The sequence below is a fragment of the Primulina huaijiensis genome, chromosome 3, assembly GCF_012295235.1.
Source record: "Primulina huaijiensis isolate GDHJ02 chromosome 3, ASM1229523v2, whole genome shotgun sequence".
NCBI lineage: Eukaryota > Viridiplantae > Streptophyta > Magnoliopsida > Lamiales > Gesneriaceae > Primulina > Primulina huaijiensis.
In genome coordinates this window covers 1,304,937-1,374,685 of record NC_133308.1, presented here as the reverse complement: position 1 = coordinate 1,374,685, position 69,749 = coordinate 1,304,937, and the positions used below count along the sequence as shown (strand labels likewise).

General features: G+C 35.8%; 10 protein-coding genes across 15 annotated transcripts in view; 7 read left to right on the top strand and 3 right to left on the bottom strand.

Annotated features, from left to right (window-relative positions):
• Positions 1 to 1,153: 1,153 nt before the first annotated feature.
• On the top strand, positions 1,154 to 6,981 carry LOC140972872 (uncharacterized). Of its 2 annotated transcripts, none has more exons than XM_073435333.1 (8): positions 1,154 to 1,311; positions 1,491 to 1,704; positions 2,536 to 2,659; positions 2,822 to 3,159; positions 3,805 to 4,693; positions 5,129 to 5,325; positions 6,554 to 6,630; positions 6,847 to 6,981. In XM_073435333.1, the coding sequence occupies exons 1-8, from the start codon at positions 1,220 to 1,222 to the stop codon at positions 6,857 to 6,859; spliced, it is 1,944 nt and encodes a 647-aa protein (XP_073291434.1). In that variant the 5' UTR covers positions 1,154 to 1,219; the 3' UTR covers positions 6,860 to 6,981. The 2 variants fall into 2 exon arrangements, with proteins under 2 accessions (XP_073291434.1, XP_073291435.1); XM_073435334.1 differs by lacking the exon at positions 6,847 to 6,981 and adding an exon at positions 6,821 to 6,839.
• Positions 6,982 to 9,305: 2,324 nt separating this feature from the next.
• Positions 9,306 to 12,518, top strand: LOC140972871 (AP-3 complex subunit delta-like). Its single transcript, XM_073435332.1, has one exon. The coding sequence runs from the start codon at positions 9,402 to 9,404 to the stop codon at positions 12,228 to 12,230; it is 2,829 nt and encodes a 942-aa protein (XP_073291433.1). The 5' UTR covers positions 9,306 to 9,401; the 3' UTR covers positions 12,231 to 12,518.
• A 6,165-nt stretch (positions 12,519 to 18,683) lies between these two features.
• LOC140972870 (glycosyltransferase BC10-like) lies at positions 18,684 to 21,060 on the top strand. Its single transcript, XM_073435331.1, has 2 exons — positions 18,684 to 19,837; positions 20,284 to 21,060. Exons 1-2 carry the CDS (start codon positions 19,202 to 19,204, stop codon positions 20,920 to 20,922), a joined length of 1,275 nt encoding a protein of 424 aa, XP_073291432.1. The 5' UTR covers positions 18,684 to 19,201; the 3' UTR covers positions 20,923 to 21,060.
• Positions 21,061 to 23,129: 2,069 nt separating this feature from the next.
• On the top strand, positions 23,130 to 25,505 carry LOC140972869 (protein SAR DEFICIENT 1-like). Of its 2 annotated transcripts, none has more exons than XM_073435329.1 (7): positions 23,130 to 23,361; positions 23,445 to 23,520; positions 23,619 to 24,204; positions 24,382 to 24,542; positions 24,632 to 24,823; positions 24,936 to 25,044; positions 25,151 to 25,505. In XM_073435329.1, the coding sequence occupies exons 1-7, from the start codon at positions 23,264 to 23,266 to the stop codon at positions 25,312 to 25,314; spliced, it is 1,386 nt and encodes a 461-aa protein (XP_073291430.1). In that variant the 5' UTR covers positions 23,130 to 23,263; the 3' UTR covers positions 25,315 to 25,505. The 2 variants fall into 2 exon arrangements, with proteins under 2 accessions (XP_073291430.1, XP_073291431.1); XM_073435330.1 differs by having other exon boundaries at positions 24,939 to 25,044; positions 25,151 to 25,504.
• A 1,418-nt stretch (positions 25,506 to 26,923) lies between these two features.
• Positions 26,924 to 27,891, top strand: LOC140972034 (kinesin-like protein NACK1). Its single transcript, XM_073434511.1, has 2 exons — positions 26,924 to 27,370; positions 27,464 to 27,891. The coding sequence occupies exons 1-2, from the start codon at positions 27,027 to 27,029 to the stop codon at positions 27,786 to 27,788; spliced, it is 669 nt and encodes a 222-aa protein (XP_073290612.1). The 5' UTR covers positions 26,924 to 27,026; the 3' UTR covers positions 27,789 to 27,891.
• Positions 27,892 to 28,568: 677 nt separating this feature from the next.
• On the bottom strand, positions 28,569 to 32,651 carry LOC140972868 (uncharacterized). The gene is made up of 5 exons (XM_073435328.1): positions 31,998 to 32,651; positions 31,147 to 31,302; positions 29,531 to 29,629; positions 29,270 to 29,425; positions 28,569 to 28,888 (listed from the first exon to the last, which is right to left on the bottom strand). The coding sequence occupies exons 1-5, from the start codon at positions 32,538 to 32,540 to the stop codon at positions 28,754 to 28,756; spliced, it is 1,089 nt and encodes a 362-aa protein (XP_073291429.1). The 5' UTR covers positions 32,541 to 32,651; the 3' UTR covers positions 28,569 to 28,753.
• A 6,894-nt stretch (positions 32,652 to 39,545) lies between these two features.
• On the top strand, positions 39,546 to 40,987 carry LOC140972867 (ras-related protein RABA6a-like). Its single transcript, XM_073435327.1, has 2 exons — positions 39,546 to 39,857; positions 40,326 to 40,987. The coding sequence occupies exons 1-2, from the start codon at positions 39,652 to 39,654 to the stop codon at positions 40,771 to 40,773; spliced, it is 654 nt and encodes a 217-aa protein (XP_073291428.1). The 5' UTR covers positions 39,546 to 39,651; the 3' UTR covers positions 40,774 to 40,987.
• Positions 40,988 to 41,137: 150 nt separating this feature from the next.
• LOC140972866 (peptidyl-prolyl cis-trans isomerase FKBP17-2, chloroplastic) lies at positions 41,138 to 42,693 on the bottom strand. The gene is made up of 3 exons (XM_073435326.1): positions 42,265 to 42,693; positions 42,122 to 42,166; positions 41,138 to 41,646 (listed from the first exon to the last, which is right to left on the bottom strand). The coding sequence occupies exons 1-3, from the start codon at positions 42,588 to 42,590 to the stop codon at positions 41,271 to 41,273; spliced, it is 747 nt and encodes a 248-aa protein (XP_073291427.1). The 5' UTR covers positions 42,591 to 42,693; the 3' UTR covers positions 41,138 to 41,270.
• Positions 42,694 to 43,475: 782 nt separating this feature from the next.
• Positions 43,476 to 60,690, bottom strand: LOC140972863 (probable serine/threonine-protein kinase SIS8). 4 transcript variants are annotated; one of them, XM_073435323.1, is made up of 13 exons: positions 59,659 to 60,688; positions 58,010 to 58,447; positions 56,294 to 56,394; positions 54,712 to 55,931; positions 54,562 to 54,602; positions 53,708 to 53,776; positions 53,114 to 53,214; positions 47,699 to 47,777; positions 47,503 to 47,601; positions 47,362 to 47,430; positions 46,076 to 46,125; positions 45,806 to 45,982; positions 43,476 to 44,030 (listed from the first exon to the last, which is right to left on the bottom strand). In XM_073435323.1, exons 1-13 carry the CDS (start codon positions 60,127 to 60,129, stop codon positions 43,943 to 43,945), a joined length of 3,003 nt encoding a protein of 1,000 aa, XP_073291424.1. In that variant the 5' UTR covers positions 60,130 to 60,688; the 3' UTR covers positions 43,476 to 43,942. The 4 variants fall into 4 exon arrangements, 3 of the variants coding, with proteins under 3 accessions (XP_073291424.1, XP_073291423.1, XP_073291425.1); XM_073435322.1 differs by having other exon boundaries at positions 54,694 to 55,931; positions 59,659 to 60,687; XM_073435324.1 differs by lacking the exon at positions 47,362 to 47,430 and having other exon boundaries at positions 54,694 to 55,931.
• A 2,995-nt stretch (positions 60,691 to 63,685) lies between these two features.
• Positions 63,686 to 69,749, top strand: part of LOC140972865 (mitogen-activated protein kinase 9-like) — an 11,703-nt gene continuing 5,639 nt past the window's right edge. Inside the window, exon 1 of the mRNA XM_073435325.1 lies at positions 63,686 to 64,183. Within this exon, the coding sequence (XP_073291426.1) occupies positions 63,911 to 64,183 (273 nt within the window). The 5' untranslated portion in view covers positions 63,686 to 63,910. The remainder of the gene's footprint in view (positions 64,184 to 69,749) is intronic.

The following is a 69,749-nucleotide window of genomic DNA, read 5'->3' as shown; positions in this document are numbered from 1 at the left end:
ATAACACAATATTTTGTTTTGTTTTTTTTAAAATTTTAACAGTGTCTTGTATCATGATACCACAACATTTGGCTAGTGACATGTGACTATTGACATAACGAGATAATAAATTAAAATCTAAGTATTATATAACTATTGAAAGTTTTAATTATTAAATAATTTGAGTCTACGTTGAATAATACAAGTGTATTAAGTTTTATTCACACCAAACCGTACAATATCATTATGTCACGTCCTGAGCTCGGGCTCGCGCATGCGTGACTGCACAATGTGCATGACCTTTATAACAACTACTTCGTATTCGACCTCGTTTTATGAGAAATGATCAACCCAAATTTTTATAGAAGTCCATTTTAATCTCATGATAAACTCATTTTAAATATTTAATTTTTAAGATGTGGGATAATGGGTATTACAATCACCCTTCATTCAGAACGCGACGTCCTCGTCGCGGCCTGACCCCTCATCCAACAGGACTGAGAATCAAGAGGTGGCTTTCATGCACGTAGCACTTTGCCCCGCATAGCACTTATTTCCCAGTGTTTCTCGCTAGTGACCGTCTCTGATATCATTTTGTCATGACCCGAACCCTGTCCGCGCCTGCGTGACTGTACAATGAGCTCTTATAATAACTACTTCGTATTCGTCACTGCTTTACGAAAATTATTAACCAAAGTTTGTATAGAAGTCCATTATAAGCTCATTATAAACTCTTTTTAAATATTTAATTTTTAAGACGTGGGACAAGAGTATTACACATTAATTAATTTAAATATGAATGAAAATTCGGGAAAACACCGTTGGTTAAATCAAATAGATAGTAAAATATTTAAAAGATAACCTAAAATATATATCAATATTGTTAATTATGTTAAGTCAAATAGATAAATTTAAATTTAACCATATTAGACTCTCTAAAATATTTTTTTATCACATTAAAAATATAATTAAAAAAAACAAAGTTTACACTTAAATTTCTTATTTTATTTTTATTTAATTTATTTAAAAACTGTTTTATGTTTTTCAAAAATTAGTTAATATAAATATATATTAAATAAAAAGGGAAAAAAATATTACTATTATATGTTTGGAAATAAACGATATATTCAAGATGAGTGAGTATTAATTTTTACATATTGATTTTTTTATTTAAATTATATAAAAAATTTATAGAACAGAAACAAAAGGCGAACAACCCGAAATCCCAATTCCAGCGAAGATGGGAGAAGAAACTGAGAAGAGATTTGAAGCGATAATGAACAAACTATTTGGTACTCCTCACAAATCCAAGCTTAACGCTGCTAAGAAAAGGTTAATTTCTGGTTATTTCATTCAACTGAAGTTTTTGATTTCTTTTATCTCCCTATTGGTATAGAATTCCCAACTAAATTTTTATTTGAAAAGTTTCCAAATTAATTTTTTTCCATTTTATTTGATTTTCTTAGCAAACAAAATCTTAATGGCATGCTATATTTTATGGATACGTGCAGTATACAAGGTGTTCAATCACTACGAGGGAAGAAGCGCTCGAGCTCATCATCTGCGGGTGTGAGTTTTGTTGGGAAAGTGGTGGATGAGTCAGAAAGCTCCATTTCAGCCAAGGCCGCATCAGATCAAGCTTCACTGTGCAGGCCTTGGGACCGCAATGATTTGTTTCAGAGGTTGTCAACTTTCAAGTCCATGACATGGTTTGCCAAACCTAAGGTTTGACTTGCAAGCTCCTTGCCTCCGGTGTTTATAAGTTTACTCACTGTAATTCAGAAATGGATGCTGAATCTGTTTTTATTTATCCATGTTTCAGCTAAAAATGTTTGGAAGTCTGCTATATACACGATAGGCCATTGCTTTGGATTTGGATTATGTGGATATCAGTTAATTGAAAATATTGCTTACTGCTTGACATGATTTAAATCTTGATTGCCTTCTTAAAATTTGACACTTGTCTGCTAATTTTTTAAATAGTTTTCTTTGGAATCTATCCCAAAGCCAGTCAGTTGTTTGTGCCATACAGATTATTTTTATCATGACAAAATTAGAAACATATAATTTGTTGATGTGATTAGCAGGCACAAGCCTATGCATATGTTTAGTTTGGTTTAATGAGGGTGGGTAGTATCTTCTTTCGTTTGTTAGATTACAGTACTTCATATTTGAGAGAAGATCATTACAATGACTCATCACGAGTTGAGACGTAAAATAACACCTTTAAAATTGATGTCACACAACAAAGAGATTTAAGTGCAGTAAGTTAATTCAATATTTCACCCAAATTGATCCGCAGAGGGTTCTCTCCGTTTTTTTACCAAAAATGTAGGTTGTTGGTTGTAACTTCTATATCGACTTTGGATATGCTGGCTAAGGTCTCATCCTCTATACATTTCTTGTTATTTGAGAAGTTAAAAGGTCATTTTTAATCACATATACCTGCATATGAAAATCAATTTGCTATTTTAATCTCCTCATTTGTCGTGAAGTACGAAATATCAGACCATTACTGGTAAATTCATTTTAAAAGATTATGATGCACTATTTTAGGCGGTCAGTCCTGTGAATTGTGCTAGGAGAGGCTGGATTAATGTAGACATGGATACCATCGCCTGTAAATCATGTGGAGCTCGTCTTCTCTTTTCTGCACCAACAGCTTGGTCACTGCAACAAGGCAAGTCATACTTTTCTTCCAAATAGCTACTTTACTGTAATATTATCCTTCTCTCTGCTGTTCCTTTTATTTCAAGGAAGAAAATTATTCAAGAGGATGTGGAAAAAACAAAACTGTGCACTGACTCCTTTGTCTGGTATTTGATGTGCGGACTGTGGACAGTTGAAAAGGCAGCCGTAGTATTTAGCTTGAAGCTAGAAAGTGGGCATAAACTATTATGCCCATGGATTAACAGTGCCTGCTCTGAAGAACTTGCTCAGTTCCCAACTGTGTCAAGGGATGATTTGATAGAGGATTACAAGAAGCGATATGATGCACTATCTCAGTTGACAGCTCTTCCTGTCATTTATCCCTTAGCTGTTGATAACATGAGAAACCCAATGTTGGAGAACTTTCTGAGAGAATTTTCTACTTCAGTGCATTTGGTGCCTGACGAAACTTCCAGGAAAGACTGTGTTTCGGATGAACCCGATTCAATTTCCCCTGTCTCATTTTATCAGGTTTGCTTCTAAGCTGCAAGAAAGTACTAAAACTGGTGATATGATGTCAAAGAATTTCTGAGTTTCGGAAAAAAAAAGTTCAATAGAATGTATAATCCTTTAACAAATTTCAATGCTTGAAAAGTTTTTCGCTAACAAAATCCAAAAGTTTAGTGTCTTCACTCCCTCTGCTTTCAGAAGACTTCATTCATCATTGCAAGTTACGATTACTACGGTACTTGGTGGAATACGATATCAAAGTTCCACGAAAACTGGTGTAATCCTGCCTATGTGAATTTTGAAATTCTTGATAGCCGTTGTAAAATTTCACCTTTTTTCATTGGCAGATATTGAGCAGTGTTCATGTGAAGAACTTGGGTGGAAAGAAAGTAGATTGTAGTTATCAAATTTCCCTCAAAATAATGAATTTTTGTTTCTTCTCGGCTGTTGATACCACGTAATCCTGATTTATGGGTCACTGGGTAATAACTGCACATGGTGGTTCAGCTATGTTACTGTATGCTGATACCCAACTCCATTCTGATCTATATGTGCTTGGATAACCATTAAATAATTTGTCTTTTCATGAATGAAGTGATATCATGTGTTATGAACTTGCATATAAATTGTTTCATGGAGAGTGATAACTTTTGGAAGTCCACGCAGGTGCAGAAGCTCATAAGTTTATGTGGCTGGGAACCTCATATGTTACCTTACATAGTTGATGTCAAGGATGCGGAATATCAATCTATAAGTGATACCAATATCATGGCTAGTGATGGCAAAAGGCAAAAAGTTAGTGTTTGTTCTTTGGTTAGCGGTAATGAGGATGCAAAGGCCTCTACTGAATTCGATCTCAGTTCTGTTGTTTTGAATTGCAATCTATGTGGTGCCGTTGTTGGATTATGGGCTTTCTGTAAAGTTCCTCGTCCAGTGGAGTATGTAAGATTAGTTGGATTCACAGAAGTTACTGGCATAAATGATTCTGCTTCAGGTCAAGTAAGTGCACCAGAAGGTTTTTCAAACCACTTGATTCATGCTGGAAGCAGGGAAGGCATGACAGATGCTATTACCACTGCTTCCACGTCTTTAGGCGTCACGATTGCAGGTGGTCCTCCACCTGCAATGCTGAATTATAATGCCTCCATATCTTTGCCTGTAATTGGCAAGAGTTTGATTGCACGAATCCCAGTTCAAGCTGAGTCTAAGGATCAATTAGATATTAAGGAGTTGTCAAAATTTGGTAAGGGCCCGTGTATATCTCCCGAAAGGGTAAATACTGTTACAGATGGAACTCTTGGAGCCACTGGAGCGGATGCTATTGTCACAAATTCATCAGAAGTTCTTCAAATTGCAGCAGAAGATTCTAGTTTAAATGTGAACATGGTGGAGAATGAAACTGAAAGAACAAATGTGGTTCAGTGCGTTTCTTCACCTGGAGAGTTTTCTCGGCAAAAGCCAGAGGATCATTTCACTTGTAAAAATGGTGAGGCAAGCAAGGGTAACAGAGAAGATACGGTTGAGGCGAGAAATTGTCAAAAAGATAACTATCGGAGTAAGTGCCAAGATTGTGGTGTATCAGGGGCATTTATAAAGTATAATTCTATTACCATTAATAAGTTAATTCATATCTTAGTCTAAGTCTTTTAATTCACAATTCCAAGGTGAATCTTGTGTTCTGTGTCGCTTACATTATAGTCCTTTATTCAATAGATGAGTTTTTTTTAATATTAAGTAAGCTTTTGGCAGAGATAAAATAAAGTCATACATCATACTGTAAGAATTGTTGTTGTCCTGCATTTTATTGATTGAGCTGCCAAGTATCTTGTTTATGCTACCAAGCCTTTGATTGACATGATTTTCCTCAAAATTTAGGACCAAGTATACTTAAAATTTTAGGATTGAAGAGGCTTTGATATTTTACATTTTGTGCTGTAGGTTTATATACATTGTTTCCGATATGATAAGGATTCTAATATTGTGCATGCAGGACTAGATCCAAAACTCCCATCATTTGACAAAACATTGAAGTTTGATCCAATCAAGCAGCACAGACACTTTTGCCCCTGGATTGAGTCGACTTCTAATTTTTCTCCTGGATGGCTACAAACGCTATCCGCTCTTCATGAGAACAAGGAGTTCCCTTTTTCTTCTCTCAGAAACGTGGCTGAATCTGCCGTGATTGAGGTAAAAGAAAGGCAATGTGTGAGTACTAAAAATACAATTGTTAAGATGGTGATGGTCTGATAGCCAAAAGAATCAACCTATGTAAATGGTTTATCTGCTAAAAAGCAGAAGGTTATAGTTCTTATAGGAGATACTTTCTGAAAAACGAATTAAGGATAAATACTACCATTTTTGTTATTATCAGTCAAAGAGTTATTATGAACCCCCTATACTGTCAGGGAAGCATCAATTACTGGCTCATTACGCAGGACGGATTTTAGGAGTTTATCTTTTGAGATCTATTAGAAGTTTTTTATGTACAATAAATCCAGAAAGATTTCAAAGGCCAATTTTAGTCAATATCAGAAGCAAATCTAAGAGAAATATATTTAGAACTTGGGTAAATCTATGATGGGTTTTGGATGGTTAAGATTTGTTGTTTATGGGGTGACTTGTTTTCAGGATGACCTTGGTCCCGCGAGTGACGATTATCAATATCTTTTTAAAATGAAAAGAGTTGTCAATTGGTGTGTGAAGGATGCCTGGTCACAGAAGTTTGTCCCCGTGTATGTGATTGCTTTCCTCAGTTCTGAACTGGCGCAGGACAATTTACTGGAATTAGAAATAGATAGCGATTGAAATGGGAGCAAACGAAGGAAGATGGGGATTAGTCATTTAAGATGATTTGTGGTTGTTCAACATCTATCTTTTGATTTGTTTGTTAGGATTTAGTAGAAAATACAAATAGTAAGTTCTAATAAACTTAAATGAAGTGAAGAAATTCAGAAATCAAGAGGACTTTGATTTTTAACATAATATGATGGAAAAGAGAGACCTATAAGCCAACTCCAATTAGATCATGGCTAACACTTCGATGATGATGATTTTGGTTGATGTTCTAGTGCAAGAAATAGAAATATGACGAGTTTCATCTTCAAGAATTCACAAGGTGCTGCAACATGAGGTGTTTTTATTCCCTTGAAACAGTACTCTTGTAGTGTTGTATTTTCATAGTGAGATGGTATTAGTGCCTTTGTTGCAACTTGCAACGTTTGATATAGTCTTTCCCAAAAAAACTCACTTCTTTTTCTTGTTATTCCTTTCTCTTGAAGATACATTTATCCCAACCTCAGAGTATTTGAAATTTTGACTGCATAATTTTCCGGGAATGTCGTTATCCCATAAAGTGCGCAAAACTTTTGGTTTATCATTATATGATCTGATAGTTTCTATTGTTATTCCTGTGAAGGTGGATGATCCAGTTGCTTCTGTCAGAAAGCTTTTTACGTCTCCGAACGAGAAGAGGGCTAACCTTTTCATTGAAAGGTAAAGAATGATATTCTACGTTATCGTGATGTATGGCGTGCAAACATTTGAGTTGAATTTTGGCTGATAACATGCATCATTTCTTCATTTCTGTACTCCAATTCACAATGTGGTCACATTTTGAGGTGGCGTTCATTCAATCGATGCAAATGATTTTGTTTCCGTAAAATTATGAGTTCTTTCATCCCAGTTGAAATGTTCCTTCATTTTGCTTAGCTTTGGTGTATAATGTGCTGTCAAGTCTAAAATCAAGTTGTGCCGGAGCCGGTGCCGGACACCGACTCGAAAAATTTGTCAGTGGTTTACTTTTATAGTTCTAATTCTATTGTGGTACTAATAACTGGAATAATAACAATCTCGCTATTATAATTCATAAAATGAATGAAAGCTTACTTTAATGCAACAGACCTAAAATGACCGAATAGAAAATTAACATGGCCTAAGATGAAACATCAAAGAAATAATTTAAATGTTGATTCTCGTTTAGGTAAATGGGGAGCGTCTATGTACTCTGGGAGCCTATTATTGACACATGTCTCAATGTTCATTCTCTTATTTATTTTTTTATCTTCTTTTTTTAAAAAAAACTACATTGTTTCTTTAAATTTTTTTGTTAAAATCGATCATTTTAAAATTTGAACTAAAAATTTAGAATAATTTTATATTTATCAATAAAATAGTAATAATAATAATAATAATAATAATAATAATAATAATAAATTCTGCAACTAGACAATAGTATAGGTTTGTTTTTTAACTTCAAATTTATTCAACATTCTCATTTTGAATGTAAAACTCATTTTTTAGTCAGAAATTAATATTTAATACAATATCTACTATAAAACGATTCGTAAAAATATAGAGATATAATTTTGATATACCAAAATAAAAATCATATAATTAAGATTTATGTTGAAAATTAAGTTAAATATAAAAATACAAACTACATAAATTTTAAGCTAAAAAATATCTATATATTTTGTGTAATTGTAACATTTGGTAACTTAATTTTTAAAAAACGATAAATATATATATCATAAATTTTAATGTTAAAATATTCAATTTTAACAAAACAATTCATAGAAATTGAGTAAAACGATGCACGTTTAATGCTATAAGAGTTTAAACTTTATTCCATAGATTTTGTATTTCGGGAAATTGGTCTTCAGTCTCCGGCCGTCGTTTTTTTTTTTTGTGTTCAGTCCCTGGGTACTTTTTTAGTATCACATTTCCACATGAAGTATACCACATTTCCACATGAAGTGTACCACAATTTGTATGACATAGTACCACAATTTTGTGGGTAGGGAGTGAACCCAAAGAAATGTTTTGATTGAGAATTTTTCACCAACTTCCCCTTTGTATTTCACAGTAAAAAAAAATTTAATTTATTTGTGTAAATATTAATATTGATGGGAAAATGGACATGAAATTTTTTTAATTAGTTATTGTGTTAAAACAAGTAAGGAAAAACAAAAACAAAAAAAATCATATAAAAGAGAAATATGGCAAAAGCATGGACAACACATGTGCCAATAACCTAGGGAGGGGGGAATACACCTCCCGAGTTGCATAGACTCTAATTAGTTTCGCAAGTTATTAGAGGTCAACTATTTTTTTCCTTTTCAAAACTATAGATCATATGTCTCCTAAGCATGTGTTAATTTAGTGATTGATATGCTTATTTATGTGTGTGTGTGTGTAGAATATTTTATAGTTTATAATAATAATTTTTTTTAAAAAAAAAAAAAAACTCAATTTTTACATCATTGAGAGGAACTAAAAACTTCGAATTTAGTATTTGTGAGGCTCGTGGAGTGGGATATACTACCCATAACCCAATCATGGGATATTGATGTTTAGAAGGAGTTATTTTCTGAGAGGGATCAACGTTTAATTTTATCTATTCCTCCATTGAGCCAACAAGAGAGTGATGATATCTGGATGTGAGCAGAAATGTGTAGAGTGGATACAAAGCCTTAACGAATGAATGACAGTGGGTTGGTCTCTATCTCGGCAAATATCAAGTACTGGAATATGGAATGGTAAGTGCAAGCAAGCAACAGCTATTTTCCAATCAGCTCTCTTCACCTCTATTCGCAATGGCATGTGGCTTCTAAATTTTCTTCTCATCAACATCGACCAACACAACATCTTGAGAATAGAACGAAGTTGGCAGCCTCCAACAGAAGAGAAATATATATAGATGCAGCGGTGTTCGATACTGCTGATCATATATGAGAAATTCTCAAGGCTTGGTGATTGATGCGATGCATGGTTCATTGAGGGGAGGCTTCACTCCCAAGTCCCACGTACCCTAGCTGATCGATCGAAGCTGTAAGCGTTCGAGAGGCCCTCAGTACAGTTGGATAAAAAAAAAAAAAGCACGTCTCGCATGTCCTAGAGGAACCTGACGTTCTGGTGGTTGAACAATCCTGAGCCTGATTCTTCTCATTTAGATCTTATTATTATCAAAGATTGTAAAGTCCTTATCCAGGGACATACCATCTACGTTCATTTGCAATGTAATTATTCCGAATATGTTTGAATAATATTTTATCGGTTATTAAAAAAATTGAAAATGTTAATAAACAATGAAGATATTTATTATTTTATGACTTTAAAAATATGAAGAATAAATATTTATATATACATAGTCATACTATGAATCTATGAATCCACGTCGTGCGAACCAAACAAGGAAACCAGCCATCCCCTGTTTCCATTTCTTCGTCTTCACTGCAACCTCTGAAGAAATTGGGTGAGTGAAGATGGCTGCTCCTTCGCTAATGGAGTCCCTTTTCCAGAGATCATTGGAAGACCTTATCAAATCCATGCGTCTCACCCCGCCTTCCACTCTTCCCGACTTTATTTCCAAATCCATCGATGAAATTCGTCGCGAGATCAAATCAACCGATCCCTTAACCAAATCAACCGCCCTCCAAAAACTTACTTACCTCCACTCCCTACACGGAGTTGACATGTCTTGGGCAGCTTTTCACTCCATCGAGCTTTCCTCCTCACCTGCGCATTCCCACAAACGCATTGCGTACCTCTCTGCTTCGCTCTCCTTCGACCCTTTTACTACGGATGTTATTCTTCTTCTCACCCATCAGCTGCGGAAGGATCTCACCTCATCCAATGTACACGACGTGGGTATTGCTCTTTCCACCCTCTCCTCTATTGCCAACACTGATTTGTCGCGTGATTTAACTCCCGAATTGTTTAATTTGCTTGCTAGTGGTAAGTTTTTAGTTAGGAAGAAAGCTACGGCTTGTGTCTTGAGAGTCTTCGAGCAGTACCCGGATGCGGTTCGGGTTTGTTTTAAACGGGTAGTAGAGAATCTTGAGTGTAATGATGTGGGGGTGTTGTCAGCGACTGTGGGATTGTTCTGTGAGCTCACCGTTAAAGAACCCAGATCATATTTGCCTTTGGCGCCTGAGTTTTATAAGGTTTTAGTGGAGTGTAGGAATAATTGGGTTCTCATTAAGATTTTGAAGATATTTTCCCTGTTATGCCCGCTTGAGCCCAGGTTGGGGAGAAGAGTGGTGGAGCCAATTTGCGAGCATTTGGAGAGGAGTGGAGCGAAATCCTTGGTATTTGAGTGTGTCCGGACTATCGTTGCTAGTTTGAGTGGGCATGAATCTGCAGTGAAGCTTGCAGTTGGCAAAATACGAGAGTTTTTGTTAGATGATGATGCAAATCTCAAGTATCTTGGACTGCACGCACTTACCATTGTTGCTGAGAAGCATTTGTGGGCTGTTATGGAGAATAAGGAGGTTATAGTTAAGGCTTTGAGTGATATTGATGTTAACATTAAACTTGAGGCCTTGAGGCTTGTGATGTCTATTGTCACTGAGGATAATGTTGCCGAAATTTGCAGGATTTTGATCAGTCATGCACTAAAGTCTGACCCAGAGTTTTGCAATGAGATTTTGGGGTTCATATTGTTGACTTCTTCAAGAAATTTCTATGAGATAATTTTCGATTTTGATTGGTATGTGTCATTTCTCGGGGAAATAGCAAGGATTCCACATTGTCAGAAAGGGAAAGAGATTGAGGACCAGCTTGTTGATATTGGCATGAGGGTTAAGGATGCTAGATCTGAGCTTGTTCATGTTGCTCGAGATTTGTTGATTGATCCAGCTTTACTTGGCAATCCATTTATCCACAAGGTTCTATCTGCTGCTGCTTGGGTTTCAGGAGAGTATGTCGAGCTTTCAAGAAATCCATTTGAGCTTATGGAAGCATTGTTACAACCACGGACTAGTCTCCTGCCACCATCAGTAAGAGTTGTATATGTTCAGTCCACATTTAAAGTGCTGGCATTCTGTTTGCATTCATATCTCTCATTGGACAGAAAAGATACTCCACCATCGACAGAATCAACAGATTACCAGGTTAGTTCTGATGTTGTAGCAAGCTGTTCGTTGCCTAATACCAAAATGGATGGAAAAATTGCGGTTATTGCTCCTGACTTGACTTCTGCAGCTTCGTCAATGGCAAGTCATCTAACTCGTAAATCTATGATGGACCTGGTACAGCTTGTTGAATCCAATTTGGGACCCTTGGCTTTTAGTGATGAAGTAGAAGTGCAGGAGAGGGCAAATAATGTTCTTGGTTTAATTAAGTTCGTGAAATCAAACTTGCATGGCTCTTTAGACCAGCTTGAAGGAGATAAAATGAATGGAGAACTTGAAGCTTTAGAAATGATTAAGTTGACTGTGGATACATTTTCAGAGGAGCTTGGTCCAGTTTCAGTTAATGCCCAGGATAGAGTACCTGTACCAGGTGGACTGCAACTTAAAGAAAACCTCAGTGACTTGGAATCAATTCTCAGTGATTTTAAGTTACCAATATCAACTTCATTTTCTCTTGTAAAACCTTGTTTGACGGAGAAAGATGCCCTTAGCATTCCCGAATGCCAGAATAAGGATGAAACTGAGTCATCAACTGAGTCAACTTCTTTACTTGCGGAGCATCGGAAGCGTCATGGGCTATATTATCTTGGCTCATATGATAAAGAAATGATCACCGGTGTCTACCCACCTGCTAATGAGCCTACACTAGATTCTACTGATGAAACAGAGGGTCTTCTGAAGCTGGCTGAGCAATCAATTGTCACTAAGAAAAAACCGAACCAATCAAAGCCAAGGCCCGTGGTTGTGAAATTGGATGATGGTGAAGGGACAAATGACACCTCTGAAAGACCGGAGTTCAAGAATGATCGTATCTCTGGTGCGGTGCAAGAAGTGCTTTTAGGCAATGAAGCTGTACCATCGACTTCAAGAAGTAAATCATCAGACAAATCAAGTAAGAGACGGGAGAGTACTGAGTTTGTTGTTGGAATACCAGGATCAAGAAATATGACGACGAAGATTGATGTAACTGAACCAGTTTTAGCTGGTTCAAGAAGACAAAAAGATCATATTCATGGTGAAGACAGAAAAGATCAAAGTTCCATGAAGGAGAAAGAACACGATCAGCAAAGCGAGCAGAAAAAAGGTCGTCGACTTGGTAAGCACAAGAGTCGGCAAAGAGCAGAGGTGGCCGTAAATATGGAAGCAAAATCACCTGTAATCCCAGATTTCCTCCTGTAGCATGGTTATATGACCTTTACTTCTGAGTTTTAAGGTTGGTTTTGCTGTATAGATGTATCTACACCCACGTGGATTTTGGTTGTGTAGATTCTTTTGATTTACTTTTCACGAGAAGAATTTTTTCTTAAAAATATGAATTTCAAAGGTTTTTTTATTCCTAGATGTGTAGTAAAACATGAATTTGGAAGGAATTGTATTATGTTGGTTCTGATTTTGGAGATGAATCCTGATTTATACAGTGGACAGATACGAGGTTCCTGTCACCAGCTTTAGAACATTGTGTGATAACTCGGTTTCTTTCTTCACCTATATGTTTCTATATTGATATTCCCCATAGCCTAGTTTTGAGTTGAGTGATACATAATTGGTTGCGTTGTGTAATCAAGAAAATGAACCCACTTGTCAAATGATTAGGCAGTCATTGTGATAAGCAAGTTTCTCTCTGTGCTCTTAGTATAAAGAGAAACAACATACTGTAAACTTGAGTCGACAGTGAGATGCTGGTCTTAACTCTGCTAGAAGGCATTGTATAGCAAGGAATTTGCAGATATACAATCGGGTCAGTTTGATTCGAGCCTGTTTGATGTTGGCTCATTCAGGATCCAGTCAAGGCTTAAGCCTTCATCTATCTGTCGGCAAAGAAGTCAACAAGTGTGTGCTAAGAAATATACATGAAATGCACATGCATTTATTGTGACGGAAGCGTTCAGACGAATAACGCGTTATACACGCGTTTTCACACTGACAGGAGGCTCTATAAATAGAGTTCCACATTCATTCTGAAATCATCAATTCTTCGAGTTTTCTCTCATCTTATAAGCATTTGAGTGCTTAGTTCTATAATATTTGTGAGGTGTTTGTGCTCCTGTATCAAGAGAGTGTGTGTTCTCTTTGGAAACACAGTGAGTGAGTTGTACACCACAAAATATTATAGTGGAAATTCTTTTCATTTTACCCGTGTTTTTTACCCTAATAATTTTTTAGGGGTTTTTCACGTAAATCTCGGTGCCCAGTTTATTCTTTATTTTCGGGTTTTATTATCTCAAATTCCGCAAGTGGGACCAACAAGTGGTATCAGAGCCTTGGTTTAAAATTTCTTAAAAATTCTGAGTATGCTCTGTGGTTGCAGCCTAGACTGATCTTCCACATCAGAAAAGATTTTTTGAGATTTTTTATTTAAGACGAGATTATTTTATTCAGTCTACTAAAATTATTGCAGACATAATGACGGGCAGGTACGAGATAGCAAAGTTCAACGGAAGCAATTTTATGCTGTGGAAAATAGAGATACAAGCAGTTTTAAGAAAGGAGAATTGCTTGGCGGCTATTGGAGAGAGACCGGTGGAGATTACGGATGATGGAAAGTGGAATGAGATGAATGATAATGCTGTTGCCAATTTACACTTGGCTATTGCAGACGAAGTATTGTCAAGTATATCTGAGATAAAAACAGCAAAAGTTATCTGAGATACTTTGACAAAGATGTGCGAGGTCAAGTCGCTACACAACATGATTTTCCTAAAGAGAAGGCTTTATACTCTTCGGATGACAGAATCCTCATCGATGATCGATCATATCAACACACTAAATACTCTATTTGCCCAACTCACTTCCATGGGGCATAAAATAGGAGAAAATGAACGTGCAGAGCTTCTACTTCAAAGTCTACCAGATTCATATGATCAACTTATCATCAACATTACCAACAATATTCTTATGGGCTTTCTAAGATTCGATGATGTCTTAACTGCGGTTCTCGGTGAAGAAAGCCGACGCAAGAATAAGGAAGATAGGTTGGTAACATCGAAGCAGACAGAGGCTTTACCGATGATAAGAGGAAGATTTATGGATCGTGACTCCAGTGGGAGCCAAAGACGAGGTAGATCAAAGTCGAGAAGTAAGAAGAAAAATATTTACTGCTTTAAATGTGACGGTAAAGGGCACTTCAAGAAAGAGTGTACGAGTATCGAGAAGAGTTCTCAAGGAAATGTGGCCAGTACTTCAGGCAGTGGTGAAATTTTATTCAGCGAAGCAGCAACTGTTGCAGAAGGCAGACACAAATTTTGTGACACATGGATTATGGATTCAGGAGCGACGTGGCACATGACGTCTCGGAGAGAATGGTTTGACCATTATGAACCAATCTCAGGAGGATCTGTATTCATGGGAAATGATCATATCTTGGAAATCGCTGTGGTAGGTACTATCAAAATTAAAATGTTTGATGGCACCATTCGCACCATACAGAAGTTACGACATGTGAAGGGACTGACGAAAAATCTTTTGTCCTTGGGGCAATTGGATGACATCGGGTGCAAAACTCGTATTGAGAATGAGATCATGAAAATTGTGAAAGGCGCGCTTGTGGTTATGAAGGCGGAAAAGGTTGCTGCAAATCTGTATGTACTTTTGGGAGAAACACACAAAGAGGCAGAACTAGTTGTTGCATCAATTGGTTCAGGAGAAAAATTAACAGTGTTATGGCATAGAAAGCTCGGGCATATGTGAGAACGGGGGTTGAAAATTCTCTCAGAATGGAAGCTGTTGCCTGGACTTACAAAAGTGTCACTACCCTTTTGTGAGCATTGTGTTACCAATAAACAACACAGATTAAAGTTTGACACTTCTACTGCCAGGAGCAAAAGCATATTGGATCTGATTCATTCGGATGTTTGGCAAGCACCGGTTGTATCCCTAGGAAGGGTGAGATACTTTATCTCGTTCATTGATGATTTCTCTAGGAGATGTTGGGTGTATCCAATCAAGAAGAAATCAGATGTTTTCCAGATCTTCAAAGATTTCAAAGCGCGGGTTGAACTTGATTCAAAAAAGAAAATCAAGTGTCTGAGGACTGACAATGGAGGAGAATATATCAGTGACGAATTTGATGCATTTTGTCAACATGAGGGCATCAAAAGACAATTCACGATGGCTTACACACCTCAACAGAATGGAGTGGCGGAGTGGATGAACAGGACCTTGTTGGACAGAACAAGAGCTATGTTGAGGACTGCAGGTCTAGAAAATTCATTTTGGACAGAAGCAGTCAAAACCGCTTGTTATATTATCAATCGTTCTCCTTCAGTGGCGATTGATCTGAAGACTCCAATGGAGATGTGGACTGGGAAGCCGACGGATTATTCTCATTTGCATACATTTGGAAGTCCTGTGTACGTTCTGTACAATGAGCAAGAAAGATCGAAGTTGGATTCGAAATCCAGAAAATGTATCTTCTTGGGTTATACTGATGGAATAAAGGGGTTTCGCTTGTGGGATCCTACTGTCCACAAGCTTGTCATCAGCAGGGATGTTATCTTCGAGGAAGATAAAGTAAAGGGAGACAAAGGCACACCGAATTCAGAAACTACTATATTTCAGGTGGAAAATAAGACGGATGAAGGTCAAATTTCTTGTGAAGCAGTACCAGAGCACGAAGAACAAGAACAAGTTGAGTCTGAGGTTTCCAATGTGAGGCAGTCAACTCGAGACAGAAGACCACCAGGTTGGCTTTCAGATTATATCACTGAAAGAAATATTGCATATTGTATATTATCAGAGGATGGTGAGCCATCGAGTTTCCACGAAGCTACTCAAAGCTCGGATGTATCCTTGTGGATGATAGCAATGCAAAAAGAATTGGAGGCATTAGACAAGAATAAAACTTGGGATCTTGTTACACTACCACGATGAAGGAAAGCCGTTGGTAACAGATGGGTCTATAAGATCAAGCGTGATGGCAATAATCAAGTGGAGTGGTATCGTGCTAGATTGGTCGTAAAAGGGTATGCTCAGAAAAAAGGCATTGACTTCAATGAAATATTTTCTCCTGTGGTTCGGCTTACAACAGTCAGAGTAGTTCTAGCATTGTGTGCGGTGGTTGACCTACATCTAGAACAGCTAGATGTGAAAACAGCGTTTTTTCATGGAGATCTTGAAGAAGAAATCTATATGCTCCAGCCAGAAGATTTTGCGGAAAAAGGCAAGAGAACTTGGTTTGCAGGTTGAACAAATCTCTGTACAGTCTCAAACAGGCGCCGAGGTGTTGGTACAAGGGATTTGATTCCTATATCATGAGCCTTGGATACAACAGACTGAGTGCAGACCCTTGTACGTATTTCAAGAAGTCTGGTGATGGTTATATCATTTTGCTGTTGTATGTGAACGATATGTTGGTAGCAGGCCCCAACAAAGATCAGGTCCAAGGATTGAAGGAACAGATGGCTAGGGAATTTGATATGAAGGACTTGGGACCAGCAAACAAGATTTTAGGGATGGAAGTTCACCGAGACAGAAGTAACAGAAAGATTTGGCTTTTCCAGAAAAGTTATTTGAAGAAAGTCTTGCAACGCTTCAACATGCAAGATAGTAAGTCAATATCGACCCCTCTTCCTGTTAACTTCAAGTTATCCTCCGAGATGTGTCCTAGCAGTGAAGCAGAGAAGATTGAGATGTCTCGAGTACCATATGCATCAGGAGTGGGAAGTTTGATGTTCGCCATGATCTGTACAAGACCGGACATTTCTCAAGCAGTGGGAGTAGTTAGTCTGTATATGGCGAATCCTGGACGAGAGCATTGGAGCACTGTTAAGAAGATCCTTAGATACATTAAGGGTACCTCGAGTGCTGCATTATGTTATGGAGGATCGGATTTTACACTCAGGGGCTATGTCGATTCAGATTATGCAGGTGATCCTGATAAGAGGAAATATACTACTGGTTATGTGTTTATACTTGCAGGAGGAGCAATAAGCTGGGTTTCAAAACTGCAGACAGTTGTGGCGTTATCTACAATAGAGGCAGAATACATGGCAGATACTCAAGCTTGCAAGGATACAATATGAATTAAAAGGTTATTGGAGGAGATCGGGCACAAACAAGAGAATGTTCCTTTGTTTTTTGACAGTCAGAGTGCCTTGCACATCGCAAGGAATCCAGCCTTTCATTCCAGGACGAAACACATTGGAGTTCAATTTCACTTTCTGCGAGAAGTAGTAGAAGAAGGTAGTGTGGATATGCAAAAGATCCATACAAAGGATAACATAGCCGATTTTCTGACCAAGCCAGTGAACACTGATAAGTTTGAGTGGTGTAGATCCTCAAGTGGTCTAGCAGAAACGTAAGCAGCGGGGAATGGCAAGATTGAAAGGATGTGTGGAGATATGTTTGATTCTCAATCAAATCTCCAAGTGAGAGAAATGTCGGCAAAGAAGTCAACAAGAGTGTGCTAAGAAATATACATGAAATGCACATGCATTTATTGTGACGGAAGCGTTCAGACGAATAACGCGTTATACACGCATTTTCACACTGACAGGAGGCTCTATAAATAGAGCTCCCCCTTCATTCTGAAATCATCCCTTCTTCGAGTTTTCTCTCATCTTATAAGCATTTGAGTGCTTAGTTCTATAATATTTGTGAGGTGTTTGTTCTCCTGTATTAAGAGAGTGTGTGTTCTCTTTGGAAACACAGTGAGTGAGTTGTATACCACAAAATATTATAGAAGAAATTCTTTTCATCTTGCCCGTGGTTTTTACCCTAATAATTTTTTAGGGGTTTTTCACGTAAATCTCAGTGTCCAGTTTATTCTTTATTTTCGAGTTTTATTATCTCAAATTTCGCAAGTGGGACCAATACTATCATCTAACATTTGAGCATGACATTTGAGTCGATATAGTCGTGAGTTTGGCTCAGCTTGTACCCTCCAATTCTTTATGGCTTTCAGGACTAGAATAATTATTTAGCCTCAGCCACACACGACGGGATGACGTGGGTTTACACGAATCAGTGGCCAAGTCGATGAGTTAGATACAATTTTCAAATGAAAAAGGTGAAATATGTTTAATAGAATATGATGCATGCACGCTAATTGATTGTTAATATATTAGATGATCAAAAGCTTTTCTGTTTCTGTTTTTGTTTTTTAGTGTTTTATTTGGTAGCCTATTCGAAAGTATAGAAAATAACTATGATTTAATTTCATAAAAACAAAATCAATCCAACCCGAGATAAGATAATCAAGTGAAATTGTCCTTAGGAAGCACCCTATTTATTTGATGTGATTTATTAGATAATCAACACACACCAAATATCACATGATAAATGACAACAATTGATAAACTTGTTATCTATCATGTCATCGTCACATTCCACGAGTCAAATATTGTCTTATCATTATGTGCAAATGTGCTAATATTAAATGCCAATAACAATATCTTAATTCTTAAAATTCAATATTGTATCATATGAATGATCTTTGTACAAATTTCATGAACGCATACATAATTCACGAATATAATATAAAGAAAAAATGTTTCTTATTTAATACCCAATAAAAAAGAAGAAAAAAAAACATAGAGAAATTAGAAAGCCATTAGTTGACCTCATACACACACCCACGTCAATAGTGGATGCAAACTTGAAATAAAGGCATTTATGTGCGCATGAAAACGGTCTCAACTAAAAATTTGTCCACATGAAATGCCTTCCCTCGAAATAAGGAAACAAAGCAAAGTATTGGACGTTTGAAATCCACTTGGCACTCCATTCTCTCACAACTCTCCATCTCCCTTTTCGCTACTTCTAATTTTTAATCACTTGTCCTCTTAATAAAAACTGTTTTCTTTCATTTTCCAAATCTTACACATATTAAGTAGGTGTATTTTTTGCCTTCCACAAGTCAATGAAAAATGTCTCTTTTTGTAGTGCTTATTCTTTAATTTTGGGAGGGTTCGAAGATTACGAGTGATGTAAGCTAAAACTATTACTAGTTTGAGTTTCGGATCTTGGGAAATGGAAAGGTCAAGCTTCTTCTATGCCACAACATTCTTGAAAACTCTTTTAATTTATCAAATCATTAATGATCAAGGATATATAAGCTTTTGATCAATACCATCAAAAGTTCATTTTTCTTGATTCTTGAATTCTCCCTCTCAAAGCATTTGGTACGTGTTCATCTCCATTAATGATCAGAAATGAAGAACAAACATGAAGAAAAGCAACAATTGATCACAGCCGTTAGTCTCCTCAATTCTCAAGGTTACCTTCATAATCTCATTATTTATTTCCTCTTCTTTGGTTCCGGTTTAGTCATTGGAATCATTCTAAGTTCTTATCTAAAAGAAATCCCACTTGGCTCGCAACGCAAGCGATTCACCGATGACATCGTTCAGTCTTCTTCATTATCCATATCATCATGGCCACCACCGCCGCCTCCTCCTCCTCCTCCTCCTCCTCTGCTACCGCCTCCCCCGCCTCCTTCAACAACCGTGCTGCCTCATCCGTGTCCACAGCCTCTGCCTCCGATCCCAGCAGGAAGAATTGGGCTGAAAGAATATATCAAGCCACCAATTGCCATGCATGACATGAAGGAGGAGGAACTGCTCTGGAGAGCTTCGATGGTGCCCAAGATTCGTGAATTCCCATTCAAACGTACACCGAAAGTCGCTTTCATGTTTCTGGCCAAAGGGAATTTGCCGCTGGCTCCTCTTTGGGAGAGATTCTTCAGTGGCCATGATGGGTTGTATTCCATATACGTGCATGCTCAGCCGTCGTTTAATGGGACGATGCCGGAAGATTCGGTGTTCTATGGCCGAAGGATTCCAAGTAAGGTATTAATTCATTTCTTTTTTTCTTTTCTTTTTTTGGCCTGAATCTTCCTAGCTAGGTGACAGCATTTTTGTTCCAACATTATTGAATACGACGATGCAGCTCCAACATATTTTAATATTTTGAAATTATAAATTCGATCTTAAATTATTTTTATATAATTTTTCATAAGTTTTTAATGTTTTCATTTGAAAACAAAATTACACGTCTTCATGAACACTCACACCTATTAGATATGACATTATTGATATATTTGAGAGTTATCCACCCTGAGACAACTAACACACGACATTGGAGAACGAGTGACCCAACCATAAACAATTCAACACATAACGGTCGAGACTCTTAAAAGGGAGAATCCACTCGATGTGGACAACTACTAACTTGTATAGTTTAAAATTAAAATGTATAAATAGAAAATTATAACTAGATGTATACGAATTTGCAGGAAGTAGAATGGGGAAAATTCAACATGATCGAAGCCGAAAAACGACTTCTAGCAAACGCATTGCTGGATATGTCGAACCAACGGTTCATTCTGTTGTCCGAATCTTGCATTCCATTGTTCAACTTCGAAACAATCTACGACTACCTGGTCTACTCGCACACGACATTTGTCGAATCTTACGACCTGTTGGGTCCGGTGGGTCGGGGGCGATACAACAAGCGAATGATGCCACACGTGACTTTGGAACAATGGCGTAAGGGCGCTCAATGGTTCGAGATGGACCGGGAGATGGCCATAGAGGTGATATCTGACCACAAATACCACTTTTTGTTCAAAAGATACTGTAAGCCGGCTTGCTATTCGGACGAACACTACTTACCCACGATGCTCACGATGAAATTCCCGACGAGGAACGCGAACCGGACTTTGACTTGGGTCGACTGGTCCAAGGGTGGGCCCCACCCGGCGAAATTTCTCCGGCTCGACCTAACCGTGGAGATGCTGAACCAGATGAGGATAGGCACGGAATGCGTGTACAATGGGAAGCCTACCAATGTTTGCTACTTGTTTGCCAGGAAATTCACCGCAAACGCATTGGATCGGTTGCTGAGATTTGCTCCAAAGGTGATGAACTTTTGATTAATATGAGTTAGCTATTAATATTAATGAGTACATATCATTAAGATTCACAAGATTTTTACATATGATTTATGGTACTTGTTCCTCGATCGATGTAAGAAATTTGGCTGGAAACTTTGAATTACTATTGTAAAAAAAAAAAAAAAAAAAAAAAAAAAAAAGGAAACCACGAGAAACGATTTTACTTGTATAACATAGACTTGCTAGCAAACCTACAAAATTTGAGTAGTTCACCGCATCACAAAATTATATCTATAAAATAAGTCTACTCGATTTATATTTGCATTGAAAAGTAATATTTCGACAGTAAAATATTATTTTTCATATTTCGAAATATAACAAATTTTATATTTTCGATCGGTATGCACATTTTTAAAGTTTTTTTCTTTCAATAAACTAAATAATTATCAATAGACTAATATTCGACAAATAAGTATGACATATCTATTAATGAAATTTAAGTTTGCACAACTTAAAGTGCGAGCATCTTATTGCAAATTTAGGGAGTGTTTTTAATAGTTTTATTTTAAAGAAGTGATTAAGCTTATAGATTATAAAGAAGTAAGAAAAAAACAAGAATTGAGTAATGTTTGAATCAATGAGCTTTTAGATTTGAATTAAACTAATTAGTAGAATTTAACATATAATCTGAGTGTAAGAAACATATAAACCTAATTTTTTAAAATCAAAAATCACTTTTTTGGTGATCGGAAACACTACCTGATTCAATTATTTTTTTGATACCATAAATTTTATGAAATTATATGATATATTTGTTATTTTATATATATATATGTATGTGTGTGTGTGATATGAAATAAAACAATGTTTTCAAAAATGACCAATGCTCAAATCATTCTATTATAAAAAAACTGCCCAACCAGTCGAAACGGTTTAACCGGATGATCGGACCTGAATATTGTTTTATTATATAAATATTAATATAATATAATGAATAATATATTTTAAATTTTAAAACCTAAAAGTTATATATAAATAGAAAAAAAATATACATTTACCAAAAAGTTTAAAAACTAAATAACTATATAAATATAATCAAAATAATAATTATAGTTATATATATTTTTAAAACAAAAACAACTGATTAAATAAATTGTTACTAAAATAATATATTTATGAAGTCCAAATTTCAAATAATCAATTTATATATTTTACAAAATATTAAATCTAATATTTGAAAAATAAGAAAATTAATTTTTTTAAAAAAAATTCGAAAACTCAGTTCAATACCGATCCTACTGGTCTTATTGGTTGACCGATCAAACGATTTTTAAGCGATGTTCATATCGGACTTGTGATCGAGTATCGGTCAAACCGGCCAGTTCGGTTCTAAAAACAGCTAAAACGTACTCTACTGGGGTTGGTTGCATGAGTCATATGGACCTCTTAGTTCTTTAATACAGTGACCTCTTAGTTCTTTAATACAGTGATAATTTCCGTGTAATGATCTTATCAAATATGAGCGACTCTTAGCAATATCTATACTTATCGACAAATTGGTCTAATTTAATATTAATCTTTCGATGGTTTCGTACAGTAATACTTTCAAATTTTAGTATATTTTAATTATTTTAAAATAGAAAATTGAACGGATTAATTGAAGGATCAAGTAAAAAAGATAAAAGACAAAAACTCGTGTGAGACGGTCTCATAGGTCGTATTTTGTGAGACGGATATCTTAATTGGGTCATCAATGAAAAAATATTACTTTTTATGCTAAGAGTATCTCTTATTTGGATCATCCATGAAAAAGTATTACTTTTTATTATGAATATCGGAAGGGTTGACCCGTCTCACAGATAAAGATTTGTGAGACCGTCTCACAAGAGACCTACTCAAAAGAAAAAAAGACATGGACGACAATTATATATTTAAACAATAATATAATATATATATGTATGTAAAAAAAAATCATATATATACAAATTATTTATATGATAATATAGATGTGTATGTATATATATACGATGTCACAGATTTATCAGATCCAGTGTGTTTTGTGTGGGAGTGGACTTGTAAGAGTTGACGTCAAGGTGATTGCGTCACCACCGTCCGACCTGTTCCCAACCCCTCCTTCCTACCTTTTTCCTACGTTGTTCCACGAAATTTCTGACAAATATTGTCTCGAATATTATATAAAAACATCACTTTAATTATTTATTTCGTAAGCCTCAAGTCTCTTATTTTGTGGGGTCTTGATTAATATTAATTCCAACTCCCTTATATATAAATCTCCATATGGGTTGGTTTCTAAATTAACTAAGTTATCAAAATCCGATCTAGTTCAGTTGGTATACACTGTACGTAATATTTTTGACAAATGGCTGCGAAACGGCTTCGTGACGACGGCTCTGACGATGATCATCAAGATCAAACGTCGAGACTGAAGAGGATGAGAGGCGGGCGATCTTTTGCTTCGTACGTACAAGAAACATTGTTGTTGTTTTTTTCCTTGTTTTTCACGAGCACCGTTGTTTTATGTTATTGAGTGATGATGACAGGGTAATACGAGAGGTGGTTATGAAGAATTTCTTCGACAACATGTGCTCAACTTTGGAACCGTTGATTCGTAAAGTGGTGAGTGTGTGTGTGTGTGTGTGTGTGTGTGTGTGTGTGTGTGTGTAAGCTCATGTTATAATTTATTATCCATTCTTGATTTCATTACGTTTCTGCAGGTAAGTGAAGAAGTGGAAAATAGACTGAGGACTCGTCGGTTGGATTGGATCCCGAGATGTCCATCCGGTGCCATAGGAAGACTTGATCAAAATGAAGAGTACTGTCGAATACCAATGAACCTCAAATTAAGATTCACCGAAAGGCTTTCGCTCCCGATATTCACCGGCACCAAGATTTTGGACGTCCACAACAACCCTCTTCAAATAATCCTAGATGGCCATGATCATCATCAATATATTCCCCCTTGCTCGTCCATCAGGGTCGAGATCTTGGTCCTGGATGGGGACTTTCTCGGTACTAGTACTGATAATGATACATGGACTGAAGATGAATTTTCTCGGTATATCGTGAGGGAGAGAACGGGGAAACGGCCCTTGATTGCAGGGGAATCGAAGGTGAACTTGTGGAGTGGCATCGGTGTGGTCGGGGACATCGAGTTTACAGATAATTCGAGCTGGATTCGGAGTAGGAGATTCCGGCTTGGGGCTAGGGTGGTGAAAATCCAAGGTGGGAACAGCTCGCAAAATATGAGAATACGTGAAGCCGTGACCGAACCTTTTGTTGTCAAAGACCACCGCGGTGAATGTAAGTATTATTGTGTTAAACTTAATTATTCCTTCCTCTTTTTTAATATATATATATATATACACAACCTCTCTCCTACTCATTATTTGTTGGAACCAAATGAAAATATGGGTAGTTTGACCGTTGACGGAATATTTTTTGATAAATATTATGTTATAATAAATCAACTGTACGCAGTGTACAAGAAACATCATCCACCAGCTTTAGAGGACGAGGTTTGGAGACTGGAGAAGATAGGAAAAGGGGGAGCATTTCACCAGAAACTAGCATCTGAGGGTATTCACACTGTCCAAGATTTCTTGAAGCTTTCCATGGTTGATTCCACAAAACTTAGAACGGTAAAAAAAAAAAAAAAAAATCTTTTAGTTTACTACAACTTTAATATATATGTGTGTGTCGCGTGAATTGATAAATTTGGACGGTGCAGATAATGGGAGCAATGTCGGACAGAATGTGGGAAGCGACCTTAAAGCATGCTAAGACTTGTGTGATGGGCACCAAGTTGTATAGATGTCATGGGGAAAACTACATCTTGACCATCAATCCCATCTGCCAACTGGTCGAGATCGAAATCGAAGGTCAAATTTACTTGGAGAGCGACTTTAAAAGAATACAAGGGGTGAGTATGTAACATAATCTAATATGGATTCTTGAATTATTTTCACAATGACAAAAAATTACATGAAACACTAAAGTAGACAGCATTGTGAAACAATTTTCATGCTTTGAAGCAGGCATACGTACAACGTTTGGTGAAAGATGCATATACAAAATGGAATTGCTTGGAGGAATTCGATAGCCAAGCCCACAACACAACACAACTAGTACTAACCCACAAGGGTACCACCTTCTACGTACTCTAGCTTTTAACACTATACACACACACACACACACACACACACACATATATATATAGGTCATTCTTGATTGAATTAAGGATGTACAGGTGAAATGGAGGGGGATTCATACAACTGTAGTGAACAAATGGCGATAAGGTGCTTTGCAGGAGGGGATGCGTACTTAACGAATGGAACCTGCGAAGTGGACACGATGTCTAACAATGAAGAGGGGGAATGGGCTCTAAATTCAGGGTTCTATATCGACCATTGAAGTCGTGAAAGCACTTTGCCAGCTACTGATTATTTTGTACATTCATTATGTTGCATACATGTAATTTGTGATCCGATTGTTATCTTTTGTAATCTTGATTCGCTATTCAATTTTCCGTATGTACTTCATGTGTAGGCTACTGAAATTTGATTCGCTAGTTGTAAAAATTCCTAGTTTGACAATAACAACAATAATTTTCAGTAGACTAATAGACCCCAACAAACTCTATAACAATGTTTGAACCAAGTCATACGCATTTGGCACACTTCGAAGCACATGAATCTTGATCTTCAATATCGTCCCCTCAAGATTCGGTTGCTCATCTTCGAAAATATTTCTATTTCTGATATCCCAGATATGGTAAACCGTTGCAGCGAGAGCCACACACCGCATCTTATTGAGGGTCGAGCTACCACGACGATTAACACCTCGGAAAGCATTCAGAACGGCCGCAGTAGTTCCTATTCTCTTACGCATCCCAAGCAATGAACGAATACAATTCCAGATAGATCTAGCTATAGGACAATCAAAGAAGAGATGACTCACAGATTCAGCAGAATAGTTGCACAAAACACAATATCTGTCTAGAAGATAACTTAGTCTGTCACGAGTAAGTAACTTGCAATGAGCAACCAACCACAACAAGAACCAATGCTTCGTAAATACATAATTCCGTCATTGTGTGCTCAAAATTCGAAAACGGTAGGTACATGTATAAACTAATGAAAAAACATACGCAAACTTGTCAATACTTGAAAACTTAAAAAGTGTTTTTTGTGATAATAACCAAGATTTGGCTTGAAATTGGACTGTTCAAAACTGGTGATGGCCAAAATCTGAACTCAAAATTGATATATATTATGTATGAAAAAAACATTTTATATGCACAACTTCAGGATCGGAATATTCATTCAATTAATTGTTCAAAATATATAATATATATTACTACGGTATATATATATTTAAAATACGCCATAAATATGTTATATACAAAACCCAATTAATTTATTTATATATAAAACAAAGTAATAAAATGAGAATTGTGCAGACCGTATTCTAATACTTGGAAGTAGTTTTTTTTTTTTTAATCTTTTATGTGGTATTATATTATACACAAAATAAATTATAAGTCAATTAAAAATACATGTTATTTTTTGTAATTAGGAAGTGGTCATACCAAATCTATCAAAGTAGTTACTATAATTGCCACATTTTTTTTAATAATAAGATAGTAAGTAAACTTATGGGGGTGTAATCAAACCGTATCGAGCCGAATATTAATAAAAATTTAAAACTCGAATTAAGTATATTCAAGTTCAAGTTTGATTCGAAATTTTAAATTTTTTGAGACTTTTGCTTGAAATGAAGTTCTAGTTCCACTCGAAATGTATGTCTGATCCTATTCACAAGATATTTAAATATTGCTAGGATATTAAGGTCTGATATTAAAAATTCGAAAGCTCTAAACATCCGAGGTGTTGCCAAGCTGCACTACCAAAAACAGCTTTTTGTATGCCTGGCAAGATAATTATTCTCTTTCAACTTCTTATTTCGGCATCAATAGATATTCTAAAGCCATGAGATTACGTTGAAAACCACGTGTGGCAGGGAGCTAGCAGGGGAGACCTGTAGGTTTCTTTTCTTTGGCATGCACTAGCATATAAGGAAAATCTCATTATCTTTTACACATTTCGGTTCTATTTGACCTTCCAATGTTACCTTCCTGTCTTTATGTGATCGAGCTCGAAGCAAATGAAGCTTCTGGACACAATTTGGATGATGGTGAGATTCTTCCCGAGATACAGGAGTCACCTGCATCGTGGCATACAATTATTACTGAGCAGAGGCAGCAGATTTTCGAGTTGTGGGATGTTTGCCGTGTGTCAATAATTCACAGGACACAATTTTATCTGCTTTTCAGTGGGGATCATGCTGATCAGATATACATGGAAGTGGAGCTTAGACGCTTGACATGGCTGCAGCAACACCTAAACAAACTTGGAAGTGCAAGCCCCGCTCGTGTGGGAAACGAACCCACAATCTCTTTATCATCCAGGTTCATCACTGTCTATCCTAAAAAAGAGCTTTTTTAATTGATGATTATTAAGTTAAAAGCCTCTGATTTCAAATTATCTAATACGTCATTCAGCATCAGAGCGGTGAAGCGTGAAAGAGAGTTTCTTGCAAAACGGCTAACAAGTTTGACGACCGAGGAAAGAGATGCCCTGTACATGGAATGGGATGTACCATTGGAGGGGAAACAACGAAAGATGCAGTTTATAAACAAGCTCTGGACCAATCCATATGATTTTAAGCATGTGCAAGAGAGTGCTGAGATTGTTGCAAAGCTCGTGGAGTTCCACGAAGGTGGAAATATCTCAAAAGAAATTATTGAATTGAATTTTGCGGTCCCATCTGATAAAAGACACTGGTTTATGAACTGGAATCAGATATCAAACCTCCTTCACTTGTGAAAAACTTCAATCTCTGTGCTTATAATCCCAGTTCATGTTTTCTGTATACAAATTGAGGCACCCAATTTTTTTAGTTTTTCTGTGTTTAAATGATGTATGTTGTACGAACACCCACTACAAATATCATTCTCTTAAAAATATATTAAGTCCTTGTCAAATATATATATGTATATACTAAATCGCTCTTTATCCACTTCTACCATCTCCCAATAATAGTTTTGGACCCCTCTCTTTTTTGTCAAGATCCTGCGTTATTATTATTTTTTTTGTCCGGGTTAAGAGAGACCATCAAAATTAAGTAATCCGCAATATCCGTAGCCAGAGAGGGATGGTCACTCCCTCCCTTCAAAGTTTCTCACCCAGTGTTTTTTTTATAGCATCCGTATAGGATAAAATGGTATTACGCCTCTATGGTGGAGAAAAGAAAAAGTATAGTTGAGGGTCAGCCACTGCAAGCTCTAACTTTTGGTACTGCCAACGGCTAGAGCAAATGTACCATACAATTAATACATTGGTGAGTTAATAAAGGCTATCTAGAGCCATACCGGTGCAATATTTTCGAGAAGATTGAAGAATGTAGCAGCTTTACGACTGATCCTAGAAAACACGGAAATTACCTGATTCACGGTACCATGTACCAAAGTTGTCTCTGTTTTGAGATTAACAGTCTTTTGCAAGGGAAAAAAAAAAAGCAAAGAAAAAAAAGAGGGAGAGAACCAACTGTTTGAAAGTGTGTTTGCATTACCAATCTCGACTTAAGGAACTTTTCAAACAAATTTGAATAAAGAGAACATTTTCCAATAAATTAAAGATTCCGTTTCAAACAACAAAATGGTATTAAATTTAGGGACAAAGATTCAGAAATCCCATGATCAACGGAAAAAAGTCTATATCGCAGTTCTTCAAATCTGTACAGATTAAACAAAGCAGCGGCAAAATTTATGAGAGCTGCCGAGTGTGACGGCTTAGATTTGAGAAATGGCCGCAGTTTTACAGATGGGACAAGTTTTTTTCTGCATCAGCCACTGCTTTATGCAATCAATATGGAAGGAGTGTCCACAGTTCAGGTTCCCTGTCTCCTCATCCTTTTTGTATTCCTCCTAGTTTATATATTAACTAACGTAGGTTAGAAAATCAGAAATATTTTCAAAAAACAGTTTTAATATTATTGGTATGTGTTTTAAATGACCTAATAGTTAGGACAAAATTTATACCATATTTATCCCAATGTCACACCTAATAAAGAGGCTGACGGAAAGAGAGGTGGTAAAAGTTTTAGCCCTATGAACCTTGTATCAACCATATAGATCGTTGTAGCCTAACCAGTAACCACATAGTTTCTGTTTCGAATCACATTCTCTTTTCACTATATTTCTTTTACTTTAAATTTAAAAAATGAGCAATTAAATAAATAAAAACTGTCGAAAACAAGGAAAACCATGTCTATACATAGTACCAGTACCAGATACCACAAGGCTAACCTGGCATATACTGCATTTCCTTTCAATTTCGGTGGGAAAACGTGAGGTAAAATTGTTCGACATTGCAAGCTTACTACTCCTCAGACAGTGAGTTATCTCATCTTCTCTGAGACCAGTGTTCACATAGCCAATACTGTCACCGAGTTCCAGTAATTCCTGTAGCGTCATGTGGAAGTTAAAATATCTATTGGGGGCATAACATTCAAATATTGGTAGCGGCTCAACAATATTAAGCAAAGCCAAGTACGGAGCCACACTTACCTCATATGACATGCTATCAATATCTAGCCTCATATCCCGGTGTAGATCGAGCACATCAGGACTCCCTTCTGTCAACAAACTACTTTGGAGCATTACAATCTGCAAACCACACTGATACTTCTTCTTAAATTCACAAAAAAGTCTTTTTTCATCATCTTTTTCAGTTACAACCAGAAATGCTTGATAGGTCAAGTTAGACAAGATTCAAGCCAGAATCACCCAGCTAATTCATGTGTGAAGCAGAACAATAGAAGTGATTTATGGCTTGAACCAGATTTGGTGTCTTGATGGGTTGAACTGGGTTTGCAATTACAGGATTCATTCATACCAATTCAGTTCCAGTTAGCTACCAGACTTGATCTGTTTGAGGTGGAAATCAGTATATCCCCAGAACTGGAATGATTCCATTGGACTGGTCTGGATGCCTTGAAACCCACTTCGAAAACTAGTTGGAACCATTATGTGACAGGCGTCTAACTTTAATTTTAACTAGCTTTCAACTCCACTGAATGGTATGGACATCAGATTTTTCAGCCAAGAAACACAAATAAACTCTAGTTAGCTATTAAAAAGTGAAGTAAGATTTGAGACATGAGATACCTCCGTGTCAATTTACATATCTCTGGCTTGGGCCGCTTGGCTATTTTCTTATTCTTTCAATCCACTTTACAAGCCAACAATCCATACCATTTGGTTGTAGGGGTTGTACTGCTTAATTGTTGAGCTGACAAAATTGTTTTGGTTTAAACTAGAAAATTGTTTGTGCCACAAAATATTCTACCTGATCACATATACCTCGAGTAATTCTTGTGTGGGTATAACTTTATTTTCATTGATATGCTTCAAAGGTACCAAAATACCAACAATCGCCAATTAAGTTTGTCAACTCAAGCCAGTTAGTCGATCCCATAATGGGGCATTGCCCTCACTTAGATCCAATGACTCGTGAGGATCCACATACATTTTTTTATGTGGTCCCACATGTGTGACCTACTGTGGATCAATACAATCATTGTAGGTTGAACAAATCCGCTCAAGCCTTGCCTAACACTCTCTTCCCACATGTGGGACCACATAAGAAAATGTATGTAGCCCATTGTGGATCAATACCATCATTGTAGGTTGAACAAATCCGCTCAAGCCTTACCTAACACTCTTCAGCTGTATGATCGATTTTTTGTAGGCAAACAGGTTGATCAAACATTCTGTTCAGGCTTAAGGATTTGATAAAAGACTATGTCACTATATTTGTTAGGAATTTTCAGAGGCTATATTCATTATATTATGAAAAACAGTTATTTTGAGATATTGACTCTTGCATTTGAATTTTGGCAACTAAATGATGTATTAATAAGATTTCAAGGCTTTTTATCATAGCAGAACGATGCAAAGGCACGGCAGATCCAGCATCACAAATCCATTATATGTACTAGCTCAAAAGCATCCTTTATTTAATTAAACATAAAGATTTAAGGTACTCGACACAAGTGAGTGTATATGTTTTTGAAGCCCTTGGAAAAGATGGTTTACTGATCAACAACTAAGCCTGTCAAAGTAATTTCAGTTATAACATTCTAGATCTCATAAAATTAGGATGATGCTCAAATTAAACAAACCTCAGCAAGTCCATCTCGGAAACCATTTCTGACATGACGGTTATGTCTAGATCCAGAAACATCAGAACAGAAGCGTGGAATTTCTAAGGCCACATGAGGATCAAAGAAAGGGATATCTTCTGAGCTCACCATTCTCCTCATGGTAAATGATGACCGCTGATAATTCACAAAAACTAAATAAACATCAGTATAAATTCATCTCTAAAGTGACAAGTTGGAGTCCATCATTTAACATCATAAAGCTGTTTTACAAGACAAAATAAAAAGAACCATTCAACAGAAAATCAAAAGAACAAAAAACAAATCCAATTATAAAGGTTCATAAAAAGGTGAAATGAAGCATGCAGAACAATTCATTTGAGATATGGGATCCGGTTGATGATCTTCGGGATATAGATTGACCCAAAAGTGATTACCCAGTCTTCAAGTTTAACACAAAACCTTAGAAATGGTAAGGATGCCACGCCAGCAGAATTAGCTTAAGAATACAAAAACATATATCAATCACATGATGTCTCCCAAAATTATCATTTCAGATACTAAATGCTTGACCTGTGACTATGAGACAATGACTAGTAACTAGTGAGTCCCCGTGATATTAGAACCGCAGGCAGCACCCTAATGTCAAGAACAATACTCAAACAAAGAATAAAAAATCTATCTTGTGAACAAATGCACATAGTCAAGTAGTACTAGATAAAGAACAATGGGGAAACAGAGACGCAAGAAAACACCCAAAAAATCACCTTTAGCTGATATTAAGCAGAAAACATTCCCCATTTTTCAGAAATATATGGAACCACAAAAATAAATGTAAAGAAAACGTAGAGCAATGAAAAAAGCACGAGTACCTCCCTCTGACCAAGAATAATCTTGTCGACCCCATCGATTTTGCCTCTAGTAAAGACAGAAGGAGGCCGTCTCGAAACAACACAATCAACAGAAGCAGCATCGGTGGTCAACCCAATCCCAGGACTGCACCAAACATCAGGCGCACTCACACAACTTGAAGATAGTGCCAATGAAAGCGAGGATTGGGACAAAGGGTTAGCATTATTGGTGCTAATATTAGCAACATCAGAAGAGTTGTTACAGAACAGCTTGCTGCCGCCGCTACTTTTCTTGGTCTTGAGCACTTTCCTTTTCACTTTCTTGGCTTCCCAGTTGGATGAAGTTCTAATGGATGCAGGAACCGAGACCTGTGAAGAGGCAGTGCAGCCTAGTCCTCTGAATGTGGAGGAAGTGAAGTTGTTCTTCTTCTTAGAGGTGGAGGCGTCAATTGTGGTGTCGTTGGAGAAAAGAATCGAGGAGATGGTGGGTTTATAGCGGAGGGAATTTAGATCTGTCTCTGGGTTTGGGTTTCTTGGCCTCCTGTACTTGGGGTAATCGGCCATGGCTGAGTTTTGTACAGACCAAAGCCAGGAGGAGACCACGGAAGTTGGGAGAGGAAGAGAGTGGCTATGTAATCCCAAGAATATTATATTACTTTGAAAAAAGAGATGTTCTGTGGTTTAAAAAAGAATAAAACAAAGAAAGAAAAATGGTCTATTGTGGTTGAGTGAGAGAGAAAAGCGTTTGCTTTAGGAGCGTGTTCGTACAGTTTTTGATTTTCGTCTAATTGAAATTATCAAAATTGATTTGGCAATTTCGGAAATAAATCCATAAAAATAGTAAAATGATAAATAAATAAATAAAAGGCCCGAGGATGAACCATTTCTCGGATTCATGTAATCCTCGGATTTTAAATTCAAGACTTATATGTCGATATTATTTGTATTATATTTTATGTTACTTTAATTTATTTATAGAATTGATTCATAAAATAAATTATGAATAATATCAATAATATAAAAATCGAATGAGATCCTATATAGATCATGTACGGATAGATTGAGTGAGTTGGATGCGGCAATCTACTGAGCAGAAATGTATAATTTTTATGTGAATATTTTGACATGATGGGATTAGTATGACCTGACCTCATGGGATGAGCCCCCGAGTGGTCTGGCCTGCTTGGTGGGATGACCTCGGGTGGTCTGACCTATCTGATGGATGAGCCCGGGTGATCTGGCATGCCTTGGTGGGATGACCTCGGGTGGTTTGGCATGCCTGATGGATAAGCCCGGGTGGTCTGGCCTGCTTTGGTGGGATGACCCCGGGTGGTCTGGCCTGGTCTCTATGGGTGGTCTGGCTGGCTGGTGGGAGGACCCTGGGTGGTCTGACCTAGTCTCCCAATTGGTCTGGCATGTCTTGTTGGGATGACCTCGGGTAGTCTGACCTGCCTTATGGATGAGCCCGGGTGGTTTGGTCTGTCTTGGTGGGATGACCCAGGGTGGTCTGGCCTGGTCTCCTAGGTGGTCTGGCTGGCTGATGGGATAACCTCGGGTAGTCTGGTCTGTCTTGACAGATGAGCAGCCTGGCCTGTGAGTACCCTTGACAGGGTAAGATGAGCTTGGGTCAGACGAACTGCACACACTCAACAAGCAAATGTCGGTGGGGCGTCGGAAAGGTTTTCGGCATGGCCACTCATACGCTTAAGTCACCACAAGGTTCATTAAGTAGATAGAAAATTTATTGAATGCAGTAGAATGCAATATATATTTCTCAAATGAGCAAACATATGTATTTATAAGGGGAAGATGACCTCGATTATAGTGCATGGAAACTGTTTCTGATTTTACATATGCCCAAGCCATTTTATCTGGCGACTGCTCATGCCCTGTCATCTTACAATTGCCCATGCTCTGTCCTCTTTTAGTAGGCATGACGACCCATATTGTTCTGGTCTTGTCATGGACACTGATTATCTAATGACGCGTGGTGACCAATACTGGTCGGGTGACTTGAACCCTAATATGACTAGATGAACCCTGGCCAGACTCGAGAACCATGTCCGAGCGAGAGAACCCTGGGTGGGCGAGATTGACCCTGGCTAAATTTTACAAATGCTCTACTCCTGAGAGCAAATTAAAGTCTAACTCATTTAAGTTTTTTTTTTTATGTCCGAGTCCAAAATGACTCGAGCCCTTTCCAAGGCATCATATATCATCACTTTTATTCTTATATAAAAGAGAATTGTTATTTATACTCAATTTTTTGTTATATATACATTTTATTTAATGTATAAACTTTATGCACAGGTAGAATGCAAATAATTAAAAAAAATAGAGTGTAAATAACAATTCCATATGCATGATATAAATTACTATCTAACACAGATATATGCATTGACATTTATATAACTTTATATTTTTTTCAGAAAAATAATAATAATGGCCAAAATATGACCATATTTTATTTTTGAAAAATTGACCAATATTTTTTGCCATTTATTTTAAAATTTTATCTTAAGATCCGAGAAATTATTCCTCGGAATGTTATACTTTTTAATATTTGTAATTTTGTTATGGTTTATTAATTTTTTATATTATTTTATTATTAAAAAAACCCACGTATTCACCATAAGATAAGATTGAATTCAAGTTGCTTCATGTTTGAAATGGGCACACACCAATAAAGTATGCTGTTGTCGCATCCAATTCTTTGTACTAAAGTCTGTAAAACAGTAATAAATAAATTTTAAAAAAAGAAGAAGAAGAAGAACACAGTATTTTCTTAATTGACGGAAGCGGCACCTTTTTAAAAGGCTTGAGTATCATGTTTTATTGGTGAAGACGCAAATGCGATGGACGTTTAAAATAATGATTATTATGTATATGAATCATGATTATAATAATTAATATATCGAGTATCCATACATATTACATTATAATATAATAAATTATATTTTAATATATCCTTCACACTAATAAAATAAATGAATAATCAAGCATATTTTTACATGGTTATGAATATTTTCGGAAAAGTGCAACCGAAAATTTACATCGTTATGAATTTATGATAAATCAATATATATCGGATCAAACACGATATTTTTTTTCATTTCAAGAACCATTATATGGTAATATCTTTCTCTATTTTTAAAGGACATGTTATTGTTCTAAGATATGCCGTACATGGTAGGTACCCACTATGACCACTCATAATCCAATTGAAACAAGTCAAAAACTTGTGTGAGACGGTCTCACGGGTCGTATTTTGTGAGACGGATATCTTATTTGGATCATCCATGAAAAAGTATCACTTTTTATGCTAAGAGTAATAGTATTCTCTTATTTTGGTCATCCATGAAAAGTATTACTTTTTATGCTAAGAGTATTACTTTTTATTGTGAATATCGGTAGGGTTGACCCGTCTCACAGATAAAGATTCGTGAGAATGTCTCATAAGAGACCTACTCTTGAAACAATGCAAACTACTCATCACTTTTTGTGATACGGTCTTACATGTCAATTTTGTGAGACAAATCTCATATTTAGATCAACCATGAAAATTATTATTTATTATTATAAGTATGAACAATGAGTGTAAAGGGTGAGTATGAGGTTAGAAAATTAGAGGGGGACAGCTTGTAATGAACAAAAATCTGCTTGGTCCCTAACCACAATACACAACGTGACCAAACAAATCCAACCCATTTTTGTAATAAATAAGGCACGTAACTGAGGTGGGGTTCTTCACTCGATTTATTGAATCATGCTATTGTATAGCCGAAGACTTGGATATTCAAAATTTTTAATAAAGTTCAGTCGAGTTAATTCGGACATGCCAATTATTAGAATTTGACAAGTTAAAAAATGGTTTAAAATTAATTTTCATTACAACACGAAGGCATCGACATAGCGCTTAAACATTTAAGCAAGTGGATGAGATAAATAGATGATAGAATGATGATGAAACCCACAGACGTTGTTTTTCGATCAAAATAACGATTACCCAGTACATGGTTGGATGTCTAGGAAGAATGGATTCCAAGATTCATTAAAACGCTACACATGATAAACTCATAAGAACTTCTAATTGATTTATTTATTTTTTAATTAAAGGTGTGCTAGGATTTAAGGTATCTGAAATTACTGATTTTACATAAAAGATGGTCTCACGAATCAATTGTGTGAGTCATATATCTTATTTGGGTCATTCATGAAAAAGTATTACTTATTATTATAAATATGGATATAGTTGACTCGTTTCATAAAAGACATACTATTAATTTTAATATATCGAGACGAATAATTTATTTGCACGGGTGTTATTTTAAATATATAATTCAAATCACGTTTCAAATCGAATATTTTCATCCAACGCACAAAAAGTAAAAAATATATAAAAATTTAATCTAGATTTAACAAAGATTTTGATGTATTAATTTATCTTGGACAAGGCCGTGACCGTGGAATAATTTTTTGATTAAAATCATATAGCAAACTTTTATCGAAAGGGGTCAACAGAAAATGGGTCGTAGGTTTATCAAAGCTTTAAATTGAAAAACAGGCCCATAAATAATTTGATGGTTACAAATTATAATTTTTTCTCGAATATTATTACATTTATTTGTATTTATTTTATTTATTAGAATGCTAGTATCGATTAACTATATGATATCATATTCATATTCATGTATATTTTCACTACATCTAAGGAAGTCATTTTCTTAATTAAATAGTTGTTCGATGTTATTTTACAAATTTTATCACTACGAAAGTGGGGTAAGGTCAAAAAAGGTCCTACCCTACTGGACTAATTCATTGATTCCATGAAATTGTAAAGGTAAATTCCAAGTGACGACTGTGTTTTTTCGAATTTTGGAAACTGTCTGATGTGAAGCTCCTTGTGTCAAGAACATATCCTTTCTTTTAAATTTTAAATATTTTTTTGATCTATCATTAGATATTTGAGAAGTAATTAAGAAGAAATCATTAAAGAAATATTTAATCATAGTTATAAATAAAGTAATCCGTCATTAAATTAGTGACTTTGAAACAAAGCAATCAGCTAATTATTTTTATTAGGTATTGGTAACTTTCTGAAAATATGCTTTACTTTTGTTTTGATTTGACAGAGTTGTTGCTGCAGTTCTTCTCGCGAGTCCTTGTGGACCAGGATGGCATGTGTTTGGTGAAATGGGAAAAAAATTAGAAAAATTGTTTTAACACGAGATTTTGACAAAAACTTGTATGAGACGATTTTACGAGTCGTATCTTGTGAGACGGATCTATTATTTGGGTCATCTATGAAAAAGTATTATTTTTTATGCTAAGAGTATTATTTTTTATTCTGAATATCTGTAAGGTTGACCCGTCTCACAGATAAAGATTCGTGAGACCGTCTCACAAGAGACCTATTCTGAGATTTTTGTATTTACCATCCCCACTTTAATATTATTTAATGAATTTGACATTTATTATTATTTTATATTATAAAGTAAATGTAAAATAAAGAAGGGGAAGTGAATTGCTAAAATCGACTTTTTTTTTGTTCAACATTTAAATACTCTCAATTTTATTCTACTTTAATAATCTTCAATTCGATCCATTAAATCTTGAGGGGGAAAAAAGTTTTTCCACAAATTTTTTTTTTTACGTCTTTTCCCAAATGTAAATTAATAATGTTGGGATAATGAAATTTTATTAATCTAGAGAGGTATTAATTTATCGATAAATTAATAATTTATTATTTTAAAGATTTTTTTATCAAACTAACATAAATTGAATTAAATAAAAAGTCATTGTGTTGCATCAATGTATGCATCATATTTTTTGAATTAATATAAATATAAATCATTAAACATATATATTTATAAAAATAATAAATTATATTCATTGTTTTTTATTGGTTTAATAATATTCATGGTTTTTTTTATTAATTTAATAATATTCATTGTATTGAATAATCAAATATAATTGACCTTATAACAAACAGAACAACAATAAAATTAAACTTCGTGAAAAACCAAACAATAATGTAATCATATTTTGCTAAAGTTTTCTAGCTATGTTTGTTATTTTATAAAATTATTAATTTATGTTCATTATTAAAAAAAATTTAATTTATGTTATTGAAGGGATCGTAGTTTTATACACGAATCTTCCAAAATATTTTATTATTGTATCGAAATTATTAATTTAGCACGCTGACTTAAGTCTAGACTGAGTAAAAATATTAGTTTAGAGATATTATTAATTTATAGAAATTTTACTATATCACGATAATTGTTTCTTAGAAACAACAATACTTAGAAATATATCTTTTTAATTAAAATAATTTTCAAGATCTTTATTGAAACAAAAGTCGATATATAGATTTACTTAAAAACGTCATCTATTTTTTTAAAAAAAAAGTTTTATTGAAGACCATTCTCTAAATATTTACATACTGGTCAAACAAATACAGATAAAAGGCTCACACATCTTTATTTTTTAAAATCCACTTTTTAGAAAGAAAAGAGGATGAAGAAAATACAGTATCTCAATTTTTCCTCTATTCTGAAAGTTAATTAATAAATATGCAAAGTTTATATTTATGAAATTCATAACTTTTAAATAAGCTAATCATAAGATCTCAAATTAAATAAGAGTATGTTGAGAAAATAATAATAAAATATCGTTAAATATGAATATATGTTTATGTTATAATATTATAAGTTTTAGTGATTTAACACAAGGCTGTTGATCCGAGTTCAACCTAACTGAATTCAGGAAAAAAACTGAATATTATTAACAAAAGTTTTCTAAGAGTCTGACTGACTACCGAGCTAAACTGATAATGTAAGAGAGATACTGATAGACAAACCGATCTAAGGACAATCGATGGAGCATGACAGTTTATTTCAGTCGACCATTCAGTCCAAATCCAAACATTCTATGAAGAATATGAGTATACTTAGTGATTAAGAATCAGAGCTTAACTAAAATATCAGATAAAATTTTCCGTACCAACAGTCACTGATTCTCAACAAAATATCAGAATTCACACGCACTATCAGAATATATCACAAAAGACGATGATCTAACAAAAAAAAACATCTATATTTAAAAATGGATATATGATTTAAAAATATTACCATTATAGACGAAATCTATAAACATATCAGTTTTACAAGCCTATCAAACTCACAAACTCTCTGAATGTTTTGAATTAACTTCTAAATTTATTTTCGACCGTATCAGATTATATATGTTTAAGACAAATAAAAAATAAAAAGATCACTTATATAATCAGGATGAGCGAGTATACAAGAAGCACAAGATTTCCATAGTCACGGAAAAGCTGGCATAGCTTTATACAATAAATAATTATCAAGGAAACTTTGCTTTTACTTTTTTTTTTTTAAGACAAACTTTGCTTTTTTACTTTTGTGTATAAAATTAAATAATATTTTGACAATATCATTGACCATGCATCATGACAAGAAACCATAGACTCCATAGCTTTATAAATACTCCATCCACGCATGTTACACAATAATTGTTGATGCTGATAAATTATTAATATAATTAAGTTTTTCAAACAAATGATTTTTTGTTGAATATATATTTCTTGTGTTCATATGATATAATTGAGCGTGCACATACACACACATATAGATACAACTGGCTTGAATATATGGATGAAGATTGTGATTACTTGTTCAAGGCTGTCCTAATCGGAGACTCTGCTGTCGGGAAATCCAATCTGCTCTACAGATTTGCAAAAGATGAATTCTATTTGGACTCGAAACCAACGATTGGAGTTGAATTTGCTTACAGAAGTATTAAGGTTGGTGATAAGATCGTCAAGGCTCAGATATGGGACACCGCCGGCCAAGAAAGGTAGTATACCAAGTGGTCGTCGTCTTCTTCTTTTTTTTCTTTCTTTTATGTTATACATAGATAAAATAAATATATGTTTTTGTCGGCCGGTATGAAAATCAAGTTTAGCACGTTATCTTTGTTTGTTTGTTTTTTTTTGTAATTTAATCATTTTTCGACGTGACACGGTTATGTGTCGTGGCAAGATACATGTAATTAGTAATTATGCTTCCAAGCTTTTTTTAGAGTCGAAAGTAGAAGAAGAACGAGGAAATTTGATGTTTCAATTTTAACATATTTTGATTCTGAGAATATGGAAAAGGCACTTTCATTCGAAATTTTTTAAGTTTCGAATTATCTTTTTTATTTTTAGATGTACAAATATGTAATCTTGAGTTGATTTATTATAAAAAAAAAAATAAATAGTGTATCAGTACCCATGCATCCCGAATGTTTGAATATAAATTTGTATGCCATTTTTTTCCATAGGTTTAGGGCGATCACGAGCTCTTATTACCGAGGAGCCCTTGGTGCCCTACTAGTCTACGATATAACAAGAAAATCTACATTCGAAAGTTTGAAAAAATGGTTGAAAGAGTTGAGAGAATTTGGCGGCCCGGAGATGGTGGTCGTGCTCGTGGGCAATAAATCGGATCTACTGCATTCAAGAGAGGTAAATCTAGAAGACGGGCAGAGTTTGGCGAAGCTTGAGCAAGTTTCGTTCATGGAAACATCTGCTAAAGAGAATTTGAATGTTGAAGAGGCATTCCTCCACATGATCCATAGGATATATGAAATCACAAGTCACAAAAGCCTTGAAGCCAAGACAAGTAGTCGTGAATCCACAGATTTGAAAACCCTTCAAGGGAACAAGGAGATTATATGCATTGATGAGGTATCCGCCACCAAACAACCTAGTTCTTGTTGTTTGCATTGAGGCAATGTTCTAACTCAATTTGCTTTAAGGCATGCATGTCCATTTTTTTTTTCCTTTTACCAGCTTGCAGCCACATAAATTTTAGAAGATTTGTTTGACCTCATATCTTCATACTATTTTTTTTTTAAAATGGCTTGAGAATCCATAGCCGCTACCATTTTGTATGCATTGAGTAAACTGCAGGTTAACGTAGTAGCCTGCAAACCATGCTAGCTAGGCAAACCACATTGGACAAAATCTGTATGACAGGTTTGCCTAAGAAAGTATCGATAGGAGGATCAAATTCATGATATTAATCAAACACTTACTTACTCTACCAACTCGAACACCTCCTGGAGATCATATCTTCATACTCTTGATACCATATTAGAATGACTTTCATTAAAAACTCTAGCTAATTAAAAGTGTACAAATATCACTTATATTTATATTTCAACAAACACAGACAAATGGAATTTGTGAGAACATGATGACAATTCTGATAATCAGTAGAATGTTCATGATGGTGCAATGGAGACTTTTTCAAGCTCTATTACATATTCAAGGGTGGCAAATGGAGGGATCTTCACGGCTTCGCCGAATTCTGCTCCTTCTTCGCCGAATCCTAAGCTTGGCGGGACGATAACTCTCCTCTTCCCACCTGCATTCATGCTTCTCAAGACATATTCTATTCCTTCACATATTCCTTTACTATAAGGCCTTGATCCCATAACAAGTGCCAATGGTCCCTTCTTCCTCTTGCTGTCATTAATATCATCTCCAAATGTATCCAGAAACACTTGTCCGGTGCTCTGTTCACTCCCTTTCACATTCATCACCACCAAATCTCCTGGTCTTGGACTCGAACCGCCCCCGACTCTAATGTCGTAATACCTTGTAACATCCATCAATTAGTTATTATGATATAATCAGTGGCGACCCAACTGGAAAATAATAGAAATTTTATGACCAAAAAATATATAATCATGTACTCTACTCCCAACATCCATATCTCTCCCCGTTATCAATACAGGATCATGAAGCAGCTGAAGGAATGCGGTAAGGTTCTTCCTTTCCTTGCCTAGAGCTATCCGGTATTAATAATGCTACGAATTAGTTTGCGCATCCTCTTAGCTATTAATTATTCCACCAAGAGTAATGTGAATGTACATACAAAAGACCCATCCAGAACGTAGGATAAATAATTTCCGGTATGTTTGGGAGTATGTTTTATTATTTCCTAAAATATTCATTGTATAATACAGTAAACTTTAGATTTAAAATTATTAATGCAATATATATATCGTGATGGTAATTTTTTTCATTTTCCATGCCGCTACTATATGTACGATGTTGGACGATAACTTACTTTATGCCATTGGGAAAAACCACCTCTTCTTCCTTGTCCACATCTCTGTGAAAGTAAATGAAACTTGTCATCATAGAGTACAGGATCAAGAATCAAACATGTGTGTGTGTGTGTGTGTGAGAGCAGGCATATAGGACTAATACCTCGTGTTCAGTTGTTGTGAAACTTCGAAGCGAGTCTTGATTTGTTCGGAAACAACACCAACCGCAAGAAAACCAGCCCATGCAAGACCGGCACCAATGCCAAACCTCCTGGTTAAGGTGGAAGCAATCCAGTCAGTTGACTCTGCAGTATTGGTTTTGGTGGCAGCTGCAGGTTTAGGAGACACCACAGCCGCCGGCGGTGGCGGGGCTGCCGTTTGTGGCTGCGAAGATGATGAGTTGGGTGTTGGGGTTTGTGAAGATGAGAAGTAGATATTTGTAGTCTTGGGGTGAGACAGAAAGGGTGGGGATGCAAAGAAGGAGGCCATCAATTCTTGCTTTGTTTCAACGATTTTTCTAATTTTTCTTTTAGAAAAACTGATGCATGTGAAGAGAGAGAGAGATTGTTTAGAGTACCTTATCCCAAATGCATGGCCATATCTTATCCGTAATATTCTTTCTTTTTGAGGCAGAAAAAGAATTTTTTAAGAGTAGAAAACGTATAACTCATTCAAATTCTTGTTGCTCGACCATAAATTTTTTATGATAGTGGAAAACATAAACCACTTTCTTAAAAATTTCTCCATTAAATTTCTTTTCTTAGTCCTAAATTTAATCTTTTCACTAACAAAAACTCCTATGAAACCATTTCACGAGTCATTTTTATGAGACATATCGATCTAATACTTGACCGACTCATTAAAATATATTATTTTTTATATCGAAAATATTACTTTTAACTTTAAATATAAACCGACTCAACTTATATAACCATCTCATCTTTTGTTGGTGGATTCTATGAGACGGTGCCAAATGTTACTTAAATTTGACATGTCTTTTAGAAAGTATCGCCTCTTATTAAGCTTAAACCTTAAAAATGAATGTGGTAAATGACAAATGAAAATTATCTATTATATAATCAATAGTTGTATTAGATTAGATCTAAATGTATAAAATGTTGGGAAGTGGTAAACAAATTTCTAAAATAAACTGTTGATCTACACCTCGGTGCCTGCCTAGTCCAAATCAGTAAATAAATTTCGGCATATAATACGCACAAGTAGATTTAATTTAAATACAAAATATANCAATTTAATACCAAGGGTATTTTGGGAGAAAAGGTGTATGATAACAGAGAGCAAGAGTATTTAGTATATATAGGGATCTCAGACTATATAGTATAGAAAAGATATCGACCATATTAATATGCCAACTAAAGCAACCAAATATAACCTTGTTCCCTTTTGACTTCTGCTATGTTCCAACCAAAGCAACCAAATACAACCTTATTCCCTTCGGCTCCTACTGTAGTTCTTACCATCGAGGGATACAAGAGACTAAACCTGAAATGCATCATTTTCATATGAACACAAACATACAACCAACTGCACAATTTTGTGGAAGGTGGCATGGCAAGGCCAAGAATACAAAAGGGATCTTGAAAAGGGAAAAATATTAAGAAGGGAATAAAACAAGATCAAATGTGTAGTGCGTCTGTCAATATTTTCCTTTTTCTTTTTGGCATTTCCCATTTTACTCTTTCAACACCGATCATCAAAAGCAATTCACCAAACGCCTTAATTGTGAGGCTTTTGGTTGAGTTTCGTCACTTGATGCTTCAATTGTAGCTCTTTAAAACAAAAAAGATTGATCATCGAAACGTCGATAAGACTGAGCATTTTCAGGTCCCCTGCTTGTTGGTATTAGGCTTTTGAAGAGGCTTAAGTAAAGCCATGATTTCGGTGAACGATGGTCTTAACTTCGGATCTCTACAATTTTAGAAACGGGATAGTTAGTTTCACTTAATAAACAATTCCAACCGTCCCCAAAATATTAATGTAAAATAGTGAATTCGCTGCTTTAGATGATGAAATATCCTTCGCAATGATAACCCCTCACATCTATAGATGGCAATGAATTTTCAAGTAAGAACTAGTTCCAACACAGTAAGTAAACGAGGCAAAATTCAGATAACACGAGCAATTTTAAAAAAAATTAAAATGTAAACAAATTAAAATCGGCTAAGTCTGGACAAATATATCTTCCAAAGTAGAATTACAAATTTTAGACAATCCCTTGAGCTGACGTATAAAGCATGATATACTTGCAAATTTGGACATACATTAAAATATCAAATGATCGTTTTGTCATGGATGCAAATCGCTTTGTGAAAAGTGTATACTTCGTTGAGGCTCATACGCCTCAAGTGCAGATTATTACTTCATATTTTTCAGTTGCTCTACAAACTTCATTCTATTGGTTTGAACATACTTAAAAGGCTGACAAAGATCCGTATTGCTTGGTCATGAAAATAAGGACACTCTACATTACACATCTATGCTACTATGATGTATATCTCATATAGTAGTCAATATCCCAGCATAGATAAGTGGTATGATAATCTCGTACGGTAATCACTATTCCACACCACCAACTTTTGTTTCGTGATGCACATCTTAGATATTAAATTCGCTTAAGAGTACATAAGCTAGTGATGATCAAAATGGAAGTTATGAAGACACAAAGCAAGTCGAAACTGCTCCAATATTAAAATATATAAACACTTTAGCAGAAAACTTGATAATGGGCTTAACATTAAGCTTAAGACAAGGAAACGTTAATTCCAATCTTTCTTCACGGCATAGTGATGGTAATCTTTAAGCCTCTCTATTTTCTTCAGAACCTTTAGGACTCTAATACCATATGAAAAATAGGAGAAACTGGAGGAAGCACATGTTATTGGTGTTTTCTTGATATGGAAATGGCAATACACAAGCTATTTTGTAGACTAAAATAACTAGATCTACATTTAATCAAATGAATCTGACATGCTAATATAACAGCGAAAAATCCTAGTTACATCTAATGAATCACAATAACTTATTTTTTATATTAGATAATATTCTTCAACAATTCATCACGACCAGTTTTGCCCTTCAAGTTTCTTAATAATGCAGAATACACAAGCTATTTTGTAGATTAAAATAACTAGATCTACATTTAATCGAATGAATCTAACATGCTAATATAACTGGGAGAAATCCTAGTTACATCTAATGAATCACAATAACTTATTTTTTATATTAGATAATATTCTTCAACAATTCATCATGACCAGTTTTCCCCTCCAAGTTTCTTAATAACGCAGAATTCTAGAGGATTGTTTAGCAGGATTGTGTTTCAAAATTTTCAACTGTCTATTTGTCATTATATTTCACTTTAAGGCAACAGAGCAAGTGCAGTCGCAGTTGTAATGAAATTGTTCGGTGTTTTGTGTGGTTTAAAATCCCAATAGGGTTTCATCAAAGAAAGTCTGTTAGAGGCTGAGATATTAGTAAATATACCTTTCCAAACGAGGTAGGGAGAGGGGGTTTATCCTTAGTAAAAGAAAAGCCTGGGTCACAGGTAGGTCCATGTATGGTCAACTACTACCATCAGAGTAGTCAACTCTCTAGCAACTCTTAAGGCAAGTAATATGAAGCAACCACAACCAATACAGTAATGATGAAATGTAAGAGAAGCAAACTGAAAAAAAATCACTCACGTTTGCCAGCATTTCCTGATTATATCCGCTACAACTGGATCCATGTTATCTGGTATTTCAAGACGTCGATGCTGAAAACCAACAGCGCCAACAACTTGCATAGGGTTCATTCCTCCCCAAGGTTGCCGCAAAGTGAAAAGCTCCCACAATATGACACCAAAACTATAAACATCGCATCTGCACCGAGTCAACCAACCATCAAATCAAATCGAGATTTATTTAATGATCTATTATTTTTATGACCACATGTCTAACTAAGAGTAGACATACTTCTCATTTGATGGTTCATTTCTTAGAATTTCTGGTGCCATCCATTCTGCCTGAAGAAAGAGGATAACCAGAAGATCATCAGAGCTGTTGCTCACAGTTGCATTTATAGAAACCACCACTAGCAATCAAAAGTTGTGAGATGAATTTCAACTTCCAAAGTTGAATCGAGCAAACAGGTAACAGAACAAAGGCATTTTGTGAAAGCAGCGAAAAAGGCGCCAGAAAGTTCCCTTTAAACCCTTAATTAATTTAATAAATGAAGCAACACCAGCACAGCAAGTTTTTTGTATTGAGACAAAAAAAAAATTCCATTTGAAAAGCCATCCATAGACAAATTTCAGTTTTCTTCTCATGAATAACGTCAGTATATTATCGTGAGAAGAAAGGAAGTCTAACAGTTGATCTGCTCCAAATAACAAAAAAAATAGAGGATGTCAAGCAGCAGGGAAAAACATGAACTAAGAATATTTTAACAGATACGGAAAATAAGCTAATATAAATATTCATACGATTTCACACAGGTTTAGTTTCACAATTAAAACGCCAAGTAGCCAAATTGATATCATACTCAGAGAACAGGTATGGATAATGCAAGATGTATGAACCACTGCTATCTTTTATTTCTAAGAGAAACATAAACCTCATAAAATTCAAGATCTTTTGGATGTAGAGTGCAACAATTAAAACAGAGCGAGTGTATACTATCATCTCCTACAACTGATATTGGTAAATTAATTTTGAATTTTTTCTTGAACAAAGTCCCAGCAAACCACTTTTTCCCAAGGCAAAACTTGCCATCAAAGATCTCCAAAGGCCTGATGGGACCAACATGAATGAATTATCTTCCACAAAATGGTGGATAATCACAAGGTACAGCAAAAGTTACCCAGTTGCATGATTGGATCATCATGCTGTAGCATGAAGGCAATGACGTCAGCCAAATAACACAGATAACCAAGATGAAAATGAAAAGGACATTTATGATGCAAGACATGTTTAGTAAAAACGCTAGCTTCTACAAAATGGTTGATATTCACAAAAATAGCCATTTAAATGATTGGGTATGTTGCCAATTAATGAGTGGAAAAATATATGAAGCACAGCAGCATGTTAGATCATTGAGAAGATGAAAAATTACGTCAGGGATTAAACAGATCGTCAACATAAAGCTGCAAGAATCCCTCCAGAACAAATAACTTAACAGGGAAAAAAAGAAGAAGTCAAGATTTCATTAACTGCTGAATAAGACTAAGAATTACAGTATCGAAACACGAAATCCAACTTACCGTCCCAGCCGTGGACCTTGAAGAAAGATACGTGTTGTGTTTCATTCTTGATAGTCCAAAATCACATACCTTGGGGAAAAATGCATGATGGACGTGGTTAAAAAATATCAATTCATCATTTCTCAGTTATAAGAATGTTACCTTGACAACCCAGTTCTTATCAACAAGAAGGTTTGGCGACTTTAAATCACGATGAACTATCAGCGGGGTGCAAGTATGCAGATAATTTAATCCTCGTGCCTGCATATTACATTAATTGCTTTTGCATCAGTAAATGTATCCACCGAGTACAAGTTAACACATGACAGAGAACTAAAAGATTAAAACAGAAGCACACCGCATCAAGGGCCATTCGCAACCGTCTTCTTTCATCTAGCTGATTGTTTGGACGATGAATTAATCTGTACAAACTACCTCTAGAAACAGAAAGCTGCTTCAATTTAAGCACAAAATGTAACATGTTGAAACTTGTTCACTCAAAACAACAATTTTACATCTATCTATATCTATCTATCTAGACATGCATGCATACACACATACACGCAGCATATGCGTGTTTCCGGAGTAAGTTATCCATGAAGTAACCCCGTAGCAGAATTAATCAACGCCGAGCACCACCATCAAGGATAAACTGTTAACTGGTATATGCCCAAATTAATATAATGGGAAAGTTTTATAATTTCCTAATTCAATTCAATGTATTAAGGCAAGTTCCAGCATCTTAGCACCGACTTGTTTTACAAGAGTTACAAGAAATGTCCAAGAAAACTTCAAGGAAACATAAAAATACCAAAAAAAAAGCTGAGTATTTAAGACACATTCAATCTGAATATATCTGTATAATAAGATTCAAGATTTTCTGTCGTTATAAGAAATTCCTTTTCCATTCTAAATTTGTGGAGTATGGAAATATTGCTGAGCACATCTCATGTACCTTAGAAAGAGCATAGGGAAAGAATCAATATTCTACTATTTGTCAAAAATTTCAGAGAGAAAGTTGAATGTCAATATTTATAATTGTCGATAAATTAAGCATGATTTGGTTAGACATGATTTGGTTAGATTACATATGTCATGATTTTATTTTATTGAAGAAATTTTAGGATTATAATTATTTCCTTATTTATAAGATTTGGTATTGTACGCTTCTTCTATTTAACAGTGTATTAAGATCTGAATCATATATGAAATAAAAAGGCAATTTCAGTCTTACTCCTTCATTTTCTTTCGGTGCATTATTCACATGGAATTAGAGACCAGCTCTCGGTCATGAATTTCAAAGCCGCTATGGTCGGCGCATACTCAAAATCGTATGGGTCAACCACCAGCGACAATGCACCATCCTTGGAAGGAGGAAACCAACCAAATCCAATTATCTCCATGTCTGATTCCCTCAAAATCACCATACATAGATTCAATGGAAAATATTACCTTGAGTGGGCTCAATCCGCACGCATGGTGATTGGTTGTAAAGGGAAACTCGGACATTTGAATGGAGAAATAAAGCCACCAACTTCGGATGATCCGAAATACAAACAATGGCGCTCGGAAAATTCGTTGGTGACTGCCTGCTTCTCAACTCGATGGACCCGATCATTGGCACGCCTTTCATGTTCTAACCAACAGCCAGTGATGTATGAGAAGTTGTACGTGAAACCTACTCTAATACGGAGAATCGTTCTCAACTGTTCGAATTAAATATTCAAATGTAGATAATAAACCGAGATGTTACTGCCCATTACTATGAAATGATGACTGTATGGCAGGAACTAGATTTATTTGAAGAGGATTGGGAAAACACCAATGATGGTATTCAATAAAAAAAGAAGACAGAGAGAAGCAGGGTGTTTGTGTTTTTGGCATGTTTAAATAAAGAGCTAGATGAAGTTCGGGGACGGATACTTGGGAGAAAACCTCTGCTTGTCATTAGAGAATTTTTTTCAGAAGTCCATTGAGAGGAAGCTCGACGCCAAGTGATGCTGAAAGGAATTGAACAACCAAAGACAGTGGATATTGAGGGATCTGCCCTTGTCACCAAAAGGACCAGTTTTGAAGGAGATAAGCCAAAAATCTGGTGTGAAAGGTGCCACAAGAAAATGGAACACTGTGGAGACATGCTGGAAAATCCATGGAAAACCAGCAAATTATAAAAGAAGTCAGGCAGCGGCTTTAAAGCTACTAATGGTGACGTACGAGTCCTTCAAACAAGTGGTATTGATTCTGGACAGCAATCATCAGCCTCTGAATCTATTCCTTTCACAAAGGATCAAATAGAGCATCTGTATAAAATGCTTCAATCTCAAACTGTTTGAAATCTTGAATCTTCTTGCTCTTTAGCTCAGACAGGTTTATCCTCTATAGCTTCTATTGCCAGCACAAACTTAAATGGTCCCTGGATATTAGATTCAGGTGCCACCGATCATATGACAGGCATATCACAATTTTTCTCTTCATACACACTGTGTGCAAGGAATAAAAAGATTGAAATTGCTGATGGATCATTTGCTACTATCGCAGGGAAAGGAATTGTCGTTGTTTCTCCTTTCCTTGTCCTTAGAGACGTTTTGCATGTTCCCCATTTATCATATAATTTGTTAACTGTCAGCAAACTTACCTTGGACCTCAACTTTCGAGCAGTTTTTTTGTCTTCTCATTGTGAATTTCAGGATTTAGCCTCGGAGAAGATGATTGACAACGCTAGACAGAACAATGGCCTCTACATCTTCAATGCTGGATCAATCTTCGTCAAACAAGACCTTAAGACATGTTTCAACTCGATTTCTGCTTCTCATGCTAGTGAGATTGTGTTATGACATTGTCGTTTAGGGCATCTAAACATTCAATATTTAAGACAATTGTTACATGTTGTTTTTAATTAAAAGTCCATCGGTTAGATGTGAATCTTGTGAATTAACCAAACATAATCGCTCAATGTTTCCATTACAATCATATAAAAAACCAGCACCATTTAATTTGATACATAGTGATGTTTGGGGTCCCTCTAGGGTAGTATAATTGTCAGAAAAACGGTGGTTTATCACATTTATAGATGATCATACTAGAATGACTTGGGTATTTTTTTTAAAGATAAATCCGATGTTGGAATATGTTCATAAATTTTTATAATATGATTCAAACACAATTTCAAACACATATTAAAATTTTTCGTAGTGACAATGGGAAAGAATATTTCAATAAATTGCTAAAGAACTTTTTTGCTGAGAAGGGAATTGTTCATCAAAGTTCTTGTATTCACACTCCTCAACAAAATGGAGTCAATGAACGAAAAATAAGCATCTCCTCGAAGTTGCAAGGGCTCTAAGTTTTCATACTAAAGTTCCAAAGTATCTTTGGGGTGATGCGATTCTAACAACTAATTATTTAATAAATAGATTACCAACAAGGATAATGAATTTTCAAACTCCGAAAAAAACCTTTCAAAATTGTTTCCCTAGCTCTCGGCTCTTCACAGATATTCCCCTGAAAATTTTTGGTAGTATTGTCTTCGTTCACAATCATGACCCAAGACGTTCTAAACTTGATTCAAAATCTTATAAATGCATCTTTGTTGGGTAACCAACAAATGAAAAAAGATACAAGTGTTTGATCCAATTAAAAAAAAATTTGTTATCCATGCATGTCACCTTTTTTTAAGGACAATCTTGCTATGATTATCTTCAGGGGGAGAATAATGGGAAGATGAATGTTTAAACGAGTCGGACTCAACCTGTTATTTTGAGGACGAAACTAAACCTGTGTCATTTCAAAATAATGACATGATAGAAAAGAGTAACAATCGGTTCAAAGGTCTTGTTTATAGAAGGGAAGGTCGGGCTCAAAGAAAAGAAGACATTGTCCATCTACAAAGCCAAGAATCTGATCACATGCAAAATCATGAGACTAGCAATGATTACTCAAAGATCCCTGACAATAGAACCCAAGATATGTCTGAGTTAAATTCCATATTGCCCTAAGGAAAGGAGTTCGATCATGCACACAACACCCACTTTCGAATTTTGTATCTTATAAAAATTTGTGTCCTTTCTATTGTGTTTTGTATCACAACTCAACACCGTTAGCATTCTAAATAATATTCAAAAAGCTCTAAAGATACCTGAGTGGAAAGAAACAATTTTTGAGGAAATGACAGCCCTACAGAAGAATTTTACTTGGGAGAAGGTTGATCTACCTCACGGTAAATCAATTGTTGGATGTAAGTGGGTATTCACCATAAAGTACAACTCTGATGGTTCTCTAGAACGATATAAGATGTGAAGAATGAATTCCTAAATGGTGAGTTAGAGGAAGAGGTCTACATGGAGTCACCCCCAGGATTTTCTGATCAGTTTTGATCAAAAGTGTGTAAACTTTAAAAAAATATCTCTATGGACTGAAACAATCGCCCAGGGCGTCGTTCGAGGGGTTCACAAATTTTGTAAAAGGTCAGGGCTCTACCCAAGGACAATCTGATCATACTTTATTCACAAAAACATCTAAGAAAGACAAGATCTTTGTGCTGATTGTTTATGTCGATGACATAATCTAAACTCGAGATGGTATAGACGAGATGATTAGATTGAAAGCAAACCTAACCAAGGAACTCTAGATTAAGGACTTGGGTCAGCTAAGGTACTTTCTCAACATGGAAATAGCAAGATCAAGGAGAGGTATTATGGTGTCTCAGAGAAAGTATATTCTTGACCTCTTAAAGAAAATTGGGATGAGTGAGTGCAAAACAGCAAATACTCCAATTGAAGTGAATGCAAAGCTGGGAGATATAAAAACTGGCACTCCAGTAGACTCAGCAAGATATCAAAGACTTGTTGGGAGGCTAATTTACTTGTCTCATACTCACCCAGACATTGCTTTCGCAGTAAGCATGGTTAGTCAATTCATGCATTCTCCCTATGAAGAACATCTTGATGCAGTGTACCGAATCCTAATGTATTTAAAAGGAAGACCTGGAATGGGACTTTTTTCAGAAAGAATGAGAAAAGAGACATTGAAGTATATACTGATACAGACTGGGCAGGCTCGGTTACTGATCGAAGGTCAACTTCAGTGTACTACACATTTGTGTGGGGCAACGTAGTAACCTGGAGAAGTAAGCAGCGAAGTGTTGCAGCCAGAAGCAGCGCAGAGGCTGAGTTTAAAGCAATGACTCAAGAAATGTGTGAGATTCTTTGGTTAAAGAGAGTTTTGGTTGAACTACAGAGACCAATAAGCTTTCTTATGAAGCTATATTATTATAACAAAGCAGCGATCAAAATTGTTAATAATCCATGTCTACAAGATTGAATGAAAAACATTGAAATTGATAAACACTATATAAAAAAGAAGCTGGAAGACGGAACAATTTGCACTTCATTTGTTCCAACCACAGTACAAGTTGCAAATGTTTTGACCAAGGGTCTTTCAAGACAACTCTTTGAAACACACGTTATCAAGTTGTGCATGATCAACATCTTTGTACCAACTTGAGGGAGAGTGTCGATAAATTACGCATTATTTGATTAGATTAAATATGTCATGATTTTATTCTATTGAAGTAATTTTAGGATTAGAATTATTTCCTTATTTACAAGATTTGGTATTGTACGCTTCTTCAATCTAATAGTGTATTAAAATCCAAATCATATATGAAATAAAAAAGCAATTTCAGTCTTTCTCCTACATTTCCTTTTGAATACTCATCACAAGTCAATAAACAGACTATATGGATCACAGAAGTCAGGAAAGGATTTTGGCATACCTAGGAAGAAATTCGGTAACAATTGAAAGATTAGGTGGGCGAGTAACCGCTCCCATGAAGAGAACTACATTTGGATGTCTCAGTCTTTTCATTAATAGGACCTAGCAAAATGACCCAAATAATGTGAGCAGATAATAACATGCAAAATGATTTGTCAAATTTTACAAAATGTTGGGAATTTCTGAAAGTGCTGAACTAAAATACTGTATAAGTATCCTAAAAAAATACTGTGGAAGTGCCAACAAGTTTACAGTTGACCGCCAAAACATTATTGCAAGGGTATGGAATGTTGCTACTCGATCAAGTGCCAAAGTTACTATATATGGAACACAATTGACCATTAACGAAACACCTCTCATGTATCAACGCATAAGAGATCCGTAAGATTAACCAAAGTAATTTTTAAAGGCTTCTTTAGACCAATTTTTGTACCATTAAAAAGAAAGGAAAATATTCTCGCTTAAGACTTGTAATTCTGGTTAAACAGAACATTCTACACAGTTATCCAGAGTCCAAAAATAAAGCAAAAGTGTGGAAGGATCTACAACAGATCAATGTCTATCTGGCCCAAGCAAGAAAACAGAGTGGTTGTACCTCACTTTTAAATTCCTCTAGAGATTCACCGATTTTATCTTGGTCGAGAAACCTTTTGACAGCAACTTCCTAAAAGTTGGAATCGAGGTATAATTATTCTTCATCCAATCACAAGCTGAAGAAAATATAGACTTATAGCCATAACCACAGCCACAAAAACATAAATAACAATTGTATAAGTTACTGGCAGCATGTCATCTTTTGATCCCAGTACATGAAACATAATAATTCAAGTCTTTGAGAGGGGTGATCTTGTAACACTACTTAGACCCAAAAATTGAAAAAAACTTTGTGCACATCACACACCCTGATGTTTTATTTATTTTACAGGTATACAAAATAAAGGTTCAGCCTGTGTGAACAGCAAACATAAATATTGTCTATAAAATCAACGAATATTAGCACAGTAAGTATATCAAATTCCTATTCATATTTTTCCCTATTGATGCAGAATATTGAGGAAACCCACAAAATTTTCTGATTCCCAATCATGAATGCTTCATTTTGGAACAATGATGACTAAATTCATTAAAAAACAAGTGTGAGGAAACCAATTCGTATAGCATAGTAAATAAAACATCTAATAACTGCAAGGGTTGCCAAAAAGAAGGAAAAAAGCTTCTCGAGACTTGCGAAAGTTTTCTAACTATCAGAATTTTGGGTTTGAAATATTCGGATGAATAGAAAACCAACATTAAGACACTTCTCGTAAGAACTTCAAATTGGAAAAACATGAAAAAGTCAAGAAATTTGTTAGTGATATATATTCCCTGGTCAATTAAAGCAAGCCATACAGTTTATGCACATGGTTTTCATGTTTTTACATAATTTAATTTTGATTTTAAGAAACTCACAGTTCCATGCCAGTCTCCACGATATACCTCACCATAAGATCCTGCAATAAAGTAAAATGCTAGAGTTATTGCTCTAAGTAAAAACCATTTGGCAGACAAATTCATCATTTCTGAGTGTAATAAGATTAATACCAAGCCCGATACGCTCACCCAAGGTGATGTCCTCCCAAGGAATTTCACAATCAGCCACATCATCAAGTGTCGTATCAGATTTAGAACTTTCATTACCCACTGAGCTATCTGATATTCTTTCACCCTCTGAAGTTAACCGACCCTCATGCTCTTGTTTACCGCTTCCTTCTTCAGAAGCAGTGGCATTTGCATCCCCTTCACTTCTTATACACTCAACTGACTTAAAAATGGCAACAGGACTATCTGGTGAATGAATGCCCATTTCCAAGATTTCATACTGCTTACTAACAGCTGCAGTTGTTGCAACCACAGCTGCAGCTGTGACTGTAGCTGCAGTCGCAACAGGAAGTTGAAGCTTTGGATCATTGTTTGCATTTGCCACAGCAACGACCATTGATGACGCAACTGCGGCGGCGGCGGCCGCTGCTGCAGCAACAGGGACATTGTTTTTGTACTTTGAAAGGTCTACTTCATATTCTGATGAAGCACGATGTCCAAATGCTTCTTTCAGATTTGACTGATGCTCCAAAGGTTTATCCAAAGTGCCTCTAGAACGAAAACCATGATGAGGCAGTGGGGGAAGGAAAGCAGGATCGAGGATATTATAACCCTTAGTTCTATGTTTCTCACCAATTACTTTTTTATCCTTTTCTTGTGTCACAGGCTCGATATCCACTGGTGGAAAATCTAATTTCTCTGGGTACATTTGAGTGAACAAGTTTTGAGGTGCAACAACACCACTTTCGAGTAGAACATCATGGAGCTTCTGAGCTAGCATCGGATTATCTTTGGTGGCATCAACCATTAACTGTGAAACATCATTCACTTTCATTCGTCGGACAGCTGGAGAGCTAATGCCTTCGGTCCAAGAAGGAGATCTTGCATGAGGAAAAGGATGATTAGTCCTGCTATGGACCTCCTGTCCTGTCTCTACTGCAAACGGAATTTTTGACCTGTCAGCACCACCATGTTTCCCTTCCCGACCTTTCATTTGCTTTCCTTTGACATCCAAGGATAAAATATCGCCTCTGTCCACAGACTCTTTTTCCGTAAAATCATTCTCTCCAAAATTGGATATCTCATGCATTGCTGAAAATTCAGGTTGATCTTCTAATGAACTAGTTACCCCGCCACTGGATGATGCCACATGAAAAATGTCCTTACGGTCTATATGGGCTCCTAAGGCATCAGATGGAATGAGAGTACCAGGGTCCGCCATTAAATCAACAATATATTCCCTAAACCATATCGACTTTTTCATTAGAAAGAGAGATGCTGGAGAAGTAACTGAACTGAAACAGCATAAGGCTAGAAGCAAGAATTGTCCTAAATTATTCTCGACAGAGTACCAAAATCAACAATCATCAAAACAAATATCATACGCAAATAGACAATTAAATTTAGTTTATCAAAACAGACCATTTTAACGAATATGGTGGCAAATTGGAGCCAAGGATGCATCATCTGCTGAAATTATGATTTTAGTGTTAAACTCAAATTTTCCAAAGAAAAAAGAGCAGGACAAGATAAGAAAAAACATCACAGACCAACATTTCAGTTAAAAAATAGCACCAGTGGAAATATATCAACTGGGACTTGCCTTCCACCAAGTTTGACGATGTTCATTGCTACCTCATCAGAACCGGTAAATTCTTGTCCTTTCACCAAGCAACAAGGAATGTCCAAACTATCAGCCAGAATCTATAAGAAAAACCAAATAGATAAAAAATGGAAAGAACAATTCAGAACAATAAGCAATCCTCAAGGACAGATTTTTAGCATAAAATGCAGGTTAGCCTATGGAAACCATATAACACGCCGAAGCATGTAAGTTCATCTCAAGAATGTAACACCTAAAGCAGGCATTTAGCAGCTCATCGATATAAGCTGGATTACGATACAAAGTGGGTGAAGAAATTATACCATTAAGTTCTGCATGCAGCAAAATATGAGAATACCGAAAGACTATCCATTCAATTGCTTCCGAAGAAGGAGAATGAGTACAATAGAAGGTGAAGAAATCAAACTTACCTTCCTAGGTGTGGGATAAAGAAAAGGTAGATCTAAGTTTTTCAAACGAATAAAGTTATCAGAAAAGAATAAGCCAACTTTCAGTTTCAAGTCTCATAATTATATTGGTATAGTGCTCAGATGAAGTTGGCAGGTAAAACCTCTTTCTAATGCATTCTCTTCTGATCAACAGGTAAAGGAAACGAGAAAATAGTATTAGAAGCAAGAAGTTCAGGATCCAGAGATGCTCAGGGTTAAAAAATATTTTAACTTCTGAAGGCTGATAACTTTTCAAAGACTGTTATTACTGCAGCAATTCTGAAGCAGGGTAAATTAAAGAGAGATCAGTTTAGGATGAAGAAAATTCTGGAGTTATGAAAACTAAGATGCAGAAAGTTGGTAGTTTCAGAATAATTTGACATAGACATAACATGAGAAACCACAGATGCAAAAATGCAGAGATCCTAGCAGAGTTTAACCCGTCGTCGAATTTTATTTTGGCTTCGAGAAAAATGAAAATTCATTGAAGGATGCTTATACCATCCTGCACTTATAATTTTAACCTTGACAATGAAAATATTCTCCTTTCTCTCTGACAGGCTCAACTTCTACTTCAGCTCTGATCAAATTTTTAATGTAACAAATATACTGAGTACGTAAAGCACTGCTGTACAATTTCTGATGGTCAAAAAATTGACTGAAATAATAAAAGATAAAGCTTGGAATGATCAAGTATAACATATGTGTGGGACTCGAGAGATACATTATTTGTAACTCCTTAGCTAATTGTTCATCATTCATCTACATACATGCAAGTGGATAGCAAAGTATATTGACAACTCGATGATTTTTAAGAGCGGATAAATCTGAATTCAATCCTAAAGCTAATCATAGAAGCTTGACATGACGTAACTTGCATAAAACATTCCATGTCACATTCTTGTCCCCAGCAAACAGAAAAACTTATGATGGTTACCAGATGATACAAGCTATAAAAAAAGAAGCAATTTTCAAGTACACCATTTGGCCGAAAAACATAAGGAAGCATCAAGATATATGAATTAATGACTCTCTTGTAAGAGTACATGGGTCGATAAATACATCCTCGCACTTTTTGCAGACATCATTGCACACTTCTTCCCTTTAAATAGGATTTTTGCAGTTAGCATTTCAAGCTGCTTTATTTGGAATTTATCACATGTAGCAGCCTTAACTAGCCAATAAAGTCTAAGTCTATGGAATTGAAAAATGAATTATATTTATGTCCTGTTTAGTGAACAATATTCTCGATACAGGAGTTCAGTACCTTGAAAAGCAATGCCCGATGACGAGCCAGTCCAATTGTTAGAGAACCAAGAGGTATAACCATGCTCCCTTGGTTCGCTTTCAAACTATAACTATGATTTCTCCATGCAGTCAACATCTTGTCAGGATCGCTAACAGGGCCTCCCATATGATCAGAAACTGAAGTAGCGAGATTCTGCACCATACTGAGGGTAACAAAATTTACAGAATCGGGCTTCAATTTAAAAGCCATGTCCAATGCTTGCTGCTCAAAACTCAACAACTTGGTGTCTGCCGCTCTATTGACGAGAATAGCTTCCCAATGTGTATCATCGGACACTGGCGTTCCTTGTAGATCAATGAGGGAAGGTATTCTTGATGAAGTGGATCCAACCAAAATGCCATGTAGGTCAAAGAAACCATCCAGAATCTTGTCATCGTAGCTGAGAGCATTGTAATTCTGTGAATCACGTTAAATCTAGAATATAAGATAGATTAGAAAGGAAATAAAGAGCATCATGCATATGAAATAATTTTCATTCTCATATTCCAAAAACAAAAGCAGAATACAGAAGAATGAGGTCAGCTGACTTTCATCCCTAAAATCCATGGATTTATTGGCAGATATAGTTGATAGATTTGATTTCCAACAACCCCCTCAAGCTGAAACTTCATGTGCAAGCATGGGTAAAGATAACAAAACTAATTGATAATTTTTGGGTCCAATTACTCTGTTAGACATGCATATTTAATTGCAACTTTCCCTCAGCCTCAAATGGATGTGATTGTTTCACACGCTTCTAGATACACCACACACTACACTATTCTTTGCCTAAAAAATCATACCTAATGACAATTTAAGGCATAACGGGCTTGAGAAGATGGCCAACACTCCAGTGAAGAAAAGGACACCCTCCACCATGAAATGATGCTTTATGGTCTTGTTTTATTTGATGATCAAACTTCAGCACAATAGGTCAATGATTTCTTTGATTGTTTTGAATGGCAAGGTGAATCAAAGATGGCTGAAAATGGGTGAGGAACGACTGGTGAGATGACTGAATTGGGGGGTTATAACGAATGGTTTACAACAACAGTATAAAGCCACTCGACTTTTCACAAATTTATTGAAATTCATAAGTCATCATCAAAACATTGTGTAAGGACCTAATGGTCACAACTTCTTTTGGGTCTGCTTGGACCGAGCCAAAGCTTCTCTCATGGTAACCTACGAGCCCTTACTCGCAGAACTCTCCACCCCTGACAGAGGAGTACGTGCCCCCCAAACCACAAACCCATCCGATTAGTTGCCCTGGAGGTCTTGGATTCGAGATTTTGGGACACGTAATCCGCTGCCAGGGGTGGATAGTTATGTGAGTAAGGGCTCATGGTATGGGTTACCATCAGGGATTGGGAAGCTTTGGCTATATCCAAGTACAAGCAGGCCGGCCCAAAAGGGGTAGTGGCCATGGGGTCCTTACAAATTGCATGGCCAATCATCAAACTACACATGCATTTAACTTTTGAATCACAGCAGAACTGGGATATGGAAATGTAAACATTTAAATCAACTTCGAAATCAAGCAAGATGCAAGCCATTTGACAAAATATCAATGCCCAAGTAATAATAGGCCAAACAGACGAAAACCAACACGAAATCAAAACAACTACCCAATAACGGTAAGCAGCGACTTCAGCAGGTGTATTTTCAGGAGGACAAGAACCCAAACTAATCTGCTTTACAGCTTCAATTTGAACAGCCTCAGGGTCCTCCCTTGCACTCAATTCCAAAGCCAGCTGAATCTGATACTCCTCCTCTACATCAGGATCCCTCGTGTTGCCAAACTCGGAATCGTGCCTCACTGCATCTAAAGCAGCATCCAAGCTACTACTATCCACAGAATCAAAAGTTTCTACCCTTCTTTCAACTCTTGGAACATCGGAATAGGAGGGAGGACTAGAACTACGCCTATGCGTAACGGAATTCAACCATTCTGAAATTGCTGAAAAGGGTTTGTTCTCAGACTTTTCAGTTCGTGAAACATCAAGCAACCGATTATTACCCTTTGATGATGAGGAAGAACCCTCTGCGTCTTCAGAATGATTGGAACCTATGTGAAGTTTCTTCAGAAAATTTTTCATCTCTTTTCAATAAGCCACAGTGGTCAATGCTAAAGATGAAAGCATCTAACCATAATCCTCTCCATTGTCTCACTCCAATCATGAATCACTATCATCAACGAACAATTCGGAACAAAAACAAATGCAAACAATAGAACACCTCAAGTCAATATCCACGGGTCCCAAAGCAACCCATAAATCCCAATAAATGAAGAACCAACTCGAATTGAGTTCTTTGTAAGAAAACCCAGAAGTCCAACTTCAAGAAAACACCCTTTCGAGATGCCCTTCTCACAGTAGAATGAAACCCAATCAAATCAACAAGAAGCACCACAGTTCCTCCAACCTGACAAACAAACGAAACACCTATGTGAGTTAAATGGACTACGACGGCATAAAGACTGCACCTTTTCTGTAGTCAAGCTTGAGTGTTGAGATTGAACTCATCGGGCGGGCACACAAATAGATAGTCAAAGGGAGACACTTCATACAAGTAATGGTACCGATGTAGAGAAACAAGGACAGTGGAGTGCTGATGTAGAGAGAGTAAATTATAGAAAGAAAGTAGGAAACTTGTAGTAATTGGTTGGTTTTGCAAAAAGAGCAAAGGCAACTACGCGTCGAAACCAACCAAGTGGGATTATAAAACGCGCCACTTGACGTATTAATCACCAAACAAATTATTATTATTATCATTTATGTAATTTTAATATTATTCATGTCTTTTTAGATATAATGAATATTATTTTTTACAAGGTCATAAACATGGAATAAACAAGGATAAACATGGGATAAGGTTATTAATCCCAATTAATGCAGTCTTTGTTTTAAAAATATAAAAAAAAATTTAAACTCAAAATCCCATTAATAATTGAATTTGGACATGATTTTCAGTCCTAGTAAAAATAAATAATCTTTTATTCGTATATTGTGATTTTTTATTAATTAGAATTTTAATCAATTAAATTAAACAAAATAAATTGAAAATAATATAAATAAAAGGCCTATATGTCTCATGTACGGTGCAAGCAAGAACGGTTTGATATGAATAAATTGTCGATTATTATTTGAGTTATGTTACATATACATCCATATTTGTACATCAATTTGTACAACACAAAAAATTCAATACAAAAATTCAATTTATCAAAATATCACTATATATTGAGTACAAAATCTCGCTATATGACAAAAAATTTCGTGATTTAATAGTTATAAATATCGCTGTAACGATATATTGATTGTACATTTAACATTACATTGTTTATTTTCTATTTAAGCTATTATTATTAATTGAATTTCAATCACAACATTAAAATAAAATATTAATCACAACATAAAAATACAATATTAATATATTATACAAGTAATTATTAATGATTGCTTGTTTCCTTCACTGTTGGCATTCTCGTTTTTATAGATTGGTTCATTTAATAAATCTATTAATAATAATAAACCCATTATATATAATTTTATGTTTTACAATTAATTTTTTTATGAAATATGTGTTTATCTAATTTTGAGAGAATTCGAAATGAGTCTTCTTAAAATATCTTTTTGACCAATTGATTTTATGTACGTTTTCTTGGAACAATAATTTAAAATGAAACAATAATTTAAAAATAAAAAATATTTTTCAATCCTTTCATATCTCTCATATTTTTAAAATAGAACAATAAATATTGTTTCAATCTTATCTAATTTTTCAATCACTCAAACAAATAATACAAAATATTTAATAATTAACATATATTATAAATATTTATATTATATATTTTTCATTCGAATTAAATTATTTATTAAAATTTATAAATAATAATAATAATAATAATAATAATAATAATAATAATAATAATATACTTAAGCGTGGACGCTTGTCCACGTGGAGCGTCCGCGTTTACAAAGTACGGATTAAAGTACTTTTGAAAAATAATTTTTTTTGAATCATTTTTGAAATTTTTTATTTTTAAATTAATTATAAAAAAACCCCTTGTATAACCTTACATTTCCATTGCCTTATTTAGTATGTATTGTTATGTTATAGTTTTTTTTTTTTTTTTTTTTTTTTTTTTTTTTTTTTNTTGCATTTTTCATAGGGTGCTTGTTTGTAACACTGAACTTGTCAAGTTGTCTCGGTGGGATGAGAACTTTTTGTTATTATAGTTAAAAAGAAAATGGTGATGCGAAAACATTGTAAATAATTAATTTTGAACATATTTCGATACATAAAAAATTTTAGAACATCATCACAAATACTAAAACTAGTTTATAATTTAAACTTATTGAATAAAAAATGGTAAAATTATTATTTATACTATTATATTAAGTGTGAGGACATGATAATAACTACCTAAAGAGGACACCAACTTTTTTTTCCAATTTTACCTTTATATGATATTAATATTACACTTTTTTTGTTTTAAATTCAACACACACTTTTATTTTTATTTATTTTTATTTCAACAATTCAAATATCAATTTAGTCTCTCCATAATTTATCAAATTTCACTTTAGTTCATCGATAATAATAAAAAAGATTATACACACACGCATCGCGTGTGCATAGTAACTAGTTCTATATTATATATTTGTAGAGCCATCGATTTTGGGTTAGGTCAGTTAGGTCAACATGTCTCGTGATCTCGTCAAATAATATAACCGTGTTGAGTTTAAATTTTATCAACTTATTTAAAAGCGAGCCTAAACAAGTCGTCCCGAACAGTCGTGAGTCCAGGAGGTTTGGGATGGGCTTGAGTTGGTTCGCGAGTTTAGAAGGAGAAAAAATTATGGTTTTTTTTTTTTTTTTGGTAGTGAAATTTATGAATTTTTTTGACTGATACATACATAAAAGTAAGAAATAAAAATTTATGAATTTTATTTATTTATTTTAAAAGTTTATTTATGACATGATAAATCCAATTAATTATAAGGTTTATATATATATACACGCCCCATCAGATGGTGGATTTTTTACGAGCTAATCCATCCGACAACTCTATATACCTTTATTTATTATATACTTTATCACCATTTTTCCTATAAGATTTATGGCATACAAATTTCCTTTGAATAATTTAAGGCTATATTTAAATTTAAAATATGAAATAATAATACTCACAATCAAAGTCGTCGAAACAGATTACACGTCCACCATTTAAAATAGATAAATTGAGTTAACAATGTTTTAATTTGCAAAAACAGCAAGCAGTCATATAAAATAAATAAATTGAGTTACCAAAATCGATTGTCAAAGCACACTAGTCCGTGTTAGGACAATTATACCGAAATCTGATCTCATTAATTATAAAACTTTCCAAAATATTTTGTTATCTAACTCTAATAAAATATTATTTTTAAAAAATAATATTTTATAATATATATATATATTTTTTATTACAACTCACGCAGGAAAGGAGATCGAACCTGGAGAAATCGGCTATTCCAGCAAGAGATGAGACCACTGAACTACAAGTTCGTTCTCATATTTTATAATATATTTCAAATAAACTTAAAAGATCACATGTCAAAGGTCGATTTTCCTAAATATCCACTTTTGACAAATACGATGCCATCGGTTTCCAAGTCTAGTGTGGAACATTAAATACAGCTCTCCGTTAAAAGCTCTGAAAAGGCAGCAGCACGCGCCCCCAAAAAAAAAAGCCACTCGCAGACAGAGAGAGACCGCGGGCATCGCTGAGGGTGAGTGGATTAGAATCACGAATCTGATCGAGAAACAAGGGGGAATCGAAGCAGTGGACTTTATTCTTTGGTGCTGTTTACAGTTAGTTAGTTAGTTAGTTATATGGGAGGTGGTGGGGCATTTGTGGATGGAATTCGTAACCTGTTTCAGCGTCGCTCATCATCTGTCTCTTCTCATTCTTCTTCCAAGATTACCAACTATGAGAGAAACCCGCGTACAGTTGCTCCGAACGATTCTCTAGAAAAACAAAAACAAGAAGAAGAAAAAGGGATTAATGTTATTCAAGAATTTGATATCTCAGGACTTGATCGAATCAAAGTTCCTAAGAGGGTTTATTTCACTATTCCCAGTTCACCTATGGATCCCCAGAAAAAGGTTGCTTTTCCCCCTTTTGTGGGCCTTATTATTTTGCTTCTTGAGATTTAATGACGTAGATCGGCATGTATTTTCTTGGATATTTTTTATTACAGTGGTGTCTTAATTGATGGGTTATTGGTTTTGAGAGGGCTGAACGTATTATCGTATGATTTGCATAACGTTTGTGGACATTGGTTTTTTGCAGTTTTGTGTTGTCTAAATTAATACAGTTGATCGTCGCTAAATGTAATTTTGTCTGTTTGCTGTACCTGGCCACCCTTTTTCCTTCTTTGTCTATTCTGATAGGATATAATTGTTGGTCTCACTTGCGGTAATTTGAGATAATAAAATCCGAAAATAAAGAATAAACTGGACACCGAGATTTACGTGGAAAACCTCTAAAAATTATTCGGGTAAAAACCACGAGCAAGATGAAAAGAATTCCACTATAATATTTTGTGGAGTACAACTCACTCACTGTGATTCCAAAGAGAACACACACTCTCTTAATACAGGAGAACAACCACCTCACAAATATTATAGAACTAAGCACTCAAATGCTTATAAGATGAGAGAAAACTTGAAGAAGGGATGATTTCAGAATGAAGGGGGAGCTCTATTTATAGAGCTTCCTGTCAGTGTGAAGACGCGTAGAAAAACGCGTTTTCTCATCTATTTGAAATTTCCACGAAGCTTCCGCCAACCACTTTCTTTGACTGGCCCCACCTGCTTTGAAAACTCTTGCCGACATTTCTCCCACTTGGAGATTTGATTGAGAATCAAACACATCTCCACACTTCATTTCAATCTTGCATTACATGCTGCTTACGTTTCCGCTAGGCCACTTGAGGATCTACACCACTAAAACTTATCAGTGTTCACTGGCTTGATCAGAAAATCAGCTATGTTATCCTTCGTATGGATCTTCTGCATATCCACGCTTCCTTCTTCTACTACTTCTCGCACAAAGTGAAATTGTACTCCATTGTGTTCCGTCCTGGAATGAAAGGCTGGATTCCTTGCGATGTGCAAGGCACTCTGACTATCACAAAACAAAGGAACATTCTCTTGTTTGTGTCCGATCTCTTCCAATAACCTTTTAATCCATATTGCCTCATTGCAACCTTGAGTAGCTGTCATGTATTCTGCCTCTGTTGTAGATAACGCCACAACTGTCTGCAGTTTTGAAACCCAGCTTACTGCTCCCCTCGAAAGTATAAACACATAACCAGTAGTAGATTTACTCTTATCAGGATCACCTGAATAATCTGAATCGACATAGCCCCTGAGTGTAAAATCCGATCCTCCATAACATAATGCAGCATTCGAGGTATCCTTAATGTATCTAAGGATCCTCTTGACAGTGCTCCAATGCTCTCATCCAGGATTCGCCATATACCGACTAACTGCTCCCACTGCTTGAGCAATGTCCGGTCTTGTACAGATCATGGCAAACATCAAACTTCCCACTGCTGATGCATATGGTACTCGAGACATCTCCATCCTCTCTGCTTCACTGCCAGGACACATCTCGGAGGATAACTTGAAGTTAACAGGAAGAGGGGTCGAAATTGGCTTACTATCTTGCATGTTGAAGCGTTGCAAGACTTTCTTCAAATAATTTTTCTGAGAAAGCCAAATCTTTCTGTTACTTCTATCTCGGTGAACTTGCATCCCTAGAATCTTGTTTGCTGGTCCCAAGTCCTTCATATCAAATTCCCTAGCCAACTGTGTCTTCAATCCTTGGACCTGATCTTTGTTGGGGCCTGCTACCAACATGTCGTCCACATACAACAGCAAAATGATAATAATCATCACCAGACCTCTTGAAATACGTACAAGGGTCTGCACTCAGTCTGTTGTATCCAAGGCTCATGATATAGGAATCAAATCTCTTGTACCAACACCTCAGCGCCTGTTTGAGACCGTACAGAGATTTATTCAACCTGCAAACCAAGTTCTCTTTGCCTTTTTCCGCAAAACCTTCTGGTTGGAGCATATAGATTTCTTCTTCAAGATCTCCATAAAGAAAAGCCGTTTTCACATCTAGCTGTTCTAGATGTAGGTCAAACACCGCACACAATGCCAACACTTCTCTGACTGTTGTAAGCCGAACCACATGAGAAAATATCTCATTGAAGTCAATGCCTTCTTTCTGAGCATACCCTTTTCCCACCAATCTAGCACGATACTGCTCCACTTGGTTATTGCCATCACGCTTGATCTTATAGACCCATCTGTTGCCAATGGCTTTCCTTCCTCGTGGTAGTGTAACAAGATCCCAAGTTTGATTCCTGTCTAATGCTTCCAATTCTTCTTGCATTGCTATCATCCACAAGGATACATCCGAGCTTTGAGTAGCTTCGTGGAAACTCGATGGCTTACCATCCTCTGGTAATAGACAATATGCAATGTTACTTTCAGTGACATAATCTGAAAGCCAACCTGGTGGTCTTCTGTCTCGAGTTGACTGCCTCACATTGGAAACCTCAGACTCAACTTCTTCTTGTTCTTCGTGCTCTGGTACTGCTTCACAAGAAATTTGACCTTTATCCGTCTTATTTTCCACATGAAATATAGTAGTTTCTGAATTCGGTGTGCCTTTGTCTCCTTTTTCTTTATCTTCCTCGAAGATAACATCCCTGCTGATGACAAGCTTGTGGACAGTAGGATCCCACAAGTGAAACCCCTTTATTCGATCAGCATAACCCAAGAAGATACATTTTCTGGATTTCGAATCCAACTTCGATCTTTCTTGCTCATTGTACAGAACGTACACAGGACTTCCAAATGTATGCAAATGAGAATAATCTGTCGGCTTCCCAGTCCACATCTCCATCGGAGTCTTCAGATCAATCGTCACTGAAGGAGAACGATTGATAATATAACAAGCGGTTTTAACTGTCTCCGCCCAAAATGACTTGTCTAGACCCGCAGTCCTCAACATAGCTCTTGTTCTGTCCAACAAGGTTCTGTTCATCCGCTCTGCCACTCCATTCTGTTGAGGTGTGTAAGCCGTTGTGAATTGTCTTTTGATGCCCTCATGTTGACAAAATGCATCAAACTCGTCACTGGTATATTCTCCTCCATTGTCAGTCCTCAAACACTTGATTTTCTTTTCTGAATCAAGTTCAACCCGCGCTTTGAAATCTATGAAGATCTGAAAAGCATCTGATTTCTTCTTGATTGGATACACCCAACATCTCCTAGAGAAATCATCAATGAACGAGACAAAGTATCTCGCTCCTCCTAGGGATACAACTGGTGCTTGCCAAACATCCGAATGAATCAGCTCCAATATGCTTTTGCTCCTGGCAGTAGAAGTGCCAAACTTTAATCTGTGTTGTTTACTGGTAACACAATGCTCACAAAAGGGTAATGACACTTTTGTAAGTCCCGACAGCAGCTTCCGTTCTGAGAGAATTTTCAACCCCCGTTCTGACATATGCCCGAGCTTTCTATGCCATAACACTGTTAATTCTTCTCCTGAACCAATTGATGCAACAGCTAGTTCCGCCTCTTTGTGTGTTTATCCCAAAAGTACATACAGATTTGCAGCAACCTTTTCCGCCTTCATAACCACAAGCGCGCCTTTCACAATTTTCATGATCCCGTTCTCGATACGAGTTTTGCACCTGATGTCATCCAATTGCCCCAAGGAGAAAAGATTTTTCGTCAGTCCTTTTGCATGTCGTACCTCCTGTATGGTGCGAATGGTGTCATCAAACATTTTAATTTTGATAGTACCGACCCCAGCGATTTCCAAGGCATGATCATTTCCCATGAATACAAATCCTCCTGAGATTGGTTCATAATGATCAAACCATTCTCTCCGAGACGTCATGTGGCACATCGCTCCTGAATCCATAATCCATGTATCACAAAATTTGTGTCTGCCTTCTGCAACTGTTGTCGCTTCGCTGAATAATATTTCACCACTGCCTGAAGTACTGGCCACATTTCTTTGAGAAATCTTATCGATACTCGTACACTCTTTCTTGAAGTGCCATTTACCGCCACATTTAAAGCAGTAAATATTTTTCTTCTTATTTCTCGATTTTGATCTACCTCGTCTTTGGCTCCCACTGGAGTCACGATCCATAAATCTTCCTCTTATCATCGGTAAATCCTCCGCCTGCTTCGACGTTACCAACCTGTCTTTCTTATTCTTGCGCCGACTTTCTTCTCCGAGAACCGCAGTTACGACATCATCGAATCTTAGAAAGCCCATAAGAATATTGTTGGTAATGTTGTGATAAGTTGATCATATGAATCTGGTAGACTTTGAAGTAGAAGCTCCGCACGTTCATTTTCTCCTATTTTATGTCCCATGGAAGTGAATTGGGCAAATAGAGTATTTAGTGTATTGATATGGTCGGTCATCGATAAGGATTCCGCCATCCGAAGAGTATAAAGACTTCTCTTTAGGAAAATCATGTTGTGTAGCGACTTGACCTCGTACATCTTTGTCAAAGTATCCCATATAACTTTGGCTGTTTTTATCTCAGAGATACTTGATAAAACTTCGTCTGCTATAGCCAAGTGTAAATTGGCAACAGCATTGTCATTCATCTCATTCCACTTTCCATCATCCGAAATTTCCACCGGTCTATCTCCAATAGCCGCCAAGCAATTCTCCTTTCTTAAAACTGCTTGTATCTTTATTTTCCACAGCATAAAATTGCTTCCATTGAATTTTGCTATCTCGTACCTTCCCGCCATTATGTCTACAACAATTTTGTAGACTGAACAAAATTATTCCCGCCTTAATAAAAAATCTCAAAAAATCTTTTCTGTTGTGGAAGATCAGTCTAGGCTGCAACCACAGAGCATACTCAGAATTTTAAGAAATTTTAAACCAAGGCTCTGATACCACTTGTTGGTCCCACTTGCTGTAATTTGAGATAATAAAATCCGAAAACAAAGAATAAACTGGACACCGAGATTTACGTGGAAAACTCCTAAAAATTATTAGGGTAAAAACCACGGACAAGATGAAAAGAATTCCACTATAATATTTTGTGGTGTACAACCCACTCACTGTGTTTCCAAAGAGAACACACACTCTCTTAATACAGGAGAACAAACACCTCACAAATATTATAGAACTAAGCACTCAAATGCTTATAAGATGAGAGAAAACTTGAAGAAGGGATGATTTCAGAATGAAGGGGGAGCTCTAGAGCTCCCTGTCAGTGTGAAGACGCGTAGAAAAACGCGTTTTCTCATCTATTTGAAATTTCCACGAAGCTTCCGCCAACCACTTTCTTTGACTGGCCCCACCTTCTTTGAAAACTCTTGCCGACAATAATCCAGGGAAAAATTGAACATCTTGTCTTGAAATTCTAAGAAAGATAGTAGAAAGAAACTTTTCATATTGGTGCCATGTTATTCAGTGGTGTGCTCGGTGAAAATTTGTTTTGCATCAAACAAAGTTGCTGTCACACTCTATGAAGCATGGTGTAGTATCATTCAAAACTCACTCTTTTTTTTTCATGTTCTTTCTTCTTTGATGAATTGGAATAGATCTTGAATTATCAGGATACGGACCTAGATATTTAAATCATAATTTTGTGATTTTTTT

Coding starts and splice junctions, on each gene's coding strand:
- LOC140972872 (XM_073435333.1), top strand. CDS start 1,220: ATGGGAGAAGAAACTGAGAAGAGATTTGAAGCGATAATGAACAAACTA. Junction 2,660..2,821: donor AGCTTGGTCACTGCAACAAG/GCAAGTCATACT, acceptor GACTGTGGACAG/TTGAAAAGGCAGCCGTAGTA. Junction 3,160..3,804: donor CCCCTGTCTCATTTTATCAG/GTTTGCTTCTAA, acceptor AAGTCCACGCAG/GTGCAGAAGCTCATAAGTTT.
- LOC140972871 (XM_073435332.1), top strand. CDS start 9,402: ATGGCTGCTCCTTCGCTAATGGAGTCCCTTTTCCAGAGATCATTGGAA.
- LOC140972870 (XM_073435331.1), top strand. CDS start 19,202: ATGAAGAACAAACATGAAGAAAAGCAACAATTGATCACAGCCGTTAGT. Junction 19,838..20,283: donor GCCGAAGGATTCCAAGTAAG/GTATTAATTCAT, acceptor ACGAATTTGCAG/GAAGTAGAATGGGGAAAATT.
- LOC140972869 (XM_073435329.1), top strand. CDS start 23,264: ATGGCTGCGAAACGGCTTCGTGACGACGGCTCTGACGATGATCATCAA. Junction 24,543..24,631: donor ATTCCACAAAACTTAGAACG/GTAAAAAAAAAA, acceptor TGGACGGTGCAG/ATAATGGGAGCAATGTCGGA. Junction 25,045..25,150: donor ACTAGTACTAACCCACAAGG/GTACCACCTTCT, acceptor AAGGATGTACAG/GTGAAATGGAGGGGGATTCA.
- LOC140972034 (XM_073434511.1), top strand. CDS start 27,027: ATGTTACCTTCCTGTCTTTATGTGATCGAGCTCGAAGCAAATGAAGCT. Junction 27,371..27,463: donor ACAATCTCTTTATCATCCAG/GTTCATCACTGT, acceptor TACGTCATTCAG/CATCAGAGCGGTGAAGCGTG.
- LOC140972868 (XM_073435328.1), bottom strand. CDS start 32,540: ATGGCCGATTACCCCAAGTACAGGAGGCCAAGAAACCCAAACCCAGAG. Junction 29,630..31,146: donor TCCGAGATGGACTTGCTGAG/GTTTGTTTAATT, acceptor TGTGGTTTGCAG/ATTGTAATGCTCCAAAGTAG. Junction 28,889..29,269: donor GGAAATGCAGTATATGCCAG/GTTAGCCTTGTG, acceptor TATATAAACTAG/GAGGAATACAAAAAGGATGA.
- LOC140972867 (XM_073435327.1), top strand. CDS start 39,652: ATGGATGAAGATTGTGATTACTTGTTCAAGGCTGTCCTAATCGGAGAC. Junction 39,858..40,325: donor GACACCGCCGGCCAAGAAAG/GTAGTATACCAA, acceptor TTTTTTCCATAG/GTTTAGGGCGATCACGAGCT.
- LOC140972866 (XM_073435326.1), bottom strand. CDS start 42,590: ATGGCCTCCTTCTTTGCATCCCCACCCTTTCTGTCTCACCCCAAGACT. Junction 42,167..42,264: donor TCACAACAACTGAACACGAG/GTATTAGTCCTA, acceptor TTACTTTCACAG/AGATGTGGACAAGGAAGAAG. Junction 41,647..42,121: donor GTTTTTCCCAATGGCATAAA/GTAAGTTATCGT, acceptor GGATGTTACAAG/GTATTACGACATTAGAGTCG.
- LOC140972863 (XM_073435322.1), bottom strand. CDS start 60,129: ATGAAAAATTTTCTGAAGAAACTTCACATAGGTTCCAATCATTCTGAA. Junction 47,602..47,698: donor TGCGAATGGCCCTTGATGCG/GTGTGCTTCTGT, acceptor TGTAATATGCAG/GCACGAGGATTAAATTATCT. Junction 44,031..45,805: donor ATCAGGAAATGCTGGCAAAC/GTGAGTGATTTT, acceptor CTAAAATTGTAG/AGATCCGAAGTTAAGACCAT.